This window comes from Lolium perenne, chromosome 4 (assembly GCF_019359855.2).
Source record: "Lolium perenne isolate Kyuss_39 chromosome 4, Kyuss_2.0, whole genome shotgun sequence".
In the NCBI taxonomy this organism is placed as follows: domain Eukaryota; kingdom Viridiplantae; phylum Streptophyta; class Magnoliopsida; order Poales; family Poaceae; genus Lolium; species Lolium perenne.
The window spans coordinates 250,877,689-250,949,777 of record NC_067247.2 but is presented as its reverse complement, the minus strand read 5'-3'; the positions used below and the strand labels follow the sequence as shown (position 1 = coordinate 250,949,777).

Here is a 72,089-nt window from a genome sequence, read left to right as displayed (position 1 = left end):
AATTCCAACTATATTACCATTTATTACTTTAAGAATTGTATCACAACTTGGAAACCTAGTTCTAATATGAGTAAAGACCTTAACCTATTATATTATGTGAAAACCCTAAATTGTTTTCAACTCTAAAACCCTAGGGGTTTATAACATGTGATCTTATGATCTACATCTTACTCATAGGTTCAACCTAAGAGGAGTAATTCATGCTTAGGATCTACTAAAATAAACCCTGACCAATTCACATGAAGCCATTATTTCATGTCTTCATTTTTTTTGAAAGAACCTTATATGCCCAACTAGTGCCACCCAGGTGTAAACCCTAACCTATTACTCACATGTTAGCACCATTGATCACTATTCCTATATACTACACCATTAGGATCAACCTCAACCATCAAACCCTAGTAGAACCATAGTGATGAAACCTAATACCAATCTTATGTAATGATGCATATTATATGCTCCAATTCAACTAAACCCTACCTAGGGGTAATAAGCCACTTAGCTTAAGAACCATTAGAGGTTACTTAGTGAAGCAAATGTGAAACCATAGTAAACCCTAATAGCTAGTTTATGGAACCATCTGGATAACCATCCTTTGATATGATGTCTAGGAGAAACCATAGTAATAAACCTACCAAGACTTGCTGCATATCTACCCATTCCAACTAAGAACCAACTAATCTCTAATAGTAAACCTAGAAGCCATAGCTCCTATTTAAAGTAGTTCTTGTTCTCATTAACCCGTTTTTCAGAAGTTATTCTTTTGAAGTACAAATGTCAATCCAACCATAGAAGCCATAGTTCTTATTTGAAATACTCACTATTTATTAATCAACATGTTCTTCAAAAGTTATTCTTTTGAAGCATAATATAAATAATCATCAACCATGTCCTGTAGAACTTAAAACCGACAACTACTCTTGACTTGTTATGCAACCACTATTCCATTGTGTGAATGATTGTTATGATGTCTTATATCCCTTGGTTATCATGCTAATATAACCAATCCCTAATAAGAACCTTGTTTGAGAACTATTCTAAAAGTGCAACACACCCTAAAGAAATCTTTACAACTCATCTATCCTAAATCATCGAGATTAGGTTACGCTTGGGACGATTGCATCTCATATTATGCATTATAGCATCTTTGCCAGTTCTTTCAACATTGTCCTTACCGGACGATGATGGTATTTCAGAATTTGGAGTTCTCACGTATCGAAGCTTTTGCCTGCATAATCTTGCAGTCAAGAAAGTCAAGTTCATCACTTGCTCATACCATTTGAGTATTTTTATCAAATTACTTGCAAAGTACTATGTTTATCACTATTGCATAAAAACCAAAACCACTATTTTCATAACTATGAATATGACTATGTGGTGGGCAATGGAACCATGGATCGTGTTGATATGGTGGAGGTTCCATTGCAAGGGTTTATATCCATCTAGGATTAAACAACAAATCTCTCCAGTGATTCTTGTGCCGTAATACCCGTGTTAACCATAAGATCTGGAGTGGGACGGAATAGTCAATTGTATTTCCACCTCTTGTACATCAACGGATGCGCTTTACCGTAGACCCTTGATCCAAGAGAGGACAAGTGGTACCCTTGATCCAAGAGAGGACAAGTGGTAGGGTGGGGGTCCCGATGAAGTCCCCACGGTTATTGCGGTCTATGATGGGTTGCAGCTGCCGGCGAAGGAGTTCATGGTAGAGACCTGAACTGTTGTCGTGGTCGGGGGCCGTCCTTAATTGGTATAAGAGCACCGGCGAGGACCCAGGGTCGGAGTTTGCAGCAAAGGGTGGGTGTATGAGACAGCGGAGGAATATGATTGGCTATGACCTTATACCGGGCCTCACACCAAAGGAAGTGTGGACGAGCCTGCAACTCGGTTGGCACCAAGGTTAAGATCTCTTATGGGTAAAGCAACACACCTCTACAGAGTGTAATGAATCGTGACCTGTCACTCCCTGTTCCGGGTTTTGGAACTGCGAACGCTGCCGGAAAGGAAGTCCATGAAGTTCTAGTAAACCGGTGAAGGCTGACGGACATAGTTCTTCTGAATAAAAGCAACCTTTTGAAGAAATGGTTATGAAAACCTGCATTGGTATTAGACTTTCTGGTCTAATGATGTAGCTAGTGCATCAAACACCTCTTTCCTATAACGAACTTGTTGAGTATGCTCGTACCCATCCCACTCTTAAATCCCCTGCTTAGATATGGAGGCATCGAAGGAGGATCTACAGTGCAACTCGAAGACCGAGGAGTCAACAACTACTTCAAGGGACAGGAACCTGTCAGAAGAGTCAAACACCACATCCAGCAAGGATAAAACTTAGCTTAGCAATAGAAAGGAACTAGTTTCCTAAACCTAGCTCCTATTTAGCTAGAATCTATTCATAGCCTCTATAGTTAGTTAAATACTCTACAAATAGAGTTCGTGATAAGACTAGACTACGAGTCGTTCTTCTGGAGTTTATTTGCAGTTTTACCTCATTGTACAGTAGGAGGCTGTGATGATCTTATGTAACAGAGTCGATGTTGTAATTCTATAGACATGCCTTGGACCCGCATATGTTTCTGTTGTACCACTCTGAGCGATATAATACTAGTGGAACAGTGTTTCATTGGTGTTATATCAGACTTGCATACTACACCATGCAGTGGTATGCCGGGTCACCACAGTTGGTATCAGAGCAAATGCTTTGACCCTAGGATTTAAACCCTTTAAATGAGACCTATAGGTTTGGTAGTGTTTATAGGAAGTTGTGTTAGTTGAACCAAATACTCTTATGACTTGAGATGGATATTCACTTGAGAATAATCCTGACACACTTGAGTCAACATTTATTCCCTATCTTTCCTAAGTTAGTTAGCTAAACATATAGCACACCATTGAAGTATTAAAACAATAGATGAGTAGATCACAGTTGGTATACAATACATGGTAGTCCAAAGAGAGGATACAACCATAAGGAAGATATCCTATTGGAAGATGTGTACCAACACATATTATGGATTAAGTAAGAATTATCCAGGCCTCTAATAGGAGTAATATTAAGTGACAACGATAAGCATGATATCCTATTAGTAGGTGTAAACCAATACAAGTAATGGGTAAGTAAATTATCCCAACTTGTGAAACAACTGATAGTAAGTGAAAAATATAAGTTGTTTAAGGTAGTATAGACCATGAGGAGTCAATCATGGGAAGTAAGGAAGAGAGATAGAAATAGAACATGTCTACTTACAGATTAGAGGTAGTAATCATATATGATTCATCTGAGGATCATTATGTGATGAACATCTAAAGTATTTAGGAGGAGTACAATAAGAAGTGAAGTGCTAAACAAGTAGTGCAAGAATTGTGTTCCAAAACAATAAGAAGCGTGCCAAGCACATCATGACCATAGTCTTATGATAGTATAAACACTTGGAAGTATAGGAGCTATATCCTAATAAATAGGTGTTTAGAGTAGACATGATAGAACTTAGAGATACCATGTGAGGTAGTCCTCAACAAAATGGAAGTTAAGTAGTACTTCCAGAGAAAATTAGGTTAACCTTAACTATCCTAGACCACTTTGTTTCAAGTTTATCTCATTGCAATTGTGCAATTCAGGTAAATGTAAAGACAAATAGTAGAATGCCAAATATATGTGCTAAGTATCACGATATAAACCTATCTTATGTGGTGTTATATACTACACATCAGAGCCTGATGTCTAGAGATGTCTTACTCAACTATCATATTCAGGCTTATGATGGTGTGTATTATAAACACAAAGCTGAATCTTCTTGGATTTTATTGGATTCTCATTGTTTGACTAGATCCATATATGAAGTTTGACTTTGATATGCAAATGCATGTTGCAATATCAAGTTTCTACTTCATGTTAAAGATCTAGAGGGTAATGGTATTCGTGTGAGGAAGTGACGAATTCTGAATATTTTGAAGACAAGATGAAGGTTCTACAGAAAAAAGAAGTAAAGTTGTGGGAAGCAACCACAATCTTTGAAAGGAAGTACCAATCAAAATTCATGATTTACCTCAATAGAGGAGTACTTTAGTACATAAGAAGCATGAAGGTGAGAAATTTGGTGAAGCTAAAGCAGAACCATAGTCATTATGGAAGAGGTAATGCATGAAAATCACTCAAGATACTATATTCATAGTGGTTTTCTTGCAAAAATGAACCCTGAAGGAAGGAAGATGACATATGAAACCATAGCAGATATAAGAATACCACGGTTGGTATCAGAAGACCACAGTTGGTATAGGATCAATACTGCGAGATAAAGTAGAAGATGTCTCGTCCAGTTGATCAGAACCTATAATAGAATCCATTTTTTTGATAACAAATAGCCACAATTGGTATCAAGTAGTCCGTAATTGGATTATCTGTACCAAGAAGTTGTGAACAAATAAAATTTTGTCAGCCAAATAATTATGACCTATAAAACATTCAGTCGAAGGATTCATGTTGGACGTCCACGAATTGAGTGGATACACCACAAACATTCTTCACGAGACCTTAGAAGAAGTACAAACCATAAACTAGACCTAGACCAATATTCTAACCATAAGTCCAATGGTTGGAAGAAAAGGAGTTGAAGACCATAAGAAAACTCTAAGGGGTAGAGTAAAGACTGAGTTGGATGTAAAATAACTCAATATTTTGAGTAAGATAGATGAAGAAGGTCTGAACTGAGAGGAAATTCAATCTTATTTTTATAAGATTATTGGACACTACTTTCAGAAGGATGTCAGACTAGTAGCCGAGGTTTATACCTAGAGGAAGTAAGAAGATGACTATAACTTGAGAAAGTGAGTAGTACTTACTCAGAAGTACGAAAGCTCAAGTAAGTCAAGCATAAAGAAGTTGGACGAAGAAAATACCGTAGACCAAATACAGCTCAAGAAGGCCAAAGACCGAAGGATATTGACTATACCAAAACTAAAGTCCATTTGAAAGATTCCTTTCATGGAACCTAAAGAACCCAAAATAGTTTTAGGTACCAATCATAAACCATGATTGGATGGACTAAATGAGTCTAATCCCTTCTTAGGGAAATAAAACCATCACGACCAATTCCATAGTAAGTACCTTACCAAGTACCATTATTGTAGTTTTGGTAGTAAGGGAAAACAAAGACCTATTTACCAATTAGGAGTATGTTATCAAATTAGTCTTTAGTTAAGATTAGTAGCATCAGAATAAGTCCCAATCATTGAATCTTCAATGGGAAAGGAAACAAGATTATGATATTGAAAGAAATCATGGAATTGAAGTAAGGAGCCATGGTTCATAGACAAACCCTAATGGATTCCAGGAAGAATCTGGACAAGGGATATATTCAAATATATCTAGAAAGATCATCACGGAGTTCGAGAAAAGATGTAGTCTGCACAACTCAGATCCACACTCCGAAACGTAAGAGAGTTCAAACTTTGAGGACGAAGTTTAGTTTAAGGGGTAGAGGCTGTAATATCCCAGGATTTGGGGTTACAAAAAGAGAGGAAACAGATGTGTGCACTGCATTCATGCATAGAAAATCCGGGGAATTTTTGCGCATTCATCTAAAACACAAAGTGATCGAGGTTTCTCTTGTGTCGATGGAATTGATGTGTGTCATCGACACAAGTGCGATAAATTTCGATATGACCTTTATTGATTTATTATGTTTTTGAGGGAAATAGTTTGAATTCAAATTCAATTATGAAAGACATAATTCAAATCATAAATTAAATTGGAATTTGAAATTTAAACAAGTATATAAATATAATATGTAAAAGTAAATACACTTGATAAGTCCAAATAAATAAATGAGTTAACTTTATTACAAATAACATTATTCAATAACTTACAAGCTAGAAAAGAAATGTAAAATTACAAAATAATAAAAGAAAACCCTAAAACTAAATCTTCATCTTCTCAATCCTTGTTCTTCTTTCCTTGCAAAAGACACAACAAAGGCAAGAAAATAGTTTGTTAATGTTAAAATGTTGCCATCATCAATGATGAGGCATTTTAATGTGTTGGAGCTTAACTATTGGACATTAGAAACTTGTTCTAATACCCAATTGGTGGCTAGAGGGATCAATCTGAATCTAAAGGCAACATTGGATCAAGAGAATCATCTTTGGATCATAAAAGGGACAACTGGATCATCTCGGATCATAATCAGCAAGTAGGCAATATGGGTAAATGGCAGCATTGGATCAATAACAGAGAAAGGACAAGACAAATCATATTTGATCCATTTATCTATGTTAACAAGTCAATAGATCAGTCCCTCTAAACCTAGACAAGCTCCTAATCGGAAAAGTCACTATGGAATTTAAACTAGTTTACTATTGGTATTGATTACCAACAGAAACTTAAATCACTAATCCATCTCATTATTCTAGTAATCATGCATCATCTTAATTACTTATCAAAACAACCAGTAATCATGTCAATTGGCAAACAACTAAAGTCCACTGGTATTACACACTTGACATGGTATTATACACTTGACAGTATCAAAAATAAAGGCCCAACTAGGATAAGAGAAAACTGACGTTGCTTGCACTAGGAAGAGGAGAAAACCAAATTGTCAATCTGCACAAGAGATGGGGCCACACCCCAGCAGCTCACACATATGCATTGATGTGTGCTGTCGATGCCACAATCAGTAGTTCAGAAGTACAAAAGCAAAACAACAGCAGCTAGCCAAACCATAGTATGCACACACGAGCAAACCATTCCTGCAGCTTCTCTGTACGCCAACACATATCATTTAGCCATCTCTAGTTCACCAAGAATAATCACTGAGCTCAGCAGCTGGAAATGGGAGGAGCTCGGAGAGGAAAGCATGTCACCAGGTTGGATATATCAAAAATCAGAAGGACAAGCTACCAAGGGCATCAACACTTAGATCCAACCACCCTGCAACTGGATCCAGTCCAGGAGGATTAGAAGGAATTATTTCTCTCAGACGTGCATAGAAGTGCTATGCATGATCATCATCGAGAAATTAGGGAGGCACATGTAAGTATCTGTTCTTATTACCATTTTGTGCCTCAGCCTTTGCATCATTGGCAAGGCTAGAAGATCAAGCCATATCTGTTCTTATCAGCTTAAGATTATCCAACAAGGGACAACAAGATCCACCAATAAAATTCAACCCTGAAAAAAATCATTTCTAGTTGCTACTTTGCAACTAGATCATAGACAAGAAACTCAAAGCTCATTTTGTGTTTTCCCACAACATACTGTACAAGCTCATGCATATTCATAATAGATCATCACTTAATCATTTACTCCAATAGCAAGATCATTTTCAACATGCTTATAAGCTCACAGCAACCATCAAGTAAATCATCAATCAACAATACCTTTATCTTGTTGCATAAACTTAACCATGAGTTAAATGGAGCATCAAATTATCACAGTAAGACAATATGCCTGGATGAATGAATCATCCAAACAGGGGCATAAAATCTGCAAAGCCACAATAGAGCAACTAGAGCCATACATGTAAGCTTCAGAGAATTACTTAGGGACAAGAAATTAATCCCAGGCCAACCAAGTAGTACCCTAGTAGCAGCCATGCCATCATGAATCAGAATACAAGCTCACCAGTTAACCTTCCACATAATTCAGTAACACCATCATGGCTCGATTAGAGTATCCAGTTCATCAAATGGATGAACCATGACAACTACAAACAAATATCATGCCAGCAGCACAAGTCTCTAATCATGGACAGTAATATAAATATAAAGCACAAATCAACAGAGACATAGGTACACATGTTGGGATGATCCACTCATCCAAGTTAAGGCCTTGGTTCAAGCACAAGGCACTGGATTATCTAACAGTAGTATCATAAAATGCTCACCATTGACATACAACAACCAGTTCAAATAACCGCAAGTTATTGGCCGACAAATTCATAGCCATAGAGGATACCGAGAGATAGGGAGAGAGGGGAATAGCTTACAGTGGTGTAGACGAATAGAGGAAGAGGCCGACGCCGGGGTTGCGTCCACGGCACCGTCCGGCCGGCGTCGAGGAGGAAGTAATCGCAACATCACCACACGACAGCATCAACAGTACACCACCAAGGAACCAGCAGCACCATGAGTAGCACCACCCCATGTCATCACAACCACACCGCCACCAATTCACCACCAAGGAAACCAACCAGTAGATGGAGGACGCTGAGGTTGCAGGGAATGCCGTCCAGCCAGCGTCGAGTAATAGTAGTCGAGGCGGCGGGTGAGGGCGAAGCCTCACCAGAAAGCAGCGGCGACCAACATCGGCCGAGGTTGAAGAGGAGGTGGCACCACAGTAGGGTTGGGGGCGAACCAAGGGGAGCACGAAAATCAAATCGAAGAAAGGGAATTGAAGAGCGGGTCAAGGCAAACCAAAGCCCTCTCGTGCTGGCACCGGAGCAGGCAGGAGGCGGCCAGGAAAGGGCGGCGCGGCGGAGCCAGGGGCGTCACGGGAGCGTGCGCGCATGCGCGAGCAAAGAGAGGGGCGCCAGTAGGCGTTCGATAGAGGAGAGGATGGCGGAGTCTCGGCGGCGTGCGGCGGCGCCGGAAGCGGCTGGTGATGGCCGGGGCGGCAACCGGCGGCGCGGCGGCAGCACATCGCCAGGAGGGCTGCGTGCGCGTCGATGTGAGCAAGGACGCGACGAGAGAGAGAGGAGTGGATCGGTTCGGGGTTAACCGACCCAAGAGCATCGACTTGGTCGGTTGGGTCTGATCCATTTGGATCAGTTGGGCTCAGCCCAACTAGCCTTTTTGGTTTATTTTTTTTAGGAAATATATATTTTAAAAAAGAAAGATATAAAAAAATCCAAATAGAAATATTTTTGACAAAAGAAAATTCCTAAACAGAATAAATAACAATAAACTATTTAAAGTCTAAAATAAAATGATACATATTTTTCTTCTAAATTTTAGAAGACCAATTTTAAATCTTAAACTATTAAGACCTAAGTACTAAAAATATATAATTTCCTTGTTTCTATTATTTTCACATCAAGAAATTAGTAAATATTATTTTTATTAAAATTACATATAATACAACAGTTGTTTCTTTATGGTTATTTTAATCACAGGAAAACCCTAATTGATCATTACTTCAACTATTATTTAAAAACCCGAAACCCTAATAGTATTTATCATATTTCATTAAGTCTTTTGAAGTAATATAATGTTAAATCCATTATTATTTCCATTTCAGAGTTAATAATAATTCCAACTATATTACCATTTATTACTTTAAGAATTGTATCACAACTTGGAAACCTAGTTCTAATATGAGTAAAGACCTTAACCTATTATATTATGTGAAAACCCTAAATTGTTTTCAACTCTAAAACCCTAGGGGTTTATAACATGTGGTCTTATGATCTACATCTTACTCATAGGTTCAACCTAAGAGGAGTAATTCATGCTTAGGATCTACTAAAATAAACCCTGACCAATTCACATGAAGCCATTATTTCATGTCTTCATTTTTTTGAAAGAACCTTATATGCCCAACTAGTGCCACCCAGGTGTAAACCCTAACCTATTACTCACATGTTAGCACCATTGATCACTATTCCTATATACTACACCATTAGGATCAACCTCAACCATCAAACCCTAGTAGAACCATAGTGATGAAACCTAATACCAATCTTATGTAATGATGCATATTATATGCTCCAATTCAACTAAACCCTACCTAGGGGGTAATAAGCCACTTAGCTTAAGAACCATTAGAGGTTACTTAGTGAAGCATGCAAATGTGAAACCATAGTAAACCCTAATAGCTAGTTTATGGAACCATCTGGATAACCATCCTTTGATATGATGTCTAGGAGAAACCATAGTAATAAACCTACCAAGACTTGCTGCATATCTACCCATTCCAACTAAGAACCAACTAATCTCTAATAGTAAACCTAGAAGCCATAGCTCCTATTTAAAGTAGTTCTTGTTCTCATTAACCTGTTCTTCAGAAGTTATTCTTTTGAAGTACAAATGTCAATCCAACCATAGAAGCCATAGTTCTTATTTGAAATACTCACTATTTATTAATCAACATGTTCTTCAAAAGTTATTCTTTTGAAGCATAATATAAATAATCATCAACCATGTCCTGTAGAACTTAAAACCGACAACTACTCTTGACTTGTTATGCAACCACTATTCCATTGTGTGAATGATTGTTATGATGTCTTATATCCCTTGGTTATCATGCTAATATAACCAAGCCCTAATAAGAACCTTGTTTGAGAACTATTCTAAAAGTGCAACACACCCTAAAGAAATATTTACAACTCATCTATCCTAAATCATCGAGATTAGGTTACGCTCGGGACGATTGCATCTCATATTATGCATTATAGCATCTTTGCCAGTTCTTTCAACATTGTCCTTACCGGACGATGATGGTATTTCAGAATTTGGAGTTCTCACGTATCGAAGCTTTTGCCTGCATAATCTTGCAGTCAAGAAAGGCAAGTTCATCACTTGCTCATACCATTTGAGTATTTTTATCAAATTACTTGCAAAGTACTATGTTTATCACTATTGCATAAAAACCAAAACCACTATTTTCATAACTATGAATATGACTATGTGGTGGGCAATGGAACCATGGATCGTGTTGATATGGTGGAGGTTCCATTGCAAGGGTTTATATCCATCTAGGATTAAACAACAAATCTCTCCAGTGATTCTTGTGCCGTAATACCCGTGTTAACCATAAGATCTGGAGTGGGACGGAATAGTCAATTGTATTTCCACCTCTTGTACATCAACGGATGCGCTTTACCGTAGACCCTTGATCCAAGAGAGGACAAGTGGTACCCTTGATCCAAGAGAGGACAAGTGGTAGGGTGGGGGTCCCGATGAAGTCCCCACGGTTATTGCGGTCTATGATGGGTTGCAGCTGCCGGCGAAGGAGTTCATGGTAGAGACCTGAACTGTTGTCGTGGTCGGGGGCCGTCCTTAATTGGTATAAGAGCACCGGCGAGGACCCAGGGTCGGAGTTTGCAGCAAAGGGTGGGTGTATGAGGCAGCGGAGGAATATGATTGGCTATGAACTTATACCGGGCCTCACACCAAAGGAAGAGTGGACGAGCCTGCAACTCGGTTGGCACCAAGGTTAAGATCTCTTATGGGTAAAGCAACACACCTCTACAGAGTGTAATGAATCGTGACCTGTCACTCCCTATTCCGGGTTTTGGAACTGCGAACGCTGCCGGAAAGGAAGTCCATGAAGTTCTAGTAAACCGGTGAAGGCTGACGGACATAGTTCTTCTGAATAAAAGCAACCTTTTGAAGAAATGGTTATGAAAACCTGCATTGGTATTAGACTTTATGGTCTAATGCTGTAGCTAGTGCATCAAACACCTCTTTCCTATAATGAACTTGTTGAGTACGCTCGTACTCATCCCACTCTTAAATCCCCTGCTTAGATATGGAGGCATCGAAGGAGGATCTACAGTGCAACTCGAAGACCGAGGAGTCAACAACTACTTCAAGGGACAGGAACCTGTCAGAAGAGTCAAACACCACATCCAGCAAGGATTAAACTTAGCTTAGCAATAGAAAGGAACTAGTTTCCTAAACCTAGCTCCTATTTAGCTAGAATCTATTCATAGCCTCTATAGTTAGTTAAATACTCTACAAATAGAGTTCGTGATAAGACTAGACTACGAGTCGTTCTTCTGGAGTTTATTTGCAGTTTTACCTCATTGTACAGTAGGAGGCTGTGATGATCTTATGTAACAGAGTCGATGTTGTAATTCTATAGACATGCCTTGGACCCGCATATGTTTCTGTTGTACCACTCTGAGCGATATAATACTAGTGGAACGGTGTTTCATTGGTGTTATATCAGACATGCATACTACACCATGCAGTGGTATGCCGGGTCACCACAAAAAGCCTACTGGAGTTTCCTCTGAATATTCAACTATGCAAAGCAACAATATGCAATGCAAGAAAGACACATGCTTAAGCACAAAACAAAAACATAACCAAATTCCCTTAAACCCTCCAAACTTCTCCCCCATTGGCACCAATTGCCGAAATGGGTGAAAATTCTAGAAGGCCTATAGTGAGAGCTCCTCCACACCGTGTGCATTTCTCATAATTTGAGTGGAATCAAATGCACGTATCCAATGATGAATATCCGTAAGGAATCACACTATAGAGAGGATCAAAGATTGCAAAACGTTAACAAGTCAAGAAGCTTCAACAAATGAAGCAAGCAATCAAATGAACCACAAACAAGATACCAAAAGAAAGATAGATATTATGATAAGATCAAGATGACTGCTCTAAATAATACGAGGAAGCTCCCCAAGGTTTGTGCACAAAACAAGACAATTTGCATTGGAGTATAAAGTGCACAAACATGGAATCATCACTCCCATAATATCATTCAAAACAAAAGATAACAAGTGAATTAAACTCTAATGATCACCATAAAACAATGCTTTAAATAAAATGAGGAAGCTCCCCAAGGTACATGCATAAATTAAAATTTTGCATTTGGATACAATATGCATAACATGGAATCCTCACTCCCTCGTTACCATTTAAAACACAAACATTTGCAATACATCATAGATAGAAAATTAAGCTTAACACTTGCAACAAACAAATGGTTGAGCAACAAGTAGGAGGTATCATAATAAAAGGCTCAACCAAGAGGATATGTGAAAGGCATGCCAAAGCATATTATAAGACTATTACAGGGATGAACAAATAGCATCATCATAGTCTTCAATGAATTATATTGCTTAGCATGACCAATCAACACACAACAAATAAACAAGATATCAAATGGAGATGTATCATCTCTTATGCGTATAAGTTTCTCTGTGTGGACAAAATCACGAAGATGTTTATCCGCAAAGAACACACAAAATAGATACACAAGTCCCACAGCGATGGATTCGTCATAGCTTCCCATGGTGGAACCCTCCCGGTTCCGGCCTCCCGACGCCGCTGGCCCCACGGTGGGCGCCAACTTTCGTTGCCTACTCGACGGTACCTCGGAGGAGGGATCCTCACGAGGGGGAAAAGAAGTAGGGGCCATAGGGCGGAGAGCACTCGGTACAGTGGTACGTGATTTACCCAGCTTCTTTACACCTGCTCGAAGATAGGGCCTACTGTTACTTGTCTGGAATTATCTGGGCGCTTTCGCGTTGTTACAATGAGTTGTGGTTGTGCCTCTAGGGCTCCCGGGATCCGGCTTATAAAGACGCACAGATCTAGGGTTTACATGCAGAGTCCTAGCCGGATTACAAGTTGCCTAGCTACGGTACAATGTCTTGTCGTGTACGCGTGATGACCCACAAGTATAGGGGATCGCAACAGTCTTTGCGGGAAGTAAAACCCAATTTATTGATTCGACACAAGGGGGGACAAAGAATACTTGAAAGCCTTAACAGCGGAGTTGTCAATTCAGCTGCACCTGGAAATAGGCTTGCTCGCAAGAGTTTATCAGTAATGTGAGTTTAATAGCGATGCGATAGTGAAATAACAGCAGTAGAGTAACAAAGACAGCAGTAGTGATTATAGTAAACAGCAGGATTAAAATATTGTAGGCACAGGGATGGATAACGGGCGTTGCATGGATGAGAGAAACTCATGTAACAATCAAAGCAGGGCATTTGCAGATAATAATAAAACGGTGTCCAAGTACTAATCAATCAATAGGCATGTGTTCCGTATATAGTCGTACGTGCTCGCAATGAGAAACTTGCACAACATCTTTTGTCCTACCAGCCGGTGGCAGCCGGACCTCTAGGGAATCTACTGGATATTAAGGTACTCCTTTTAATAGAGTACCGGAGCAAAGCATTAACACTCCGTGAACACATGTGATCCTCACATCACCGCCTTCCCCTCCGGTTGTCCCAATTTCTGTCACTTCGGGGCCTCGGGTTCCGGACAGCGACATGTGTATACAACTTGCAGGTAAGATCATAAAACAATGCATATCATGATGAAACAATAACATGTTCAGATCTGAGATCATGGCACTCGGGCCCTAGTGACAAGCATTAAGCATAACAAGTTGCAACAATATCATCAAAGTACCAATTACGGACACTAGGCACTATGCCCTAACAATCTTATGCTATTACATGACCAATCTCATCCAATCCCTACCATCCCCTTCAGCCTACAGCGGGGGAATTACTCACACATGGATGGGGGAAACATTGCTGGTCGATGGAGAGATGTCGGTGGTGATGATGGCGATGATCTCCTCCAATTCCCCGTCCCGGCGGAGTGCCAGAACGGAGTTTCTGGTCCCCGAGACGGAGTTTCACGATGTGGCGGCGTTCTGGAGGGTTTTTGGCGACTTCGACTTCGTGGCTCGCGTTTTTAGATCGAACCCTTTAAGTAGTCCAGAGGAGGGCGTCGGAGGCCAGCCGAGGGGGCCACAAACTAGGGCGGCGCACCCCCCTCCTGGGCCGCGCCGGCCTAGTGTGTGGGGCCCTCGGGCCTCCACCTGGCTTGCCCTTCTGGCTCCGTGAGTCTTCTGGTAAAATAGGCCCTTTGGTATAAATTCCGAGGATTTTCCCGAAAGTTGAATTTCTGCACAAAAACAAGACACCAAAGCAATTCTGCTGAAAATAGCGTTAGTCCGTGTTAGTTGTATCCAAAATACACAAATTAGAGGCAAACCAATAGCAAAAGTGTTCGGGAAAGTAGATACGTTTTGGATGTATCAACTCCCCCAAGCTTAGCTTATTGCTTGTCCTCAAGCAATTCAGTTAACAACTGAGTGCGATAAAAGAACTTTCACGAACACATTTGCTCATATGATGTAAATATTCTCATGATATGGCTAACACTTAGGCAGTTCATAATAAGATACATGCAAATAAGATCATCTAATAGCTATGTCAATCATGGAAAAGGTACCAACAATTAATAGTAAGCATCATGAATCATGTATATAAGCAGGATTGAAATGTTCATAAAAGGGTATGATAAAGTGGTATCTCGCTTGCCCGAATTTGAACAGCAAAACATAAATGCCCAGGCACCTATGAGGTTCATAGAAAGACTAGAAATAGAGATTGTCAAAGATAAAAGCATCAAAGTTATACCACAGTCGATCATATTTTGGGACAAGCATATTATACTAAGAATGACAGTGGTGCTCTCAAGAAAGTGCTCAAAGAAAGAATGGTGACACAACATGAAAGTAAAAGATTGACCCTTCACAGAGGGAAGCAGGGATTAACATGCGCTAGAGCTTTTCATTTTTAAAATAGGAGTAAAATTATTTTGAGAGGTGTTTGTTGTTGTCAACGAATGGTAATGGGTACACCAACTACCTCGCCAACCAGACTTTCAAGAGCGGCTCCCATGAAGGACGTTATTTCTACTAGCAAGGTAGATCATCCCTCTTCTCTTTTGTTTACACATGTACTTTAGTTTTTATTATGAGTGACACTCCCCCCAACCTTTGATTACACAAGCCATGGCTAACCGAATCCTCGGGTGCCTACCATCAATCTCATACCATGGAGGAGTGTCTATTTGCAAAATTAAATTGCTTACTGATGAATCAGAGCAAAACATGTGAAGAGAATTATTAATGAAGTTATTAGTTGGGGCTGGGCACCCCGTTGCCAGCTCTTATTATGAAAGTCCGTCGAAAGTAAATGACAAGGTTGAAAGATAAACACCACATACTTCCTCATGAGCTATAAAACATTAACACAAATTGAGAAGCATTTTGAAGGTTTAAAGGTAGCGCATGAGAATTTACTTGGAATGGTTTGAAATGCCATGCATAGGTATTTATGGTGGACACTTTGGAGCAACTTGGTTTTCAGGGGTTTGGAAGCACGAGCAGCGTTCCCGCTCAGTACAAGTGAAGGCTAGCAATAGACTGGGGAGCGACAATCAAGAGAGCAGTCACTGTCATAATCATGCTTGCGGCAAAATAAATTAACGAAGGCATAAAAGTGATACAAGAACTCTGAGGCAAAGTAAATCATCAAGGCTTAATTGAATTTTGTTCAGTCATATGCATGCGTGAGCATGTGCCAAGTCGATTCAAATGAATTATTCAGAGGAGGATACCACAATGTCATACCTATTTATGAATAAAACAATGCAAGCAAACATCCATGACATGCTACTCATATTAATAAATTGGAGATAAACATGAGAGATCGTGAACTACTAGAGTTTCTTAAATGACATATACCTCACATGAACCAACTAAGCATGCTCACATGGATGAGTATATGTACAAAAATGAAAACAAATAGAGTTCATACCAGCCTCTCACCACAGTCGAATTGTCGTAGATCGTCATTATTGCCTTTCACTTGTGTAGCTTGGATAATATGAAATGAAAACCACGCTCCAGCCACTGAAGACCATTGAACTCATAATGAACTTTACAAACCAAAGAAGAACAACAAATATTTTTGGTGTTTTCAAATTGGAAACAAGAACAAAAGGAAACAAGCAAACAAAGCAAAATCTTTTTGGATTTTCTTATAGCAAACCAACGATAGCAAATAAAGCAAAATAAATGCAAGAAACTAAAATAAATAAATAAATGGTGAAGAGAAACAACAGAAATATTTTTGATCTTTTTGTGTTTAGGAAAGAAACAAAGCAAAAACAAGAAAATGAAAACTAGAAGAGTCACATAAACACAAAGCAGCAGGAATTCGTCAAACTTGACAGCAGTACACTAATCGATTTTTAAGAAATTCTTCTGCTGCTCAAATCGAAAAGTGTTCAACTAATGAAAGTTAGATAACAACCTGGGGAACATGCACAAAAATTGGCTTCGCAAAATAACGTTCTGGCTATTTTTGAGAATGTTTTTAGTAACAGTCCAGAATCTGTTTTCAGGCAGCACCTCCCCAAATATCATCTCCCTCTCATTAGAAAACCACTTAAAGAAACTAAACAAGTATATACAAGTATCCAGCAACCATAATATGCAAAGAATGAGTGATGCCGGTATACCTCCCCCCAAGCTTAGGCTTTTGACCTAAGTGGAGATCAACCCCAACGAGGGTCGCTGTTCCACTCCGGTGGATCATACATGATGTAGTCATAATAAGGTCCCTGTGCAGAAGAAAAGCGTGGAGGCTCCACATGCCCAAAATGTTGATGCGAAGAACTTGCTGCATCGGATGACGAGTCGAGGTGTTCCTCGACCTCCTCCGTGTTATCTCTTGCATGATGGCCTCCTCCTTCTATGTATGCATTCAGTGCACCTTCTGTGACTAACCAATTCTCCCTGGAATCAAGGTTAAATAGAACAGGCGCAGGCAACCTTACTAGTTTTTCAGTTTTCTTAGTTATTCTCCAAGCTTTCTTGTAAAATGTCATCTTGTAAAACAGGTTACCCAAATTAGAGGAGTCAGAAACAAATTCATGTTTAATCATGGAGACTATGTCAAGTTTCTCTATGGAAAGTTGAATATCAAGATGGTGAGGTTCTACACCATGCAAAGCTAGTAGACGAGAGGCGATGAGACCTCCACAAATTCCCCCCTTCTCACGGTTAGTAGCAAGTCTATAAGCTATCAATGCACCCAAATTATAAGCCTTATAACTTTGCAATGCAGCAGCTAGAAAAGCTAAATCCTGGATAGATAATTTACTTGCATTCTTTCTAGCGAGAACGCACTTAGTAATGAAATAAGCAAAGTAGCGAATAGCTGGGAGTTGAATGCTACTAATTTTACCACCATCCTCTGAGAAGCTCCTTCCATTGCAAATCATCCCGAAGAGGTTCAAGAGCTCTTGCGGCGATCCCCTTATCTTCTCGCATGATCCCCATTGCGGCACTCTAATTGTTGTACAAAAATCATCGAATGGCAAGTTGACAGTTTTATTATAAATTTTGTACTGAACCATGGGGTTAGATTGTGACCAATTGAACTTAAAATCCTGCACAACAGACATAGTCAATTTTGCATATTGGTATGGTTCTCCGTCAACAAAATCATTCAACCCTGCACGAGAAATTAGATTCTGAACATCTCTCAGGATTCCTGCACTTCTCATGAAGTCTGTGCACGGGTAGTAAGAGGGGTATACTCCCTCTTCGCGGTTCACTCTCATGACTTGTTGCACCTCCAATTCTTGTTGGTTTAGTTGATGTCTATTCCACTCCATTTTCTGAAATTTTCAACAAACATTATAAAATTTGATTTGGTGACATATAATTGAGGGAAACTACTATAGGAACTTGCTAGAGTGCTAATCATGCATCAAAACTAGTTTCTACAACTTAGAACAAGCATGCAAGCTCACTAAACATGTTATCTACAGCAGCAAAATATTCAAGATATACTCAACCAAACAAAATTCTACTTGGATAATCGGAGGAGTCACATACCGGAGAGCAAATGTACCAAATTTCAGACAGAAATCTGGGCTGAGCAAAGAGATCGAGAAATCTTGAGCTCTTGAGCAGAAACGCGACTGAGAGAAAGTTGGTGCTGATTTTTTCGGGAGAGAGAAGAGAGTGGGAGGAAGAGATGAAAAAGTGGGGCAAAGGGGGACCCACACGCCAGGGTGGCGTGCCCCCTTTGCTGGCCGCGCCGGCCTGTGGGTGCCACCCTGGGGTGCCCCACTGGTCATCCCCAGGTGCTCCCAGGTGCGTCTTCGAAAAATAGGACCAACAATATAATTTTTGTGAATTTTTGAAAACTTTGAAAAATGCACATTTCTGGGTATTAAATTTATTATTACTGGGCAGAAAAAGATTTTGAAAACTCTAATTGACTAAAGAATCTTTGCAAAACAAAAGTGCTACAACAAGTAGAACAAGTGGAGGAAGAAAGAAATGTTGTTTACCTCCTCTATGCATATAAAAAGTATTTGTTAACAAGGTTGATCAAGTCTTGCCACCAAATAAATTTTACATAGCATAAGAAGAAATAAACCTCAGATCAATCATATTACCTTAAATTGTATTGATATGGATCCAATCATAAGATTTTGATATCCTTCTTTAGGCTCATATATAGGATAATCAATAGCTCCAACTTTGATAGTTCTCACATTAGAAATGGTGTTAACTCCACATACTTTATCAATCCTCTTGGGAAAATAAACGGTATGCTCCTTATCATCGACATTGAAAGTAACTTTCCCTTTATTGCAATCAATAACAGCCCCTGCGGTGTTAAGAAAAGGTCTCCCAAGAATAATAGACATATTATCATCTTCAGGCATTTCCAACACAACAAAATCAGTTAATATCAAGCAGTTATTAGTAACTTGAACAGGAACATCCTCACATATACCAACAGGAATAGCAGTAGATTTATCAGCCATTTGCAAAGTAATATCAGTAGGTATCAACTTATCTAAATAAAGTCTCTTATAAAGAGAAAAAGGCATAACACTCACACCCGCTCCCAAATCACATAGAGCAGTTCTAACATAGTTATTCTTAATAGAACAAGGAATAGTAGGTATACCTGGGTCGCCCAACTTCTTTGGAACTTTGCCATTGAAAGAGTAATTAGCAAGCATAGTGAAAATCTCCTCATTAGGGATTTTCCCTTTGTTAGTGACAATATCTTTCATATACTTTGAATAAGGTGGCAATTTTATAGCATCAGTCAAAGGGATTTGCAAGAATAAAGGTTTCATCCAATCACAAAATTTATTATAGTGTTTTTCTTCCTTTGATTTTAGTTTCTTAGCAGGAAAAGGCATTTGCTTTTGAACCCAAGGTTCTCTTTCATTACCATGTTTCTTAGCAATAAAATCTTCTTTAGTATACTTTTTTTTTAGCATGCTTTTCAGGTTCATCTTCAACTTCTTCTTTATCAGAAGCATCATTCTTATCATTATCATTATCATGTTCATTACCACTTTCAGTTTCAGCATCAGAAATAGAAATACTATTAGGATCATTAACAGGTTCAGAGGATTCTACAACATTTTTATGTTTCTTCTTCTTTTTCTTAGAATGAGCACTAGGTTCAATTCGTTGAGAATCTTGTTCAACTCTTTTGGGATGCCCTTCAGGATATAGAGCATCCTGGGTAGAGACACCGCCTCTAGTTGTTACTTCATAAGCATGTTTCTCTTTAGAATTAATTTTTAACAAGTCATTTTGCACTTTAGTGAGTTGATCAATTTGAGTTTGAACCATTTGAAATTTTTTAACAAGCATCTTAACATCATTGGAGGTTCTCTCCACAATATCATGCAAATTGCTAATAGCTTGAGAATTTTCCATTAGATGATTCTCTACTCTCATATTAAAATTTTCTTGCTTAACAATATAATTATCAAACTCATCTAAGCATTGAGCAGGAGGTTTTGAATACGGAATATCTTCCCTAGTAAAACGTTGAAGAGAGTTTACCTCGATCATGGATGAAGGGGGAATTATCTCACATATATCTTCTATGGAGGTAAATTCTTCACATCTTCGGATTTAATACCTTTCTCATTGAGAGACTTCTTGGCTTCCCTCATATCTTCATCATTTAATTTAATTAAACCCCTCTTCTTCAATATCGGCGTCGGAGTTGGTTCAGGTGTAGCCCAATCATCGTGATTCCGGCCTATTTTAGCCAATAATTCTTCGACTTAAATGCAGAGTTCTTTTCCTGAAAACACAACCAGCACAACTATCCAAATATGCTCTAGACTCAACGGTTAGTCCACTATAAAATATATCTAGTAAATCATGCTTTTCCAAATCATGTCCAGGTCGAGCTCTGATAAGAGAGCAAAATCTTTCCCATGCTTCTGGCAATTTCTCTCCGTTTTCCTGGTCAAAGCTATAAATTTTCTGTAAAGCAGCATGTTGAGCACTAGCAGGAAAGTATTTCCGAAAGAAAACATCAAGCAAATCACCTGGACTTTTAATAAAGCCAGGAGGCAAATTATTATACCAAGTTTTAGCATCATCCTTTAATGAGAAAGGAAAAATTTTAGCAACAAAATAAGTGTGCAACTTGACATCATCAGAAAACAAGCTACTCATAGAAGAAAGTTCATTCATGTGTTCTACAGCACTTTCTTTTTCAGTACCACAAAAGGGTGTTTTCTCAACAATAGCTATATGAGATAGATCAAGAGAAAAATCACAATCTTTATCCTTAATGTTTATAGGAGATGTGGCAAATTTAGGATCAGGAGACAGCTTATATCTAACAGTATATTGTGCGAGAAACTTTTAATTTTTCTTGCATCAGCAGTAGCATTGCATCTATTAATAAAATTATCATTAAGCTCCACATAATCCTCATCAGTATCATCACTAGAATAATCAACAGACTCAGGTGAATTAACAGGTGTAGCAGCATTTTCATTAGGAGTTTCAACATTTTCAATTTGTCTAGACCTAGCAATTGTAGCATCTAGAAAAGATCCCAATGAACCACTATCATCAAGCACAGCAGAAACATCATCAATATTATGAGAGTTTTCAGATTCAGCAGAAGTACCAGTAAGTGAAGCTTGTGGTGGTGAAACAAGTTGACTTATCATAGATGGTGAATCAAGAGCAGCAGAGGTACTCAGAGTTGTACCTTTTCTTGTAGTGGATGGTAATATGGCGACTTTAGAATCGCGAGATTTACCCATGATGGAGAATTTGCAGCGAACAATATCAATCCAAGTGAACTTCCAAATAAAGCTATGCTCCCCGGCAACGGCGCCAGAAAATAGTCTTGATGACCCACAAGTATAGGGGATCGCAACAGTCTTCGCGGGAAGTAAAACCCAATTTATTGATTCGACACAAGGGGAGACAAAGAATACTTGAAAGCCTTAACAGCGGAGTTGTCAATTCAGCTGCACCTGGAAACAGACTTGCTCGCAAGAGTTTATTAGTAGTAACAGTTTTATAGCAGTAGCTCTAGTGAAATAACAGCAGCAGAGTAACAAAGACAGCAGTAGTGATTATAGTAAACAACAAGATTAAAATAATGTAGGCACAGGGATGGATAACGGGCGTTGCATGGATGAGAGAAACTCATGTAACAATCAAAGCAGGGCATTTGCAGATAATAATAAAACGGTGTCCAAGTACTAATCAATCAATAGGCATGTGTTCCGTATATAGTCGTACGTGCTCGCAATGAGAAACTTGCACAACATCTTTTGTCCTACCAGCCGGTGGCAGCCGGGCCTCTAGGGAATCTACTGGATATTAAGGTACTCCTTTTAATAGAGTACCGGAGCAAAGCATTAACACTCCGTGAACACATGTGATCCTCACATCACCGCCTTCCCCTCCGGTTGTCCCGATTTCTGTCACTTCGGGGCCTCGGGTTCCGGACAGCGACATGTGTATACAACTTGCAGGTAAGATCATAAAACAATGCATATCATGATGAAACAATAACATGTTCAGATCTGAGATCATGGCACTCGGGCCCTAGTGACAAGCATTAAGCATAACAAGTTGCAACAATATCATCAAAGTACCAATTACGGACACTAGGCACTATGCCCTAACAATCTTATGCTATTACATGACCAATCTCATCCAATCCCTACCATCCCCTTCAGCCTACAGCGGGGGAATTACTCACACATGGATGGGGGAAACATTGCTGGTCGATGGAGAGACGTCGGTGGTGATGATGGCGATGATCTCCTCCAATTCCCCGTCCCGGCGGAGTGCCAGAACGGAGTTTCTGGTCCCCGAGACGGAGTTTCGCGATGTGGCGGCGTTCTAGAGGGGTTTTGGCGACTTCGACTTCGTGGCTCGCGTTTTTAGATCGAACCCTTTAAGTAGTCCAGAGGAGGGCGTCGGAGGCCAGCCGAGGGGGCCACACGCTAGGGCGGCGCGCCCCCCTCCTGGGCCGCGCCGGCCTAGTGTGTGGGGCCCTCGGGCCTCCACCTGGCTTGCCCTTCTGGCTCCGTGAGTCTTCTGGTAAAATAGGCCCTTTGGTATAAATTGCGAGGATTTTCCCGAAAGTTGAATTTCTGCACAAAAACAAGACACCAAAGCAATTCTGCTGAAAACAGCATTAGTCTGTGTTAGTTGTATCCAAAATACACAAATTAGAGGCAAAACAATAGCAAAAGTATTCGGGAAAGTAGATACGTTTTGGACGTATCAACGCCAAGGATCCGCCTTCCATCTATGTCGTGCAGGATCCGGATACCTTATGGGCCTCAAAGGATCCGACCTCCTTCATAGGTCGATTGAGATCCGGCTCCTCGCTCCTGGGCTGGACTTCATCCTTCAGGATCTACAACAACTGGGCCGCCCGATGGGCCACATGCCACATCACCATCTGTGGGCCACCCGGACTTGCCGGATCGAGGCCCCGCGTTGATATACCCATAAAGTATACCCACAACAATGGAGTAGCCCTGATGAACCTCATTATACTAAATGTCGTCAGATTGAGCGTAGTCGCGCCTTCCTCACAGGTGCCATCGTTAATCATGTCGTTATCATGTCCTCCATAAATTTCTACACTCATAGTGGCCATGACAAGCCGTGGGCAGGACCAAGTAGTAATGCGAAAGAATTACGATAAATGGACAATAAATTACCGTCTTCACCGACGGTAGCTCGCAAGTCATTCCGTCAAACAGGTTGACTGGCGGCGGTAGAGATTCCTTGTTGTTTCTTCTCCCCTACCGGTGATGATTGCACAGCCTCGGGCGTGCGGTTGAGGTTGATATCTTTCCTAGACGTATCTGACGACATTGTGCACGGAGGGAAAGCGCGCATCCGACCCTACCGTGGTCGCCGCCCTAGGATGGCATATACGGGCCTAGCGGCCTGGATTGAAGAGGAGGTCGATGTTGACGCGTAAAGCACATGCCCGTTGGGAACCCCAAGATGAAGGTGTGATGCGTACAGCAGCAAGTTTCCCTCAGTAAGAAACCAAGGTTTATCGAACCAGTAGGAGTCAAGGAGCACGTGAAGGTTGTTGGTGGCGGAGTGTAGTGCGGCGCAACACCAGAGATTCCGGCGCCAACATGGAACCTACACAACACAATCCAAATACTTTGCCCCAACTTAACAGTGAGGTTGTCAATATCACCGGCTTGCTGTAACAAAGGATTAAATGTATGGTGTGAAAAATGATGTTTGTATGCGAAGAACAGTAAAGAACAATGTTTGCAGTAGATTGTATTCGATGTAAAAGAATGGACCGGGGTCCACAGTTCACTAGTGGTGTCTCTCCAATAAGATAAAGCATGTTGGGTGAACAAATTACAGTTGGGCAATTGACAAATAAAGAGGGCATAACAATGCACATACATATCATGATGAGTAGTGTGAAATTTCATTGGGCATTACGACAAAGTACATAGACCGCTATCCAGCATGCATCTATGCCTAAAAAGTCCACCTTCAGGTTAGCATCCGCACCCCTTCCAGTATTAAGTTGCAAAGAACAGACAATTGCATTAAGTATGGTGCGTAATGTAATAAACACAAATATGCTTAGACAAAGCATTGATGTTTTATCCCTAGTGGCAACAGCATATCCACAACCTTAGAACTTTCTGTCACTGTCCCAGATTAAATGGAGGCATGAACCCACTATCGAGCATAAATACTCCCTCTTGGAGTTACAAGTATCAACTTGGCCAGAGCCTCTACTAGCAACGGAGAGCATGCAAGATCATAAACAACACATATATGATAGATTGATAATCAACATAACATAGTATTCCATATTCATCGGATCCCAACAAACACAACATGTAGCATTGCAAATAGATGATCTTGATCATGTTAGGCAGCTCACAAGATCGAACAATGATAGCACATGAGGAGAAGACAACCATCTAGCTACTGCTATAGACCCATAGTCCAGGGGTGAACTACTCACACATCAATCCGGAGGCGATCATGGTGATGAAGAGTCCTCCGGGAGATGATTCCCCTCTCCGGCAGGGTGCTGGAGGCGATCTCCTAAATCCCCCGAGATGGGATTGGCGGCGTCTCTGGAAGGTTTTCCGTATCCTGGCTCTCGGTACTGGGGTTTTCGCGACGAAGGCTTTAAGTAGGCGGAAGGGTAGGGTTGGAGGCGTCACGAGGGGCCCACACACTAGGGTGGCGCGGGCCCCCCTCTGGCCGCGCGGCCCTAGCGTGGCGGCGCCTTGTCGCCCCACTCCGTAATCCTTTTGGTCTTCTGGAAGCTTCGTGGAAAAATAAGACCCTGGGCGTTGATTTCGTCCAATTCCGAGAATATTTCCTTTGTAGGATTTCTGAAACCAAAAAGCAATGAAAAGCAAGCGGCTCTTCGGTATCTTGTCAATAGGTTAGTGCCAGAAAATGCATAAATATGACATAAAGTGTGTATAAAACATGTGAGTATCATCATAAAAGTAGCATGGAACATAAGAAATTATAGATACGTTTGAGACGTATCAAGCATCCCCAAGCTTAGTTCCTACTCGCCCTCGAGTAGGTAAACGATAACAAGGATAATTTCTGAAGTGACATGCTATCATAATCTTGATCAATACTATTGTAAAGCATATGTAATGAATGAAGTGATTTGAAGCAATGGTAAACACAATGAATAAACAACTGAATCATATAGCAAAGACTTTTCATGAATAGTACTTTCAAAACAAGCATCAATAAGACTTGCATAGGAGTTAACTCATAAAGGAATAGATTCTTAGTAGAAAGTTTTGAAGCAACACAAAGGAAGATATAAGTTTCAGCAGTCGCTTTCAACTTCAACATGTTTATCTCATGGATAATTGTCAACACAAAGTAATATGATGAATGCAAATAAGCAAGTATGTAGGAATCAATGCACACAGTTGACACAAGTGTTTGCTTCTAAGATAGAAAGAAGTAGGTAAACTGACTCAACATAAAAGTAGAAGAAAGGCCCTTCGCAGAGGGAAGCATGGATTGCTATATTTGTGCTAGAGCTTTTATTTTGAAAACATAGAAACAATTTTGTCAACGGTAGTAATAATTCATATGTGTTATGCATAAGATATCTTATAAGTTGCAAGCCTCATGCATAGTATACCAATAGTGCCCGCACCTTGTCCTAATTAGCTTGGATTTACATGGATTATCATTGCATAGCATATGTTTCAACCAAGTGTCACAAAGGGGTACCTCTATGCCGCCTGTACAAAGGTCTAAGGAGAAAGCTCGCATTGGATTTCTCGCTTTTGATTATTCTCAACCTAGACATCCATACCGGGATAACATAGACAACAGATAATGGACTCCTCTTTAATGCATAAGCATTCAACAACAGATAATATTATCATATGAGATTGAGGATTGTTGTCCAAACTGAAACTTCCACCATGGATCATGGCTTTAGTTAGCGGCCCAATGTTCTTCTCTAACAATATGCATACTCAAACCATTTGATCATGATAAATCACCCTTACTTCAGACAAGACGAACATGCATATCAACTCACATGATATTCAACAAAGGTGAAATAGTTGATGGCGTCCCCAGGAACATGGTTACCGCTCAACAAGCAACTTATAAGAAATAAGATACATAAGTACATATTCAATACCACAATAGTTTTTAAGCTATTTTCCCATGAGCTATATATTGCAAAGACAAAGAATGGAATTTTAAAGGTAGCACTCAAGCAATTTACTTTGAATTGGCAGAAAAATACCATGTAGTAGGTAGGTATGGTGGACACAAATGGCATAGTTTTTGGCTCAAGGATTTTGGATGCACGAGAAGTAATCCCTCTCAATACAAGGCTTAGGCTAGCAAGGTTGTTTGAAGCAAACACAAGTATGAACTGGTACATCAAAACTTACATAAGAACATATTGCAAGCATTATAAGACTCTACACTGTCTTCCTTGTTGTTCAAACCCTCACCAGAAAATATCTAGACTTTAGAGAGACCAATCATGCAAACCAAATGTCAACAAGCTCTACGGTATTTCTTCATTAATAGGTGCAAAGTACATGACGCAAGAGCTTAAACATGATCTATTTGAGCACAACAATTGCCAAGTATCAAATTATTTAAGACATTATACCAATTACCACATGCAACATTTTCTTTTTCCAACCATATAACAATGAACGAAGCAGTTTCAACCTTCGCCATGAACATTTAAGAATAAAGCTAAGAACATATGTGTTCATATGCAACAGTGGAGCGTGTCTCTCTCCCACACAAAGAATGCTAGGATCCAATTTTATTCAAACAAACAAAAACAAGAATATAAAGACGCTCCAAGTAAAGCACATAAGATGTGACGGAATAAAAATATAGTTTCACTAGAGGTGACCTGATAAGTTGTCGATGAAGAAGGGGATGCCTTGGGCATCCCCAAGCTTAGATGCTTGAGTCTTCTTGAAATATGCAGGGATGAACCACGGGGGCATCCCTAAGCTTAGAGTTTTCACTCTTCTTGATCCTATTGTATCATCCTCCTCTCTTGATCCTTGAAAACTTCCTCCATACCAAACTCAAAACAAACGCATTAGAGGGTTATTGCATAATCAAAAATTCATATATTCAGAGGTGAAATAATCATTCTTAACACTTCTGGACATTGCACAAAGCTGCTGAAAGTTAATGGAACAAAGAAATCCATCAAACATAGCAAAACAGGCAATGCGAAATAAAAGGCAGAATCTGTCAAAACAGAACTGTCTGTGAAGACAAATTTTTCTGGGGCACTTAACTTGCTCAGATGAAAATGCTCAAATTGAATGAAAGTTGCGTACATATCTAAGGATCACGCACGTAAATTGGCAGATTTTTCTGAATTACCTACAGACGGGGCTGCTCAATTTCGTGACAGTAAGAAATCTGTTTCTGCGCAGTAATCCAAATCTAGTATCAACCCTACTATCAAAGACTTTACTTGGCACAACAATGCGATAAAATAAAGATAAGGAGAGGTTGCTACAGTAGTAACAACTTTCAAGACTCAAATATAAAACAAAAGTGTTGTAGTAAAATAATGGGTTGTCTCCCATAAGCGCTTTTCTTTAACGCCTTTCAGCTAGGCGCAGAAAGTGTGAATCAAGTATTATCAAGAGACGAAGCATTAACAGAGGGGTTTGGAGTTTTCTCAACTATGCATTGTATCTTATCTATGTAAGTTTCAGAGGCTCCTTTTTCATTACTCTTAGGCTTGCTATTCTCATCAAATAAATTTTCAGGAACAATCCAATCAAAATTCTTTTCTAGTGCCTCGCACATTCCTAAGAGCTTGCAAGGTATTGATGTTTTAATTTCCCCCTCACAATTAACTTTATTAGTATACTTTAATCTATCTTTTTCCATCTTTTCAAGGGTATTAGCAAAATTGGTATAAAAACCAAGCATCTTATGTTTAATAAATACTTTTCTAGCTTCTCTAGCTACATCACCAAATTCTTTAAGAAGGGTTTCTAAAACAAAATCTTTCTTTTCTCCTTCTTCCATATCACAGAGTGTAAGAAACATATGTTGCATTACGGGGTTGAGATTAACAAATCTAGCTTCTAACATGTGTACTAAAGAAGCAGCAGCAATTTCATAAGTAGGAGCAAGTTCTACCAAGTGTCTATCTTCAAAATCTTCAACGGTACTAACATGAGTAAATAATTCTTCTAAATTATCTCTTCCAATGATAGACCCTCGTCCTACCGGTATGTCTTTCAGAGTAAACTTAGGAGGAAACATGATGAAATAAACAAAAGGTGAATAAAGTAAATGCAAGTAGCTAATTTTTTTGTGTTTTTGATATAGAGAACACAAACAAGATAGTAAATAGAGTCTAGCAATTAACTAATTTTTTTTTGTATTTTGACATAAAGAAAACAAACAAAGCAGTAAATAAAGTAAAGTAAAGCAAGACAAAAACAAAGTAAAGAGATTGGAAGTGAGAGACTCCCCTTGCAGCGTGTCTTGATCTCCCCGGCAACGGCGCCAGAAAAATGTCTTGTTGACGCGTAAAGCACACGCCCGTTGGGAACCCCAAGAGGAAGGTGTGATGCGTACAACAACAAGTTTTTCCTCAGTAAGAAACCAAGGTTTATCGAACCAGTAGGAGTCAAGGAGCACGTGAAGGTTGTTGGTGGCGGAGTGTAGTGCGGGGCAACACCAGAGATTCCGGCGCCAACGTGGAACCTGCACAACACAATACAAATACTTTGCCCCAACTTAACAATGAGGTTATCAATCTCACCGGCTTGCTGTAACAAAGGATTAAATGTATGGTGTGGAAAATGATGTTTGTATGCAAAGAACAGTCAATGTTTGCAGTAGATTGTATTCGATGTAAAAGAATGGACCGGGGTCCACAGTTCACTAGTGGTGTCTCTCCAATAAGATAAAGCATGTTAGGTGAACAAATTACAGTTGGGCAATTGACAAATAAAGAGGGCATAACAATGCACATACATATCATGATGAGTAGTGTGAAATTTAATTGGGAATTACGATAAAGTACATAGACCGCTATCCAGCATGCATCTATGCCTAAAAATTCCACCTTCAGGTTAGCATCCGCACCCCTTCCAGTATTAAGTTGCAAACAACAGACAATTGCATTAAGTATGGTGCGTAATGTAATCAACACAAATATCCTTAGACAAAGCATTGATGTTTTATCCCTAGTGGCAACAACATATCCACAACCTTAGAACTTTCCAGATTAAATGGAGACATGAACCCACTATCGAGCATAAATACTCCCTCTTGGAGTTACAAGTATCAACTTGGCCAGAGCCTCTACTAGCAACGGAGAGCATGCAAGATCATAAACAACACATATATGATAGATTGATAATCAACATAACATAGTATTCCATATTCATCGGATCCCAACAAACACAACATGTAGCATTGCAAATAGATGATCTTGATCATGTTAGGCAGCTCACAAGATCGAACAATGATAGCACATGAGGAGAAGACAACCATCTAGCTACTGCTATGGACCCATAGTCCAGGGGTGAACTACTCACACATCAATCCGGAGGCGATCATGGTGATGAAGAGTCCTCCGGGAGATGATTCCCCTCTCCGGCAGGGTGCCGGAGGCGATCTCCTGAATCCCCCGAGATGGGATTGGCGGCGTCTCTGGAAGGTTTTCCGTATCGTGGCTCTCGGTACTGGGGTTTTCGTGACGAAGGCTTTAACTAGGCGGAAGTGTAGGGTTGGAGGTGTCACGAGAGACCCACACACTAGGGCGGCGCGGGCCTCCCTCTGGCCGCGCGGCCCTAGCGTGGCGGCGCCTCGTCGCCCCACTTCGTAATCCTTTCGGTCTTCTGGAAGCTTCGTGGAAAAATAAGACCCTGGGCGTTGATTTCGTCCAATTCCGAGAATATTTCCTTTGTACGATTTCTGAAACAAAAAACAGCAGAAAACAACAACTAGCTCTTCGGCATCTTGTCAATAGGTTAGTGCCGGAAAATGCATAAATATGACATAAAGTGTGTATAAAACATGTGACTATCATCATAAAAGTAGCATGGAACATAAGAAATTATAGATACGTTTGAGACGTATCAGTCGACCGCTCGGAGTAGAAAGGATGGAGCTCGTCGACGTCGCGCCGCTATTAATAATCATCAGCAATAGCACAAATAACCCCAGAAATAATTAAAATTATAAATAGGTACTCATACCACCTAGCGATGACTACAAATACTAGCATAGTCCCCGCTCTTCCATCACCAGAGCCGAGCAAAAGTTATCGTAGTAGAGGTTGTTGTAGTATACATACAAGAAGTTATCGTACTAACACTCTAAAGAGCCAACGCGCCGGAGTAATTACCATCACCAATAATGAGAACCGTATATCGAAAGAGATTGGCATGAAACCACACCAACGAAAACGAAGACCTATTGGATCCCGAGAGATCCACCAGGCACATGACTCCACACGCCCTCCACCAGCGCTAGACAGACCAACAAAGAGAGGATAGGGCAGAGAAGATTTTATTCCGACTTCTATAGTTGTCGCCTCACCATCCCAAAAAACAATGAAAAACAACGTAAATAAATAAAAAAAAGCAGAACTCCCCACTAGCAAAAGGCCACGGTCCACACCTCCAAGGCTCTAGGAGGCGGAGTGAAACATGCAAGGAGAACAAAACCCTAGATGGGTCTTGGCTGCCCCTCCTCGCATTTTTTACACTTGGCCTTCTTTTATATTAGTGGAGATGCACACATCTTTCTATAGCATAGCTAATTTCTCCGCAAGCACACCTATAGACATCACAACTTATGAATCTTGAACGTAAAAATCTATCCAACAACATAAACATTATTTGTAAACCGAGGTTTAGTAGAATTGTAAACGACATTTTTTTCTTATTTTCCGTGGTATATGCTCTGAGTACTACGGTCTACGGAGTATTTTCTAATTTTTCATCTTGTAAATACGTAAAAACTCAAGTCTAGCATATACGACGGCGTGGTACAGGTAGACCTTTTCCCTGAAGCACACGCGGTCCTCTTCTGCCCCGCTGCGAACGAAAAGCACAAGTCAGTCCCTACACGCAGACGGCGAACCCTAGCTTCGCCTCCTTCGCCCAGCGAGATGTCGTCATCCGGCGGCGGCGGGCAGCAGTTCCGGTACACGCAGACGCCGTCCAAGGTGCTGCACCTGCGGAACCTGCCGTGGGAGTGCACGGAGGAGGAGCTCGTCGAGCTCTGCAAGCCCTTCGGCCGCATCGTCAACACCAAGTCCGGCGTCGGCGCCAACCGCAACCAGGCTTTCGTCGAGTTCGTAAGGACCTCCTACCACTCCCCCTCACTCCAGCCCCACTTGCCTGCCCCCCGGTCGATCGATGCGATCCGGTGGGGAATTCCGGATTAACTCAGCTGCTGGTACCTGGATACTCCTTTTAGTTTATTATTCGGCACGATCGTCAAGTAGTTGCAGGTGAATCATCGGATCTAGCTAGCTTTAGCTGCGCAATAAGTGGGGATTTCTTAGCCTCGCGGATACGGATTTGATATCGCAGGGGGCCGCAAAACCTCCTGCATATCCTCGCATGGTAGATCTCACCTGGTTGGTTTGTCTGGCCTGCACTTCAAACGGCACCTTGTCTACCCTGGTGTTGGGCTGATCGATTCTTAACATATGAGATTGTATGGTAATGATCTGTTGAGTTTTACAGATCAGGCTCTTTGTAGTCACACGCGAATCCCACTTCTGCTTTGTTTCGGTCGGTTTACTGTGGGGCTGGTGAAGAGGAATTTTCTCTGGGATTCATATGGATTGATAGGCTGGGGACTGTGGAAAGGATTTTGATTTTGTGCTGACATTGCTGGATCGGTTTGGAGGTGGATGGTTGTATTTTATGATTCAAGTTAATATAGTGAATATGGATTTTCTTATTCAAGTTAATATAGTTAGAGAATGTTTTATTATATCAATAGTGTGAAGTGATCTTTAGTATACACCATCATATCACCAATCATGTGCAGCTGAGATCTCTCGTGGTCGCAAGATATCCTGGATGGCATACGTTTAATTCTGTTGTGTGAATTTTGGCTCTGTTAGTAAGTTGGGACTGCTGAGTGGATTGCACTTCTTTATGGCCTTAATGGTTTTTCAAGTAAGGCAGACATAATCTGGAAACATTCTACTGCTCGAATTAATGTGTATTTTTTTGCTTAATTCTTTACCACTGTTTTACTTGTTGAAATTGATAATACCAGGGTCACTTACGCAGAGCATTTGTTCTTTGCAGACCGATGTTAATCAAGCCATTTCAATGGTTTCTTATTTTGCATCATCTTCGGAACCAGCGCAAATTCGAGGAAAAACTGTGTACATTCAGTATTCAAATAGGCAAGAAATAGTTAACAACAAGAGCCCTGGAGAGACTGCTGGAAATGTGTTGCTTGTTACCATAGAGGGTGTTCAAGCTAATGATGTCACCATTGACGTGATCCACTTGGTGAGTTACAAATTTATTTATTTGCTCTGTCTTGATAAAAATACTTTGATGCTTGGGTTAATAACACAACAACAACTCGTTCTGTATTGATTGTCATTGGCTGAAGATATCCAAGGGAGTCTACCTGAACTGATCCTTGTAAATCAAAGATTTTACATAGATGTTCTCGTAGTAACGTATTCTGCATGAATCAGCAGGCCCATGTTAACACGGAGAAAATGTCGTTATCAACACCTGCAATTGGAGATATACCATGTTTGTTTTGCTGCCTCTGTCTTCTAACTGTTGCATTTGAATTATGACATCTTGAGGATGCCACTCTCTAATTATCCTTCATCATCACGCTTATCTCCGGTGTAGGTCACCTCCCTGTTTATCCAAGTTATTGATGAAAGGTTAAATTCCCAACCTTTTTTAGAGATTAGTATATCTTTGGAGCTTCTTTCAGATCATTTTGTTAGGGGTTATTTCCAGCCAGCTGTAAATAGTACAGTTTAATCTCATTCATTGGCTGCTGCGTGCATTTTTCTAAGACCTTCCCCCTTGTATGGTAGAAAACGGATGAGCTTCAAGAGTTAATTACCTTTATTTCGAGTTCTGGCTCATGCATCCTTCATCATTCATCATGGGAAATTGAACATTTAATAATTGAGTGTATCCTGTAATTGTTAGTACGGCCTTTTGTTTACGGTAGATTGGCAACCTACTACTATTTTTCTTCTTTTACTAATATATATGACCCTTTTCTCGTATTGTATTTCAGGTTTTCTCTGCTTTTGGTTTTGTTCACAAAATAGCCACTTTTGAGAAGGCTGCAGGTTTTCAGGTAAGTTCATGTTTCATTTTTCTCAAGTACTTGATCATTACAAAATACAAGGCCCTGATCTTAAATTTTCCAACAGGCACTAATCCAGTATACTGATTCGCCCACTGCTTCAGCCGCAAGAGAAGCCTTGGATGGAAGAAGTATCCCAAGGTGATATCTATTAATCTTAGTTTGTATAATGCTTTGCTAAATTCTGTTTATATACTGGCTTGTACCTCTTATAAACTGAATTTATATGAAACTTCCATGCAACGTAGGTACTTGCTTCCGGATCATGTAGTATCTTGCCACTTGCGGATATCTTTTTCTGCACATAAAGATTTGAATATTAAGTTCCAATCACACCGCAGCAGGTATAGTTTTTAGTTCAATTTCCATCTGTTGATTGATTATTTCTATTTCCGATAAAGGATTTATATCTTTATTCCCTCTCAAGTGATCATTCACTGGTTGTTGGTGTTGCTAAATGAGTAGATTTCTAATGTCAATGAGACAATGACTTGTCATCACTTTTTGGAGCAGACTAATTGGGAAAATCAGAAGGGATAAAAAAAAATGCATCGGTGGATAGGATCTCTTTTATTTTTAAGAGAACAATAATACTACCTGCAAGTATGTTAGGACAATCAAGATCATATGTCAGGGGCCCTTAAGAAATCGCAAGACCTTAGGTTTATTTTCTTATGGAAAAATAGTCATACAACATTTGGTGAGATTCTCATTCCATGGATATTTGGATTGGGTGGGTTACAACATAATAACACTTCCCTTCCAAGTTTATGACCTTTGAGGTTAGTTGTTTGGAACATAAGTTGGTTGGTTCCGTGGTTTAACCTATTGTACGGCGATGTAGCAATAAGTCTGAACTTGTTACTGGATTCATCCTTTTTCATTTCTTCCTCCTTATCTTGTTAGGAGTTCCTTTTCCTGTTAATCTAATTGCTTTATATGACATCTTGTTCAAAACATTGCAGAGATTATACCAACCCCTACCTCCCAGTTAACTCCTCTGCCATCGATAGTACATTGCAGGTAATCCTTCTACACATTATCACAAACATTCTAATGAGTTAATATTGTATGTTTTGCATTTTATGTGACCCTTCTATTTTTCACGGATTTCCCTTTGATATGCTTTGGCAGCCTGCTGTTGGTCCCGATGGGAGGAGGGTGGAGGCTGAAGGCAATGTTCTTCTTGCGTCAATTGAGAATATGCAATATGCGGTTTCAGTGGATGTTCTCCATACTGTAAGTAAAATTGGGGAAACACTTACTGAAATATGCCTTAAGATCTTGGTTGAGCGTGCTTATATTGTGCTGATTATGATTAATTTAATTTCAGGTGTTCTCTGCATTTGGCGTAGTCCAGAAAATTGCTATTTTCGAGAAGAATGGTGGAACACAAGCTTTGATTCAGTACCCTGGTATGCACCAAGTAGACCATCTTGGGTGCCATAGTACTGTGTCATTTTTTGTGCTTAGCTACTGTTTTCATTTTGTTGTCATGTGAACTGGCAGAGGGTAGCACTATCTTCCTTTCTCCAATATTCTAGTTTCCTCTAAAAGTCTAAATATCATACAACCCTGTGTCCTTTGCTGAAGTAGTCATGTTTATGCATTCAGTGAAGGCCAAGTCCCCAATTTTGAACGATTTAAGTCAAAGCGCAAGAAAGCTTCACTGTACTGCAGAGTTTATCTTCTCTTTCATAAGGCTGTTTGTTTTGTTGCTTAGTCTTTCTTTAGCCTTTTGGTGCGTTGATTGTTATTCAGTAATTTGATTTCTGTTTGAAAAAAGCAAAAGCTTTGCATTTCTTTGTATTGATAGATAGAAGTTGTTTACAAGCCCAAGACTAGGCTGACACCTGCCACTCAAGACCAGTAATATGATTTCTGATTAGCACAAGTTGATGTATATTGGTGGTGGCCCCACACCTAATATTTTTTGTCATTCTCCATCGTTGTGGCAGAACATAGCTCATTTTCCCCTTGCAGTAACAAATATGCCAATTCTTCTGACTGAATTGTGAAGGGGCAACCATTAGACCAAGTTATGTGAATTAAACAAAGCAGACACACTTTTCCTGTACTGTAGCCTCAAATCAGAGGCTTTTGCATTTGTAGTCCTTTTACCTGAAACATCTTATCTTATCATGCTAGCATTCATTTTCTTTGTTGGCCGCATGCCCACACATGTGAGTTGATTTTGGTTATTCATTACCTTATTCTTTCATCACATTTCCACTCAGATGTAAGTACGGCCACAGTTGCGAAGGAAGCATTAGAGGGGCATTGCATCTACGACGGTGGCTACTGTAAGATTCACCTGTCATACTCTCGTCATACTGATCTCAATGTAAAGGTATAATGGGTTCATTTTGTTTAGTGTGTTTTGGGCATGAAAACCATTTCGAGGATGTGATTTACTGCCTCTGTAGAACCCATCATTTCAAACTCCCTTGATTTGCCTTGCCATGAAAACTGTATCTCTCTTTGTTAATTCAGGCTCACAGTGACAAGAGCAGGGATTACACAATCCCAGAAGGAGCACAGCAAGCAGCACCACAGTCAGCCGGTCTACCACCTACATCAGCTGGGTGGCAAGGTAATCCTCAAGCAGGTGGACCATACGGACCACCTGGTGTCCCTGCTCAAAACCACAACACCAACGGACAAATGCCAAATTGGAATCCAGGCAACTCAGGGTACCCACCAGCTCCTGGGAATTCAGGGTACCCACCAGCTCCTGGGAACTCAGGGTACCCACCAGCTCCAGGCCAGTATCCTGGCCAGATGTACTCCGCCCCGCCACAGTATGCGCCATCAGGGGGCTTCTCAGCCCCTCCTCCGCCACCACCTCATGAGATGCACTCTTCACAGCAGCGTGAGATGCATCCTTCACAGCAGATGCCACCTGCGCATCATGGAAATCAGCAAGGACCGGCAGGTGCCCCTGGAACTGGCCAACCTCCGTATTACCACAATTAAGTTAAATGTGTTTTCATGACTGTACCTTGGCCATTTCTGATTCAGTTATGGCGCTATGTAATTCTGCAGTACCGCCATCTGGGTAATGCTTTTAACCCCTTCTGTCCTTCCATGAAATATTTTTGTCAATGTATTCTCACTCTTTGCATTTCGTTGGTACCACAAATTGGAGAGCTGCTCTGTTAAAATGCAAAAAAAGGTCTTTATTTGTTACCGTTGTCAACTTACTCTTGAATTACTATTTTATTATATGCTATGCAAACTATTTGCACAAATCAAGTTAGGATAGAAAGTAGGTATCTGGACCAACCACAGCTTTTGTTCAACATTTTATCTGGCAAACGATTTACTTCAGGATAATTGATCATAACACTGTACAAAAGCAAGCAGAATAATAAAAAGATCCCAGTTTTTGCCTTGGCTGCAAAAAAAGAGAGAAGATCATAGCCAAGTAAATGTATACTGAACCAATGAAAAAACTGATCAACTAACGTTACTTATGGTGACATATCTTGAATGGGCTGTATTTGTCAGGGCCAGCGTGAGCAGGGTTATGTATTTCCGAAGTACGTGTACGGGGTTGAAATCGAGGCACAAGTGACTGCTCTTGGGGCACTGTTTTCATCTTTGTGGTGTCATCGCCTCTATTCCTTGTGTTCTAGTTGTCTGGTTGAAACCCCCTTGGTTCTAGCTGCATTTATCTTGGAGGTTTGACCCTTTGATGCGCGAGTCGGTGGCAGACGCCTTGGCTGTACGCAGGTGTTCTTATGTGTTTGGGCATCATGCAAGCAGGACAACCTTGTGTGGAATGGGCAGTGGGGGGAAGGCACCCGACGTGAATTGGCTGCTGGAGAGGTGAAGCGTTCGTTTACGCCGGGTTGTTGGAGATGGCCTTATTTGTGGATCCAGACTCTTTCTTCATGTGGTGAGACACCTTGTGCGCTCGCGGGGACGATATTTGTCATGGAAGTGCACAAGAAGCTACGGTCACAGATGTGTGCTTAGCAGAACCGTGAGACAAAATCTATGTCTAACTGCAGGAGCAAAATTGTAAGAGCATCTCAACTCGTCCTCGCTAAAGGGCTAAAAAATAAAATGGAGGCGTTGGTGACAAAAAAAAAAAAAAACGCGCGTAGCCCAAATGAAAAATTCATTCGGTGCCCACGATGAAAACCTAACCTATACGGTGTTGCCGGAGACACTAGCATAGATGCAAATGATAGTTTATTACCTCTCCTCACGTGATAGACCTACCTTGAGCCTCACATGCAGGAATCTTTCCGAAGCGGTGGCATCAAGTTTTAGTCGGCAACTCTCCAAATAGCCCCTAAAGGCCATTACACAAATATGAAGACAATTATACATAGATGTAGTACCCATGGCATATCAAAAGAGTGGCGTACCACAGCTACTTGGCGGTGACATATGGACGTACGGTGCGCCACACCTATCTGCTCTAGTCGTGGCTTTCTAGAAAAGTGCTCCGCCACGTCTATTCTCTCACCTGGCTAATGTAGTAGTACACCATGGGTATTGTAGGTACCCGTGGCACACAAATACAAGTGCACCAAAATTTAGAATTTAAAATTTAGGGTCATGGTGCATGGGGCTACTACACCATTAAACTTTGCTGCTCGCACGTGCTCATCTGGAATGGATCCGTAGTACTACCTCTGTTCGCCTTTAATTGACGCAGCCATCAGCTAATTACATACCTGTTTGCATGCCACTCCGCGTCAATTAAAGACGAACGGAGGGAGTAGTACACTCTTGTTCTTCTCATGGTCGTTGGCACCCACACAAAATGTGGAGTGCAGCCCTTGAAATTGAGGGAAATGGAATTATGGAAGCCTGGAAGGGGTCAATGACCGGGAGAGAGGGGAGAAGGAAGCCATCACAGTCGATTCCCGATCGCACATACGCACTCAACCCATCCGCCGACCGCCGCCCCGCCGGAGAAGGATTGGAATCGATGACTTGGAGAGAACTAATCACGATTACGATTAGACTGCCACGGCCCACCAAACTTCTCACCCCACACGTCATCGTCCGCGTGGACAGCTTGAACCCTCCAACCGGTGCCACGTCATCGGAACCGGGGATATAGGTCGTGGGGAGAAATAGGAATCCTCCCGTCGCCTGCGACTAGCTGCTCGCCGCCACATCTCCACCGCCGGCGCCGCCTCGATCGCCGTCCCGCCCGGGCGCTCCCGATCTCCCGCCTCCAGAGTCCGGCTCCCCAGTCCCCGTCCCTCTCCCTGCCCCTGCCCCCTAACCGGCTAACCCTAGCCGAGAGCAGGCGAGGCGCCGCGCCGCGGGCGTCCCGGCTCCAGCAGACAGCAACAGGCCAGCCGCCAGCAGCAGGGCTAGCGGCATCACATCATCCAGCAGCCGCTCCGATCCTCCAACCGCAGCAGTCAACTGTCAGCTCAGACAGCCCGGTAGTAGTCCAATCCCCATTTCTCCAAACTTTGCAACCTGTTCACAACTGATTTGTTAGTTAGGGTTGATGTCCAATGGTTTGTGTTCAAATACTCAAATGTACTACTGTATGATTGATCGTCACTGGATTGAACATTTTGGGTGGTAGATTAAACATTTTCTGCAATGAGTTTATTGAGAAGTAAGATGGGTGACAGTCTAATACAGTAGTAGATGATTGCCTAATTACATGCGTTGAGCGAGGCACTTTCTCCAAAGTGGATGGGGATAGTATAATTGAGGCTTTCATTCCCATGACAAGGCGTAAGCCTGTCATATAATCTTCTTTGATCTTTTGAAGGCATAGAGGCCTCTTTTTGTACTTAATTGTAAATGCTAATACAGTATGTTCATGAGACCATGGTGCTATTTGTGAATCCTACACCAGTAAGTTGGCATGTCTTAATTGTGTTACAATTATTTTTATGAAGACGGACCATCCTGCTTCAAAATCCTAGATCCGCCACTGGCTGTGCACTGCGGTACGCCACACTTGGTTCCTACACGCGTCCCCTCTTGATCCCCTTCCCAGTAGCTGTGCCACGCGATGGCGGCGGCGCCTTCCACCTCCTCACCCTCCGGGGAGATCCCCATCGAGAGATCGCCTACTGTCTTCAGCAGCGGCGACGGCCATGCATCGCCCTCAAGGTATGTGCCATCCCATTTGGCTTTCTGTTCTCCCCTCTTCGATGCAGTGGAATCTTTAACCTGTCTCTTGATTGTTCCCACACTGAGCTAAGCTTACAATCAACTGTGCCGCACGAGTAACTCGGTTTTAGCCTGGGTTGTATGGCCAAGATCGTCATGCAAAATTTCTGTCCTCGGTTTATGGCTTTAGAAGGCACAGTTTGACCATAGAAGCAGAATTCTGATTGGCACAACTGCCCAGAAAGAGGCAAAAGTTGACTAGTTAAGGGTTAAGATTTCGAATTTGACCTCAGCATAGCTATGTTCATTGTTGCATGTACTTCAGTCGCCTTGTCCAATATGGTTGCGTTGCACACTGGCTGCTATGCAATGCAAATACATACCCAGTTTTCCCTGGCATCATTTTGGTTATTTATATGTCTATAACGGGGATCACACTTGTGAGTTTTGCTGAATGTTTGTATATGGTTTGGACACTATCCAATCTGCTATCTTGTACATGTTTCTGCTTTCAGGGCTGAATTGCTCAGCATGGTGAAGAAACATTCACATTTGATTGGTTGGACTGTCGTTGAGGCTGAAGATGATCCATCAGATGTCGAGATGGATGATGAATTCTGGCATGAAATGCTTGATCTTTTCTTTGTGCGTGGTAGGGTGTCAAAGAGCAGGGAAGAGGATGACCTCGTCTTCTTTGTCAATAGCATGGTACCTTTTAGTCCTGCTGATGTATTCCTTATGTAGCCTGCTACTCTGTGCAATATACATCTCACCATTTGATGGTACTGTGTGTTATTGCAGAAAATGCATGGCTATGGGTTCAATGATAAAATGGAAGATCCACCTCCTTTTTTCGTCCGGAGATGGGCCCCTGCGGTAAATAAAGCTAGACTAAAATCAGTTCACTTCAAATTGGCTATTGCATGAGGCTTTCGTGGAATTAGATTAAAGGAAAATAGAAATTACGTATTCTATCTTCACTTTTTTGTATTTATATGTCATGTGTTGTTGAGTGAATTCAGTTGCAATTGTAACAAAGTGTGCTCTGTATCCAGTTGTGAATTTTTTGCACTGAATATTGTCACAACTTCTTTTATCTGCAATATTTTTTCTTCTTTATTTTACTTAGCTAATGCAGTGTTTTTAGTTGTTTTCTTGCACTGAACAATCAATTCTTTTGCTAAATTTATGAACATGTACTATTATCCACTTAAGGTAATTGTTTTTGCTCCTATAGTTCAAAGATATGTTTTCAATGCAAGCAAACCTACTGTTTGATTAACCCTCTGTATCTAGGAAGCTTATTCTAACTTTTGCTCTTAACTTCTGAAGGAGCTCTTTTTGGGTACATCCTCCTCAATTTTTATATGTATAACTTTAATGAGCATGCAATACTGCAAATTTATATTTTTGAGTTGCATGATGACAATGTCAGAACCCTTAACATTATAATTTTGTATGCACAAACATGGTGCAAATTTCTTGTTTGTGAGGTGTAGTTTGCAAGACACGTGACAATGTGCAAATCCTTATCACTTGTTTAATGCCTTACTTGGTTCACATAGTGTTAGTTGGAGAATATGTGTGAAGAAGAATAATTTTCTGTTGAGTCACTGAGCTAATTCTGCTCCTTTTGTTTGCAATTACCAGCTTGAAAAGCTCATCAATGTTAATTCATCTGAGCTTGATTGGGAACGTTCGTTCTATCTGAATTTAGTCGCTCACACGTCATATACTGTCACAGTTGCAATATGCAGGTACGTTTCTGGCAGTTATGCTAAGATTTTGCAATCTTTTGTATACTCTGAACAATTGACTGTAATTATGCATAACAAAAACCAAAAACCTTTTCTCGTGATCTGATGAAGTAAACCCTCCACGATACTAAAATGACACTTTTGATCTGTTGGCCATAGCCAGCTAAAAACTTTCATCATTTCTCATCCTTTGTCAAAATGTGATGCGTAATGATTTTCATGTCATCTAAGTTCCATGTGAAACGCTATTCCCCTTTTCAGCTATAATGTTTAGAAATATTTCTAGGTTAGTGGTACATTCACAATTTGTTCATTACCTGACTAAACAATTTACGGCCACATATTTATCTTTCAGTATGAGTTTGGGCTGGAATATAAAGGGGCTCACAAATCTTAAGAGTGCTAGTAGTATCCATTGTCATGCAAAACAAAACAATTTTTACATGCCTCAGTAATATTGGCATATATGTGCTTCTTATAATGATATAATCTACTTCCACAGAATTGGGGATCTTCGCAATCGTGCAGAGAAAAGCAAGCGGGTGCCTCCAGTTTACAAGGTTTCGAAAACTGTATATGCATCTCCTAGCCGCGTAAATTTCCGTCTTGATCGAAGGAAGGTAAATTCTTTTGGCATCATCTTTTTAGATAGAAGCCTTTAATATAAATAATCTGACATATCTCTTCAACAGGCTGTAGAAACAGTACCTGCATATCCTAACATTTGTTTCTCAGTTGATGACTTTGATGATCCTTTTGATGCGGTGGTGAGTTCTAGCTTAGCTTACAGAATACTTTTGCAAATGTTGTAGCTGTTGGAAATATGCAACTTGTATTTCTAGGCCAAGGGCCAGTATATATTCACTTACAAGTGTGGTAAACATGCATAAAGCCCTTTATACAACGGTGGAAATTCACAGCAAAATACGATAAGTATAAAATACTAACTATAGATGCCTACGGTTGTTAATATATATCAAAGATTGTTGTATAAATGCTATCATTGTATTTTTCTGTGAAATACTTATATTTCACATGTACTTATACTAATTTTACAAACATAGTATTAATGAAATTCATAGCCAAAGCTGTGTGTTGTTGACCAGAAAAAGTCAACTGTGTCTTATATTTTGGGATGACGGGAGTACTTTCTATGTTGACCCTAAAGAGTAAAGTGATCTTCTAAATTTGTGCAGGTTTTGTCAGACCCTGAGCACTGCTATTGTGTGATTCTCAATGCGCATGATGGGGCAGCGTTTCCTGAAGAAACTGAATCAAACAATGCCAGTTCAAATATGCAATCCGGGGCCAACTCTGGGAGCAGTGCCGAGAACCCACCAAAGGTTCGTCGTCTTTCTATATCAAGGTTGCTTTGTAACAGTTTTAGGTTCACTGCATAAGATATTATTTCTGTATGAACTATACCCCCCCCCCCCCCCCCCCCATAGTTTATCCATCCATTGAACTATTCAAGCTTTGTCTCTGCTTTGTTGCACGAACCAGCTCCTCAGCCTGCCAAATCCCAATCCCCGCCCCCTTCTCTCTTTTCTCCTCTGCTTTCCATCTGTTCTGTTGTAACCTGCAGCTTCTGTCGCAACCCTGCTCACAGTAAGGCCAAGGGCCGCTTATAAGCACTACAAACATCTATCACTCCGTCCGCAGCCCGCACCATCTTCTCTTTGTTGTTCTGTTAATTTATATTTGAACTACTCTCTGTCTCTGCATGCCCGTATTACTTGTGATTGTCACCTAGTTATACTTCAGAAGCTATATGCTTCTGGCAAACACATGCAGTATTTGCCTCACACCTTAAACTTTGGTTCACCCCTTGTAAATATTTTATAAATATGAAAATGATGCAGTAGGGAGTTTTCCCTACTGCTTTTCCGTCAATTTTTTTTTACCTCACACCTGCCTCTTTAGGAAGAAATCCATATTACTCCGTGGTGTGCTTCTCTAAAATCCAGTTTAGACTTTAAATTCAAACCGAAGTATTTCATACCTCATCCTTCTAAAAGGCAATCCTGGATTTTGTGCTGATTTGGCTACATGGATTTACTATGATTTCGACTGCAGAGAACTCTCTTCTCGGGCTTTGTCAGCTACCAAAACGTTCGTGAAGCTTATGATGGTTAGTCTTTCACCCTATTACTCTATTTACTGTGAACTATTGCACTGATAGAAGTAGTATCAATCAAATAGTTTCTTGCTCTGCAACTAAGCATGAGTTTGGTGTTAAGTAATACCATTTCTAACGTGGTCAACACTTTACTCAACCTAGATAGGTGATGTCCTGTTTAAATTTGCAGTAGATATAATTTTCTAACATATGCTTCTCCTGTTGGTTTAGCTGGCAGATCCAAGTTCGGGAGCTTCCTCTCACTTGGTCAAGACAGTACTAAACTTGATAAACTTTTCATGAGGGGCCCTGAAGGACGCGGGGAAGTTGAAGTTGCTGTTTCTGGGATTGCAGGTCTTCTATGCTCTGTTTATTCCCTGCAAACTATACAACTCTATCGTCCAATGTTTCATTTTGAACAACAACAAACTTTATAGGATTCAAAAAGTGGTAACAAAGATACTTGATGACCTACTGACTATTTAGTTTCCACTCCTCCACAACCCTCAAATACGCCTGTGCACTTTTGTTTCACTCTTGCTCTACTGCACGTTGTCGACTTGTCAAACTGAAACTGTTATTCTTTTTCTAAACTAGATCAGAGCCTTGAGGGATCAAAGAAAGATCCTGGAGATAACTTCCGGGTTCTTGTTCATAGGGCGGCTTCTGCTGCGTCGAAATTAGCAAAGCATGCCTTTGAGGCTGTATCTGCAAACAAACGATTGGATGATGAGCTTCTTCCTCTGAAGTGTTGTTTGATGTCAGTATCTCTTCCTTGGGACTACATTGCCCACGACCTGCTGCACAAGGTGAGATCTTCATAATTAATGTCCAAATTGTATTGATATTCAAACTTGTTGCAAATTAGTCCCCCTTTTGTAGCTTATTTTCCTCATACTAGTCATGTATTTTATATTACTGAGTCGATTATTGGTTATCTGACAAAAAGGGTTCAGTCACTATTTTTCATGTGATTAACATTATATAAAAAAATGCCCGCGTATACTGTAAAAATTATCAGTTTATATTAGAGCTTAATGGATGTTTCGGTGGACAGGCTTCACACTATTACATCTGAATATGATTGCTTACAAGTTACGACTTTCAGACATAAATTGTATCATCGTGTGATTGAAATATAAGTGTATTAGGTTCTGCTCATATTGGGTGTAATTTACCAGCATAATTGTTCAGGCCTAGTTAATTCAGCTGACGATGAAGTCTTGACATATTCTGCCATGCACCAGGAAACGCCACCATTGGATTTCTGAAGCTGTAACTCCACCGCAAGGTAAAGGGGTGGTTCGTAAAGATTGTGCAGAATATGTGTGCCTGAACATGTTGTAGACTCTGATTGCACATGTGAAAGGATGGAGCTACACAAGAAACTGGGATATTATGTACATGTACTTCATTAGACCAAACTTATATAGTTCGATCTTGTCTCTGTGCAGACTTGATAACTAGAGCATGTAAATAGTGAATGGTTTTCTCCTCCTGAGAAAAAAAAGATACCAGTGTAATCTTTCATAGTTCTTCTATGTCGCGTTTGACACAAATTTACCGTTTTCATCAAGGAACAGTCGTTGCCTTGTCAATCAACAGCATTGGCTTTGATTTTACATTTCAGTCTGCTAAGCCTAATTACGGAGAAGTGGCAATGTTCTTGCGTCAGTTGAGAATATGCAATATGTGGTTTCAGTGAATGTTCTCTATGCTGCAAGTAAAACTGGGAAAATACTTGCTCAAATAGGGGTGAGTCGACATTCACATGCCTCGTGAAGTTGACAAGAAGAGCCTAAAGAGTAAGATCGCACTTGGATTTGGTGGATAGAATCCTGTGACACCATCAACCATACGGATCAACCATTTGGATGGCGATATCCTATCTACCACCAAACATAGCTCAAGTCAAACACATGTGGTATTTTAATTTCCTGAATGTAATACACTTGGTCTTCTCCTCTGATAAAATTACCTGGGGTGCAATCACTGGAGGTAGAAGAAAGTCTGCAGGCAAATAAATCGTACTTTGCAGCTTTTGGAAATGTATGAGCGAGGCAAGAGTTAGTTTCCTAGGACCGTTACACTGCTAGGCGCCTGTCTTGTTCTGATTATTGATCTTATAATGTACTGAAAGTCAGCTACAACAGTTTTTCGGTACACGGTGTACCAATTATTCAGTTACCAGAGGATAACAACAGCAAATCCCAGTGCACACTTGTAAGATCTGGTGCGCTGGGAGCCTGTGATTGTGATCGTACGTGTGTGCCCTCTATTTGATGCCAACAAGACAGGATCTGAATACAGTGACACGCCCATCACTCAGTCGATCCATGGTCTACGTTTCCCTGTTCCTGAAAACAATGCCTGCAGATCTTGGTTCCATCCAACAATTTGTTAGTTAAGAGCTGGTACAATTTACAACATTTATCTGGAGCCGGAGCATACTAGTAGTACCTGAGGACGCACAAGAAGTAGCTGGCTCAAGTGGTTGTGAACTGTGGTGGATCACGGCTTTGTTTTGCCTTGCATGCACATTTAGTGAACCCGCGTGCAGCTTCTGCGATCTTGTTGGAGTGTGGAGAGACTTGGCATCATGGGATGTGTCACGGTGCTGGCCCTATGTACCTGCACGCAGCATTCAACGTCTGCAACCGACGGACGAGATATTAACTGCAGGCCTCCATTGATAGACATATTTGGATACCATCTAATATATTTTGGCAAATGGTTAGAAACAGTTAGGAGTACTACAATATGACAGATAGAAACAAAATGTACCAAGGAGGCAAGGATAGAGAGACATGGATTTTACACAGGAAGGTGTTGGCACGTGTGCCAAAAATCTTGCATTGTCATTGTCGAAATCGCCTTAAGTGAGGAGCTATGCACTTAAGTTTAGCGGTATTAGAATTTAGAAGTGGGGATCCAGTATGTATTGTAACCAAACAGTTATAAAATTATAATGTGATTAGTATACCATTGCAGAAAACAGATGCAGAGACGATATTCGTTAACGAGGTTCAACGATCAACGCATATATTTCTAGGGAATTCTGTACGGGAGCTGCACCACGTGTAGTAAATCGACGACAGAGTCTAAGAGGGTTTCTCTAGATTTCTCAAACCGTAAACAAGCATTGTGCATGTATCTGAAAATACATTGAACCGCTTTGCCATGCTCGTATCATAATTCATAAACCCGAGCCCCCACTATAATTCAGATCATGTGTAGATCAGCATAAACAAGTCACGTGAGCTCCATATGTCCAGTGACAAATGCAGCCCACAAACCAGTTGGTAAGGCTAGTTTTGTTAGGGGAAAACTAGATGCCCCAATCGTCGACTTACCTTCTCTAGCTTTGTAACTTCAGATCCTGTCCTGGGAGAAAAGACCTAGAGTTACCAAGATAGTGTATCACCAGTTCACCATGAAATGAACGGAAAATGGGACCATGCACGTGCAGTTGGACGGTAGCTTTGGTCCCTCGCAAATGCATAACGCTGTTGTCAGGTCTACTACCTGACCTGTGCATGTATATGAAAGAATCATGAGTATCAGCAGTAAAAAAAATCCCTAAAAAGGCGCAACAGAATGGAGTACAATAGAGTGTCGACTGAACTGAACAGCAATTGAAATTCACACGGTCCCGGCCATCTATTTATACCACCCCCACACTGCCATGAACACTTGGATCAGTTGATTTGCACGTTGTCCGCACGGACAGAATGGCTTTCCTAGCGCTCCTGTTGCTGCTCTCGCTGTCCTCTTCGGCCGCCCACGGCTATGGCCCCGGCCGCTGGATCAACGCCCACGCCACCTTCTACGGCGGCGGCGACGCCTCCGGCACCATGGGTAACTAATTAGTAGCTTCGACAAGCACTCATCCATTTGTGCGCCTTTCTTTGTTGATCGGCTGAGTGCTGCCTGCAATGTACGTGTACGTGTACGTGCGTGTTGATGGTGAAATATATGCAGGCGGTGCGTGCGGGTACGGTAACCTGTACAGCCAGGGGTACGGCACCGACACGACGGCGCTGAGCACGGCGTTGTTCGGCAGCGGGCTGAGCTGCGGCGCGTGTTTCCAGCTGCGGTGCGCGGGGACGTCGTCGTGCCTGCCGGGATCCATCCTGGTGACGGCCACCAACCTCTGCCCGCCCAACTACGCGCTCCCCAACGACAACGGCGGCTGGTGCAACCCGCCGCTCCAACACTTCGACCTCTCGCAGCCGGCGTTCCTCCGCATCGCCAGGTACCAAGCCGGCATCGTCCCCGTCGCCTACCGCCGGTGAGCTAACTACTTCTGCAACAATTAACTCTCTCGATCGCTCAAACTTTGCATGCTCTTCTTAATTTTGTTACTTCACACACACATTAGCTAAGACTTTGTACAACATATATATATGCAGGGTGTCGTGCAGGCGGAGAGGCGGCATCCGGTTCACCATCAACGGCCACTCCTACTTCAACCTCGTGCTGGTGAGCAACGTGGGCGGCGCCGGCGACGTGCACGCGGTGGCCGTGAAAGGCGCCCGGACGCGGTGGCAGCCCATGTCCCGGAACTGGGGCCAGAACTGGCAGAGCGCCGCGCTCCTCGACGGCCAGGCGCTGTCCTTTACGGTCACGGCCAGCGACCGCCGCTCTGTCGTGTCGCGCAACGTCGCGCCGGCCGGCTGGGGCTTCGGACAGACCTTCACCGGCGGCCAGTTCCGTTGAGATCGTTCGAGTAAGAATCAAGACCAGATCGCACCAGATACTGGTGTATCGAGTGTAATAATGCCGAGTTTGCTAGTATATAGTATCCGTGTGTTGATGATGAACGGCGCATATTCTACATGTATAATCGCGTCAGTACAACGTGTTTGGAATGCTGTATCATAGGAAGCACTACAAATTGCACAATAACACTGCAAATTTCTCTTATTTTTCCCGTTCTGTTTTGCGTCCATGTCCAAAAGCCCAAAGGCAAAAGGGTCAGGTGCTCGTGCACTTAGGAAAAAGTCCAAAACAAACCTTGAACTCATAGACAAAAGCTAAATGAAACCTTCAACTCCCAATCCTTGAAATTGGTACTCTAAATTTACGTGGCAAGTCGAACCAAAATATAAAAAAACAAATTATTCTAGATAATTAGCTACTCCCACTTACATGCATAGCCCACCTATCATATTCATCTTCATCCCCTTTAACCTCAACCCCCTCCCACCATCCACTGCACACACCGTCGATCATGAGGGCCATGCATCTAACTGGGAGTGTGTGTAAGTGCTCGAACCTCTCTCCCTCGCGTATAGGTGGCAACACCTTCCAGCGAGGCCTTTCCCCTGCCATGTCTAACGCGTGCGGCCGATGCAACGGCTCCACGGAGGTGAAGCTTCCCAGGTCGAGGTCTCCATTCTCCGGTCCAGTTCATTGCCCCTAGTCGGCTCCCCCTCCTCGCGCCCTCCTCCAACCCCTCCGTCCATGGCGGCGGCAGCCCCGGCCGGCGAGCCTTCCTCCGTCGCGTCGACAACCCCGATCGACAAGACCCTTCAACTTGTGCTCGGATGGCGAGATCCCCTCAGCTCGCCTCTCCGATGCAAAATCGGAGCCACCCCACCATATGGAGCACCTCTGCCGTCCTCTCACTCCCTAGCTATCTTGACCCGTCGTTGTTTTCGTCTCATGGGTACGCACCACCGCGGAGCAAGCATGCTACATGCTTGCTTGTTCTTCCCGGATCGGCGCGCCCTAGCCTCCCGCTACACCGGTTGCGCTCCTCCACCTCCATGCCTTGCCCCTGTAGCAGCCCGAGGTACCCCCGCCCCGGTGAGCTATACAAGCGGCAATCGTCGTCCTGCCATGACGGATCCAACCATTGGGGGAAAACAACTACATGATGGGAAATGATTGGGAAAAATGAACCTGACATGTGGGGCCCAATGTCAGTTTCTGTAATCCTGGTCTGGGTCATCGATTTCCCGGTGTGCCAAACAGATCCAAGGTTTAAAACAGACCGGGATCGATAAGTTCAGAGTGCCAATTTCAGAGATTGAGAGTTGAGGGTTCCATTTAGCTTTTGCCTATGGGTTCAAGGTTTGTTTTGGACTTTTTCCGTGCACTTATGTACCGTGTGATCGAGTGGAGATTACGGATAATATTATTTACATCGACTTTGCACAAATTACCCGTGACCGGCGCAAGAATACAAGATGTAACCATGCATTAGCAGTGTTGCATTATATCGGTTGTAGCCCAAGTTGACATGCCATGTATCTTACAAATTATGAAATCTCAAAGCCTATTTTGGTGGTATTTTAGGAGTTGTAAGAGATAAAGTTTAGTCCCACATTGCTAGTTGGGAAAAAGCTGGAGCAGCTTATAAAGAACGTTGGTCTAGTCCTTATAAGTGAGTGACAAGAGAAGAGTTCATGTCCACTCCTCCGCCGCCGCTCGCCTCACACGCATCGTGTGAATCGAGTTCGAGTTAGAAACCTCCTTTTATGGAAGATTAATTTTGTTTGCTTGGTGCACCAATTCAGTTGGGTGCGTGTCGACATGCGTGTGCATGTTCGATGCGTGTCCTCATCTTACTACACATGGCGGTTTGGTCGGCGCTCCCTTCCTGGGCTATATGAGGAGACAAGACACATAATATATATTGAGTTCTCCACTCGCTTCTGTCTCTCTCAAGTCCAATTCCTTTTGTTGCACCATCCTCTAGTCTTTCCCATCACGATGACTGCATGCACGGCCGTCCAGGAGAGCAAGCCTTTGAAGCCCCATTCACTAAGATCATGCACCGGGAGGCGGGCGATAAGGTTTTGGGGGAGCATCTCAGCGTTCTGTCCGTCTGCTTCCTCGTCGGCTTGCTTCATCGACAGATCCAACGACTCTGACAATACCATGGGCGACATTAACAACGGCCATGGTGATGTTGCTGCTGGAGCAACCGTCCCGGTCATGATATACATACTTCTCATCCCCTACCTTGCACTACTACTTGTTCCATATTCAGATCTGATGCATGAGCTTAGTAGTATGCTAGTGCATTTGTGATGTTGTTTTCGGTAATTAAACTCACTTGAAACTTTCATAATAATCTAACAATCCAAAAACCTTATATGCTTAGGCATTTTTCATTGTATGGTTTTGTTGATGCGCTCAAACCGGTCCCGTTTATAGGTTCTCATTTGAAGAGATGGCAGATTAAACCATCTTGTGGCTCAATGCTATGGGTGTGCACTGGGTTTCCACTGGTACTCCTAGATGTCTGCTATCCACTAACGAGAATAAAGCGTTCAGGGAGGCCACCGTACTCTTTGTGGGTGGTGTCCTAAATGTGCTTGAAAACAAGTTGGTTGATGCTTATCTGCATATCCCAGATGGGAAGGAACTGTGGGATGCACTGGATGCTAAGTTCAATGTTGCCGATGCCGGAGGTGAACCGTATGCTATGGAGCAGTTCAATGAAGACAAGATGGTTGCGAATCGATCATGGCAAATGAACTCGAGCTCCTCAAGTTTGTGCTACCAGACAAGTTCATCGCGAGATGCACTATCGCTAAGCTTCCCCAGTCGTGGAGGAATTTTGCCACTTCTCTGAAACATCAGAGGCATGAGTTCTCTGTTGAGTCTATCATTGGCTCTCTAGTGTTGAGGAGATGCCGAGGGCAAAGGACAAACACATTAGTGGAACCGAGGACGTTGTGCTGCCAACATGGTGTAGAAAAATGCCCACAAGTCCAAGGGGGAAGAACAAAGTTTCCCAGACTACCAACTTAAAGAACAAGGGGAAATGGAGAAGAACCTTGCTGAGTGTGTGGCGAGATGGGTCATTGGGTTCATCCTTGTCCACAACACAAGAGGAAGAAACGTTAGACTCGACATAATTCAAATTTTGTCAACATGGTCATTGGAAACACCAAGGGAGGAACTTCATGGTACGGTAATTTATTATTTATTGTTCTTTCGGTGTTTCAACCCACAACATGGTTGGTTGATATGGGTGTTAATGTTCATGTGTGTGTTTATATCTCCATGTTTACCTCTTATCAGGCCCGAGGTTCCTCCATAATGACGGGGAGTGGGTTACATGCTACTGTTCTAGGTGTTGGCATGGTAGATTCGAAGTTTACTTCGTGCAAGATTGTGCAATTGAAGAACGCGTTGCATGTCCCTTCTATCAAGAAGAATCTCGTTAGTGGCTACCTTCTTATGAAAGATGGGTTTAAGTTGGTGTTTCAGTCCAATAAAACTGTAATGCCGGATTATGGATTTTTTGTTGGAAAGGGCTATGAATGTGAAGGCATGTTTCGATCTCTTTGGGAGACTTCTATGATAATGTTGCGAACCATGTATGCACTAATTATGATATTAATGTTTTCCTTTGACGAATTTTTCGTATTAATTTCAGTTGTATGTCACGGCTTGCTCGTATGAGGTTAATTCCGAAATTCACCTTAGTCAAAGGCTCTAAGTGTCATGTTTGTGTGCAAGCAAAGCATCCTCGCAAGCCTCACAATCTTGCGAAGGAAATAAACTTGGCACCACTTGATCTCATACATTCAAATCTACGTGAGATAAATGGTGTGTTGACAAAAGGTGGAAAGAAATATTTCGTGACTTTGATTGATGATTCCACCAAGTAGTGTTATGTGTATCTCCTGAAAACTAAATTAAGATGAGGATTTTGATTTCTTTAAGTATGAAGTTCAAAATCAACTTGAAAGAAAGATAAAAAGGGCTCGGTCTAATCATGGTGGAGAGTACTTTTTCTAATGAGTTCAATCTATTCTATGTGGAACATGGTATAATCCATGAGAGGAAACCTCCCAATTCCCCTCAATCCAATGGGATCGTGAAAAGGAAAAAAACCTTACTCTAATATGTTTAGTTAAATCCATGTTAGATACTTCGATTTTATTCGAGGAATGGTGGGGGGAGGCTATATTGACTTTGTGTCATGTCTTAAACCGTGTTCCAACTATATAAGAATAAAGAGATCACCCCATATGGGAAAAGAAAAGGCTAACACTCTCCGACCTACGAACTTGGAGTTGTTTGGCGAAAGTGAATTTACCAATCAATAAGTATCAAAAGCTTGGACCAAAAATCAAGGATTGTGCATTTCTTGGCTATGCTGCTCATAGCATTTCTTATAGATTTCTTGTGGTGAAATCTAGAGTGACATGAATGTAGGCACCTTGTTTGAGTGATGAGATGCTATATTCTTTGACGATATATTTCCCATGAGAGATATGCATATCATGTCTAGTTGGGAATCTGATCCAATTCTTGAAACTCCTATGGAGTTTGGTGAAGAATCTGATGATCAGAGTTCAAATTTGAGTGAGAAGGATGACAATGAAACTCCCACAAGGAGCAAGAGAAAAAGATTGCAAAATATTTTTTTAATGATTTCATTGTGTACTGTGGATGATACTCCCACCACCATTTCAGAAGCTCTTGCATCTTTTGATGCAGACTAATGGAAGGAAGGGGTTCAAAGTGAGATGGATTCCATCGTCGGTAATGGAATGTGGGAGTTAATTGGACGTCCATATTGGTGCAACCTGTAGGATGTAAATGGGTATTTAAGAAAAAGGTACGAGCTGATGGTACTATTGAGAAGTACAAAGCTCGGTTTCTAGACAAGGGCTATTCCCAAAATGGATTATTTCTTTGATATCTAATCACATGTTGCGAGATTGAGCACAATCAGTTGAGCCAAATGAAATAAAACAAGAAAAACCCTAAATTACAAACTACTAGAAACCTAAACTAAAAACCTAGACTAAACCTAGTCGGCTACCAATTGTTAACCACCACTATCTTGTTCTTCTACCCATCACCTTCTGGCTATCTTCTCAACCAACACCATCATCTTCTAAACCTGTCAAACATAAGCACAAAGACAAAACCATACTTAAGATTAAAATGTTGGATTCACTCTGAGGTGAATCCATATTAATGGATCCAATTTTGGTCCTAGGAAATAAATTATGGAACACTAGTGAGGGTTTAAAAAATCATAAAATAAAATTATGAAGTAAAACCCAAGAAAAGTAGACAATAGGACTAAACCAACAAGTTTGGAGAATAACATCTGCCACTAGTAGTAATAACAACTGAAATATAGCTAGTGAGAAACAACTAGAAATGAACCCATAAGTTCAGTAACAGAAATCAACTATAGGCTAAGACTATATCTACTAAATAAACTCTAGGAACCAGTGATCATGAATATTTAGCACATTCCTTTAAGCATAAGTACAAACAATATAATCACAAGGGAGTACCTCACTTTACTTTGGATCCATGGAAAAAAATCAAATAAGGAGGTAGAATTCAACTTAAGAATCTCTAGAAAGCAAACCTATATCAAACTTCAACAAATCTTAGCTACTGCAACTACAAAATGTAACAATTTAAGTTGAGAAGCACGAGGAATAATTCTAGGAACTAACAATAATAATAAAATTTAGGAAGGATTATTGGCACTATCCAAAATGGCTAAGTACAAAAAACCAATCAACCTAGTCTCCATGCCTATTTAGGCAAGTCACTAGAATCTAAAATCCGAGTCAACTAACCACTGAATCAATCACCCCTAGAATATAAGTTAAATCAGAGATGCGGTAGAATGTGATGAGTCAATTAAATGCATGTAATAGGTGTCAATACAATAGTCACTCTAGAACACTATAAACAGATGACCTCGGCTAGCCAGAGCTCACAACACACTCCACTAGCTTAGACAAGAAACACACACATGGACACATAGAGAAAGATTTGTGAGAGGGCAAGATCAAGCAAGGAGTTGGAGGGGAAGGGAAAGTAGGAGGCATCATCTGCTCAACAAGAACAAGAATAACTAGGAGTAATACTTCAACACTACTAGTAGAGTCTAGGTATAATAGATAGAGGAATTGAGCCATTGGATCAGTGCATAGTTAGGCATCAGTGTTGCATGAGAAATCATGTCTAGGCAGGTTGCAATACTAGCACCTCTAAGCACTAGTTGTAATTGATGACACTCGTGTATATCGTCAATTCGTTGGGACTCTAAGCACATAGTGTCGTAGCAAGCGTTTTTTTCCCTGGTTTGTATCGAACTTTCGGGGAATTATCTTCTAGTTACCTCCTCTTTCTCTTCTTCCAGCAATCCTGTGAAGCAAAGTTTTGCCTTGTGTCCCCAACTCCATGATGAGCGCAGATTGCACATCGTTGGGGAACCCCAAGAGGAAGGTATGATGAGCACATTAGCAAGTTTTCCCTCAGTAAGAAACCAAGGTTTAATCGACCATTAGGAGAAAGGCGTGACTTCTGAAGGTGTTGCTAGCTGACTTGTGGCAGGGCGCACTACCGGCGTCAGCAACAACGTGGAACCTGCACACAACAAAACCAAATACTTTGGCCCAACTTACAGTGAGGTTGTCAATCTCACCAGTTTTGCTGAACACAAAGGATTAAATGTATAGTGTGGAAAGAGATGTTTGTAGTGGAATTAAAGAGAACAGTGCTTGCAGTAAGTAAACATAATATGATGATTGTATTAGTGTAAAAGAAAGGACCGGGGTCCACAGTTCACTAGAGGTGTCTCTCCATAAAGATAAATAACATGCTGGATGAACAAATTACAACGGGACAATTGATAGAATAGAGACCATACATGACAAGATGATTACTATGAGATTAGTTTAGGCATTACAACATAATACATAGACCATAATCCAACTGCGTCTATGACTAATAATCCACCTTCCGGTTATCGTCTGAATACCTTACAGTATTAAGTTGCAAGCAACAGATTATCGCATTAAGTAGTGTGTGTAAAGTAAATAATAGAGTTACCCTTAGATAAAACATTGTTGTTTTCTCCCTAGTAGCAACAACACATCTACAATCTTAGTAGTTATTGTCACTTTTCCAGAAAACTAGAGGGATGAACCTACTATCGAGCATAAATACTCCCTCTTGGAGTCACACACATTTAATTGGACAGAGCAACTACTAGCAACGGAGAGCATGGAAGATCACAAATAACATATGACAAGTATATAATCGATCTCAACATAGTATTCAATATTCATCGGATCCCAGCAAACACAACATGTAGCATTACATAAAGATGATCTTGATCATGATAGACAGCTCGCAAGATCTAAACATGAGGCAAAATTGGAGAACACAACCATCTAGCTACTGCTATGAACCCATAGTCCAGGGATGAAGTAATCACGCATCACTTCGAAGGCGGGCATGGCGATGTAGAGGCCTACGCTGATGATCTCCCTCTCCAGCAGGGTGCCGGGAAGAGCTTCAGAACCCTCCCAAGCTAGTGTCTGCGATGGCGACTGATACGTCTCCGACGTATCGATAATTTCTTGTGTTCCATGCCACATTATTGATGATATCTACATGTTTTATGCACACGTTATGTCATATTCGTGCATTTTCTGGAACTAACCTATTAACAAGATGCCGAAGTGCCAGTTGTTGTTTTCTGCTGTTTTTGGTTTCAGAAATCCTAGTAACGAAATATTCTCGGAATTGGACGAAATCAACGCCCAGGGTCCTATTTTGCCACGAAGCTTCCAGAAGACCGAAGAGGAGACGAAGTGGGGCCACGAGGTGGCCACACCATAGGGCGGTGCGGCCCAGCCCTTGGCCGCGCCGACCTGTAGTGTGGGGCCCTCGTGTGGCCCCCTGACCTGCCCTTCCGCCTACTTAAAGCCTCCGTCGCGAAACCCCCAGTACCGAGAGCCACGATACGGAAAACCTTCCAGAGACGCCGCCGCCGCCAATCCCATCTCGGGGGATTCAGGAGATCGCCTCCGGCACCCTGCCGGAGAGGGGAATCATCTCCCAGAGGACTCTACGCCGCCATGGTCGCCTCCGGAGTGATGAGTGAGTAGTCTACCCATGGACTATGGGTCCATAGCAGTAGCTAGATGGTTGTCTTCTCCCCATTGTGCTTAATTGTCGGGTCTTGTGAGCTGCCGAACATGATCAAGATCATCTATCTGTAATTCTATATGTTGTGTTTGTTGGGATCCGATGAATAGAGAATACTTGTTATGTTGATTATCAATTTATATCTATGTGTTGTTTATGATCTTGCATGCTCTCCGTTACTAGTAGATGCTCTGGCCAAGTAGATGCTTTTAACTCCAAGAGGGGGTATTTATGCTCGATAGTGGGTTCATGTCTCCGTGAATCTGGGGAAGTGACAGAAATCTCTAAGATTATGGATGTGCTGTTGCCACTAGGGATGAAACATTGGTGCTATGTTCGAGGATGTAGTTACTGATTACATTACGCGCAATACTTAATGCAATTGTCTGTTGTTAGCAACTTAATACTGGAGGGGGTTCGGATGATAACCTGAAAGTGGACTTTTTAGGCATAGATGCATGCTGGATAGCGGTCTATGTACTTTGTCGTAATGCCCAATTAAATCTCACTATACTCATCATAATATGTATGTGCATGGTCATGCCCTCTCTATTTGTCAATTGCCCAACTGTAATTTGTTCACCCAACATGCTGTTTATCTTATGGGAGAGACACCTCTAGTGAACTGTGGACCCCGGTCCAATTCTCTATACTGAAATACAATCTCTTGCACATCTTGTTCTCTTGTTTTCTGCAAACAATCATCATCCACACTATACATCTAATCCTTTGTTACAGCAAGCCGGTGAGATTGACAACCTCGCTGTTTCGTTGGGGCAAAGTACTTGGTTTGTGTTGTGCAGGTTCCACGTTGGCGCCGGAATCCCTGGTGTTGCGCCGCACTACATCCTGCCGCCATCAACCTTCAACGTGCTTCTTGACTCCTACTGGTTCGATTAAACCTTGGTTTCTTACTGAGGGAAACTTGCCGCTGTGCGCATCACACCTTCCTCTTGGGGTTCCCAACGGACGTGTCAACTACACGCATCAAGCAAATTTCTGGCGCCGTTGCCGGGGAGATCAAGACACGCTGCAAGGGGAGTCTCCACTTCCCAATCTCTTTACTTTTTTTTGTCTTGCTAGGTTTTATTTACTACTTTGTTTGCTGCACTAAATCAAAATACAAAAAAATAGTTGCTAGTTTTACTTTATTTGCTATCTCGTTTGCTATATCAAAAACACAAAAAAATTAGTTACTTGCATTTACTTTATCTAGTTTGCTTTATTTACTACTGCTAAAATGGGTACTCATGAAAATACTAAGTTGTGTGACTTCACAACCACAAATAATAATGATTTCTTATGCACACCTATTGCTCCACCTGCTACTACAACAGAATTCTTTGAAATTAAACCTGCTTTACTGAATCTTGTTATGCGAGAGCAATTTTCTGGTGTTAGTTCTGATGATGCTGCTGCCCATCTTAATAATTTTGTTGAACTATGTGAAATGCAAAAATATAAAGATGTAGATGGTGACATTATAAAATTAAAATTTTTCCCTTTCTCATTAAGAGGAAGAGCTAAAGATTGGTTGCTATCTCTGCCAAAGAATAGTATTGATTCCTGGACTAAATGCAAGGATGATTTTATTGGTAGATATTATCCCCCTGCTAAAATTATATCTTTGAGGAGTAGCATAATGAATTTTAAACAATTAGATACTGAACATGTTGCACAAGCATGGGAAAGAATGAAATCTTTGGTTAAAAATTGCCCAACCCATGGACTGACTACTTGGATGATCATCCAAACCTTCTATGCAGGACTAAATTTTTCTTCGCGGAATTTATTGGATTCAGCTGCTGGAGGTACCTTTATGTCCATCACTTTGGGGGCGGCTACAAAGCTTCTTGATGATATGATGATTAATTACTCTGAATGGCACACGGAAAGAGCTCCACAAGGTAAGAAGGTAAATTCTGTCGAAGAAACCTCTTCCTTGAGTGATAAGATTGATGCTATTATGTCTATGCTTGTGAATGATAGGACTAATATTGATCCTAATAATGTTCCATTAGCTTCATTGGTTGCACAAGAAGAACATGTTGATGTAAACTTCATTAAAAATAATAATTTCAACAACAATGCTTATCGGAACAATTCTAGTAATAACTATAGGCCATATCCATATAATAATGGTAACGGTTATGCTAATTCTTATGGGAATTCTTACAATAATAATAGGAACACACCCCCTGGACTTGAAGCTATGCTTAAAGAATTTATTAGTACACAAACTGCCTTTAACAAATCTGTTGAGGAAAAACTCAATAAAATTGATATTCTCGCTTCTAAGGTTGATAGTCTTGCTTCGGATGTTGATCTTTTGAAATCGAAAGTTATGCCTAATAGGGATATTGAAAATAAAATTGTTACTACAGCAAATGCCATTCAAGTTAGAATTAATGTGAATATAAGATTAATGGCTGAATTGCGTGCTAGGTGGGATAGAGAAGAAAATGAAAAACTAGCTAAAGAGAAGAATGTAGCTAAAGTTTGGACTATTACCACCACAAGTAATGTTGACTCTTCACATGTTGCTGCACCTCCTACTATTAATGGTAAAATAATTGGTGTTGGCAATGTTTCTACTCCTAGTGCAAAGCGTACAAAACTGCCTGAAATTGCTAAAATTGCTGAAACTGCCTATGATAAAGCTGCTGAAATTTTTTCCAACATTGGGGATGATGATCCCATTGCTTTAGATTATAATGGTTTGAATTTTGATGATTGCCACATCTCTGAAGTTATAAAGTTCTTGCAAAAACTTGCTAAAAGTCCTAATGCTAGTGCTATAAATTTGGCTTTCACGCAACATATTACAAATGCTCTCATAAAAGCTAGAGAAGAGAAACTAGAGCGCGAAGCCTCAATTCCTAGAAAGCTAGAGGATGGTTGGGAGCCCATCATTAAGATGAAGGTTAAAGATTTTGATTGTAATGCTTTATGTGATCTTGGTGCAAGTATTTCTGTTATGCCTAAGAAAGTCTATGATATGCTTGACTTGCCACCATTGAAAAATTGTTATTTGGATGTTAATCTTGCTGATCATTCTACAAAGAAACCTTTGGGGAAAGTTGATAATGTTCGCATTACCGTTAACAATAACCTTGTCCCCGTTGATTTTGTTGTCTTGGATATTGAATGCAATGCATCTTGTCCCATCATATTGGGAAGACCTTTTCTTCGAACCGTTGGTGCTATCATTGATATGAAGGAAGGTAATATTAAATATCAATTTCCTCTCAAGAAAGGTATGAAACACTGCCCTAGAAAGAGAATGAAGTTACCTTTTGATTCTATTATTAGAACAAATTATGATGTTGACACTTCGTCTCTTGATAATACTTGATACACACTTTCTGCGCCTAGCTGAAAGGCGTTAAAGAAAAGCGCTTATGGGAGACAACCCATGTTTTTACCTACAGTACTTTGTTTTTATTTTGTGTCTTGGAAGTTGTTTACTACTGTAGCAACCTCTCCTTATCTTAGTTTAGTGTTTTGTTGTGCCAAGTAAAGTCGTTGATAGTAAAGTTCATACTAGATTTGGATTACTGCGCAGAAACAGATTTCTTTGCTGTCACGAATCTGGGCTGTTTTCTCTGTAGGTAACTCAGAAAATTATGCCAATTTACGTGAGTAATCCTCAGATATGTACGCAACTTTCATTCAATTTGAGCATTTTCATTTGAGCAAGTCTGGTGCCTCGATAAAATTCGTCAATACGAACTGTTCTGTTTTGACAGATTCTGCCTTTTATTTCGCATTGCCTCTTTTGCTATGTTGGATGAATTTCTTTGATCCATTAATGTCCAGTAGCTTTATGCAATGTCCAGAAGTGTTAAGAATGATTGTGTCATCTCTGAACATGTTAATTTTTATTGTCCACTAACCCTCTAATGAGTTGTTCTAAGTTTGGTGTGGAGGAAGTTTTCAAGGATCAAGAGAGGAGTATGATGCACTATGATCAAGAAGAGTGAAAGCTCTAAGCTTGGGGATGCCCCGGTGGTTCACCCCTGCATAAATCAAGAAGACTCAAGCGTCTAAGCTTGGGGATGCCCAAGGCATCCCCTTCTTCATCGACAACATTATCAGGTTCCTCCCCTGAAACTATATTTTTATTCCATTACATCTTATGTGCTTTTCTTGGAGCGTCGGTTTGTTTTTGTTTTTGTTTTGTTTGAATAAAATGGATCCTAGCATTCACTTTGTGGGAGAGAGACACGCTCCGCTGTAGCATATGGACAAGTATGTCCTTAGGCTCTACTCATAATATTCATGGCGAAGTTTCTTCTTCGTTAAATTGTTATATGGTTGGAATTGGAAAATGATACATGTAGTAAATTGCTAAAATGTCTTGGATAATGTGATAATTGGCAATTTTTGTGCTCATGTTTAAGCTCTTGCATCATATACTTTGCACCCATTAATGAAGAAATACATAGAGCATGCTAAAATTTGGTTTGCATATTTGGTCTCTCTAAGGTCTAGATAATTTCTAGTATTGAGTTTGAACAACAAGGAAGACGGTGTAAAGTATTATAATGTTTTCAATATGTCTTTTATGTGAGTTTTGCTGCACCGCTTCATCCTTGTGTTTGTTTCAAATAACCTTGCTAGCCTAAACCTTGTATCGAGAGGGAATACTTCTCATGCATCCAAAATCCTTGAGCCAACCACTATGCCATTTGTGTCCACCATACCTACCTACTACATGGTATTTCTCCGCCATTCCAAAGTAAATTGCTCGAGTGCTACCTTTAAATTTCCATTCTTCACCTTTACAATATATAGCTCATGGGACAAATAGCTTAAAAACTATTGTGGTATTGAATATGTACTTATGCACTTTATCTCTTATTAAGTTGCTCGTTGTGCGATAACCATGTTCCTGGGGACGCCATCAACTACTCTTTGTTGAATATCATGTGAGTTGCTATGCATGTTCGTCTTGTCTGAAGTAAGGGCGATCTACCACCTTATGGTTAGAGCGTGCATATTGTTAGAGAAGAACATTGGGCCGCTAACTAAAGCCATGATCCATGGTGGAAGTTTCAGTTTTGGACATATATCCTCAATCTCATATGAGAAAATTAATTGTTGCTACATGCTTATGCATAAAAGAGGAGTCCATTATCTGTTGTCTATGTTGTCCCGGTATGGATGTCTAAGTTGAGAATAATCAATAGCGAGAAATCCAATGCGAGCTTTCTCCTTAGACCTTTGTACAGGCGGCATAGAGGTACCCCTTTGTGACACTTGGTTAAAACATGTGCATTGCGATGATCCCGGTAGTCCAAGCTAATTAGGACAAGGTGCGGGCACTATTAGTATACTATGCATGAGGCTTGCAACTTGTAAGATATAATTTACATGATACATATGCCTTATTACTACCGTTGACAAAATTGTTTCATGTTTTCAAAATCAAAGCTCTAGCACAAATATAGCAATCGATGCTTTTCCTCTATGGAGGACCATTCTTTTTACTTTTTTGTTGAGTCAGTTCACCTATTTCTCTCCACCTCAAGAAGCAAACACTTGTGTGAACTGTGCATTGATTCCTACATACTTGCATATTGCACTTATTATATTACTCTATGTTGACAATTATCCATGAGATATGCATGTTATAAGTTGAAAGCAACCGCTGAAACTTAATCTTCCTTTTTGTTGCTTCAATGCTTTTACTTTGAATTATTGCTTTATGAGTTAACTCTTATGCAAGACTTATTGATGCTTGTCTTGAAGTACTATTCATGAAAAGTCTTTGCTATATGATTCACTTGTTTACTCATGTCATATACATTGTTTTGATCGTTGCATTCACTACATATGCTTTACAAATAGTATGATCAAGGTTATGATGGCATGTCACTCCAGAAATTATCTTTGTTATCGTTTTACACTTCTGGGACGAGCAGAACTAAGCTTGGGGATGCTGATACGTCTCCGACGTATCGATAATTTCTTGTGTTCCATGCCACATTATTGAGGATATCTACATGTTTTATGCACACTTTATGTCATATTCGTGCATTTTCTGGAACTAACCTATTAACAAGATGCCGAAGTGCCGATTCTTTGTTTCTGCTGTTTTTGGTTTCAGAAATCCTAGTAACGAAATATTCTCGGAATTGGACGAAATCAACGCCCAGGGTCCTATTTTGCCACGAAGCTTCCAGAAGACCGAAGAGGAGACGAAGTGGGGCCACGAGGTGGCCACACCATAGGGCGGCGCGGCCCAGCCCTTGGCCGCGCCGACCTGTAGTGTGGGGCCCTCGTGTGGCCCCCTGACCTGCCCTTCCGCCTACTTAAAGCCTCCGTCGCGAAACCCCCAGTACCGAGAGCCACGATACGGAAAACCTTCCAGAGACGCCGCCGCCGCCAATCCCATCTCGGGGGATTCAGGAGATCGCCTCCGGCACCCTGCTGGAGAGGGGAATCATCTCCCGGAGGACTCTACGCCGCCATGGTCGCCTCCGGAGTGATGAGTGAGTAGTCTACCCCTGGACTATGGGTCCATAGCAGTAGCTAGATGGTTGTCTTCTCCCTATTGTGCTTAATTGTCGGGTCTTGTGAGCTGCCGAACATGATCAAGATCATCTATCTGTAATTCTATATGTTGTGTTTGTTGGGATCTGATGAATAGAGAATACTTGTTATGTTGATTATCAATTTATATCTATGTGTTGTTTATGATCTTGCATGCTCTCCGTTACTAGTAGATGCTCTGGCCAAGTAGATGCTTGTAACTCCAAGAGGGGGTATTTATGCTCGATAGTGGGTTCATGTCTCCGTGAATCTGGGGAAGTGACAGAAATCTCTAAGATTATGGATGTGCTGTTGCCACTAGGGATAAAACATTGGTGCTATGTTCGAGGATGTAGTTACTGATTACATTACGCGCAATACTTAATGCAATTGTCTGTTGTTAGCAACTTAATACTGGAGGGGGTTCGGATGATAACCTGAAAGTGGACTTTTTAGGCATAGATGCATGCTGGATAGCGGTCTATGTACTTTGTCGTAATGCCCAATTAAATCTCACTATACTCATCATAATATGTATGTGCATGGTCATGCCCTCTCTATTTGTCAATTGCCCAACTGTAATTTGTTCACCCAACATGCTGTTTATCTTATGGGAGAGACACCTCTAGTGAACTGTGGACCCCGGTCCAATTCTCTATACTGAAATACAATCTACTGCAATACTGTTCTACTGTTTTCTGCAAACAATCATCATCCACACTATACATCTAATCCTTTGTTACAGCAAGCCGGTGAGATTGACAACCTCGCTGTTTCGTTGGGGCAAAGTACTTGGTTTGTGTTGTGCAGGTTCCACGTTGGCGCCAGAATCCCTGGTGTTGCGCCGCACTACATCCTGCCGCCATCAACCTTCAACGTGCTTCTTGACTCCTACTGGTTCGATTAAACCTTGGTTTCTTACTGAGGGAAACTTGCCGCTGTGCGCATCACACCTTCCTCTTGGGGTTCCCAACGGACGTGTCAACTACACGCATCAGCGACCTCGACGGAACTTTTCGTGGATGGAGGCTCGGGTGCTTAGGTTTTTCCCGAGATCGTGAATAAATAGGTGGAAGGGCGAGGTCGGTGGCCGCCTGGGGGCCCGCACCACCCCTTGGAGCAGGCCCACCCTTAGCCGCTCCATGGGGTGGTCTGGCTGCCCTGTGGTGCCTCCCCGTCCCCCCTCTGGACTCTGTCTTCTTTACGATAAATATTGACTTTGTCTTTTGTTTCGTCCAATTCCGAGAATATTCCTTGTACAACTTTTCTGAAATACGAAACAGCAGAAAACAGGGAATTGTCACTGTGGCATCTTGTTAATAGGTTAGTGCCGGAAAACATATAAAAGTGAAACAAAGTGTGAGCAAAACATATATAAATTGGTGTAAAACAAGCATGGAGCATCAAAAATTACAGATACGTTTGCAACGTATCAGCATCCCCAAGCTTAACTCCTGCTCGTCCTCGAGTAGGTAAGTGATAACAAAAATAATTTTTGAGGTGACATGCAGACAACACAATCTTGATCAAGTTATTGTAAAGCATTGTGAGCTGGGATCAAATTACTCTAAACATAGGCATGATAGATATAATTCTAACAATAGAACTTAGCAACTATGTTATAACATGAGAAGTAACTCAAACAAAGGATCATGAATAATTGTGCATTGAAAGCAACTATTTGTTTATGAGCATAGAGAAAACATAGAAACGTGGTACTCAGCTGGTCCTTTATGAAATAGAAAAACATAAATGCTAGGACACCTTCAAAGTTAAAAGGGTGACTAGATACAAGTAATTTGAGAACAAGCAATAGCATAATCATGAATCAATCAATAATAAATTTTGGGACTATGCACATTATACTCAGAATAACAACTATGCTCTCTTAATTGGTGCATAAAGCAAGAAGATGAAGACTCAACATAAAAGTAAAAGAAAGGGTCCTTCGTAGAAGGAAGCAAGATTAACAAGTTTTATAAACCTTCCAAAAAGTATGGTACTCATTAGCTTTGAGCTCTCATTACCTATATCATAAGCATCTTGAATGTTAAAGTTAATGTGAGAGCAAATACGAGTTATATGCTTGACGAATCACAAGTCGAAAATCTTGTGCCCCTTGAATATATACGAGTACCTAAACCTCATGCTACTCAACTTAGGTCCTAAATAAGTTCTTTTAATTGTAAGTATACATGTATCATTGAGAACGCCAACGGGGTACCTCCTGCCCCATGATATGGAAGCACTCTTGCCCGTGATATAGGAGCATTCCCATGCCAAAATAACAAGATAAATAGACAATGAGCATCTCAGCAATCCTTTTATTTACTATGAGCATAGCTTTTTTTTATTGAAGATGCGTCATAGAATGCTCACTATGGCTCGCTGTAAATTTCCACCATGAATGATGTATGGCTTAATTTGGCCGCCGAGGCGTTTCTCTAACATATATACAAAATCCATGGACTTACAAGTTTCCATTTTATTTCACACTGCTAGGCATTCATAAACAAAAGAACATGATATCAACTAAATAGGAATAAGTGCAATGTTGAAAGCGTGCCTCATGAAAGCATGGTTGTGCTAACTCCCAACTCATAATTTGCAAGCATATAATCTTCATAAGATAGTCACAATGGTTCAAGTTTATTAAGTACAAGAAAGTAAATGTGCCATCAAGTTCGTGAGAGCTTTACTATTTTTCTCATGACAAAATATAATTTGGAAGATAAATAAAAACATGATGAATGTACTTGGAATAGCAATAATGCTAGTAGGTAGATATGGTGGACACAATTGACAAACTTTGGTTTTCGGTGGTTAGATGCACGAGTAGAGCTCATACTCAGTACAGGCGAAGACTAGCAAAAGGCTGGGAGCGACCAACTAAGAGAGAAATAATGGCCATAATCATGCATAGCGACAAAACATTATTAATCAAAGCATAAAGTGATATTACAAGTCAAAAACTAAATGGTCATAGAGGCTTTAGTTGACTGGTTCGTAGTCATAACATGGTATAAGCATGTGCCAAGTCAACCCAATAAAGCATCAAAGGAGAATACCATAATATTATGCTTTCTATGATGGAAACAACACATGATTCTTTCAATAGCACATGATGCACTCTCAGCTATTTGAGACAAGTCATGCTACAACAATAAATACTAAGCATATACTACCTCCGATTCAAGGAATAAGACGCCCTCATTTTACGTGCTTTTCGTTTGACTAAGAATTACTTAAAATATATAAAGATTGTTTGTATGAAATTAACATCATTAGAAAGTATTTTTCAATACAAATCCAATGATACTAATTACATATAATATAACCAAAATTTTGTTGCTCAATTTTCACGGTAAAAGTTTGCCTTGGAATACGCGTGCGCCTTATTCCTTGGGACAGAGGTAGTAAGAAGAATAACATCCAACATGACATGCCAAAGTCTATGCCACAGTCTATACAAGCATCCTTGCATCACTATAAGCATGAAACATTTTACTCGTCTCCAACACCAATAAACTTATTTGAAACAACTCTCATAGATAAAAATCAATATGGACCAGAGATCTATACATAAATAAAGAATACTAACAAGCTCTGGACAAGATAAGGGTGGAAGAACAAGAGCTAAACGCAGTACCAACATACTAGAACACTCGCAGAACAACAATAGCAAAAACTAGAGCGTTCTATGCAATTAAAACGGAGCGTGTCTTTCTCCAAAAAAAATATGCTTGGATCCAACCATATGCTACAGCAAACAAAAAAAAAACAAAACAAAATAAAATAAAAACAAAAATAAAGACGCTCCAAGAACAACACATAGTATATGAAGCGATAAAAATATAGCGTTTAGAAAGATGACATGATACTTTGTTGATGAAGAGGGGATGCCCAAGGCATCCCCAAGATTTGATGCTTGTACCTCTTGGATATTTCTTGGGGTGACATGGGCATCCCCAAGCTTGAGCTTTTGTCCATTCTTCATCTCATTACATCATTCTTCTCTACCTACACTTGAAAACTTCCTTCATACAAAACTTCACACAATTCTTATTAGCAGCATTAGTGCAATAAAAATAACAAATCCACTTGGGTTCAGTTTTAACATATATCAAACATCTACTAAAACATTAGATACCGTAGCAACTTCTTCAAAAATCTCTTTCCTCAAAAGAACTCAAAAATAAAGAGATTAAGAGGCAAATGCAAATAGTAGCAGTCTGTCAAACTAGAACAACAGGTAAAGATCATTTTTTTCAAAAATCTTCTGTTTCTTCAATAGAAAATCGTTCAACTAATGAAATTTAGATAATAATTGTAGGGATTCGTTGCATAGAAAACAAAAAATTTCCTACCGCGTGAACGCAATCCAAGCTAAGATGCAATCTAGAAGACAGGAGCAACGAGGGGATGAACGAGACTCACCCTTGAAGATTTCCAAAGCCTACAAGATGAGGCTCTTGTTGCTGTGGTAGACGATCACTTGCCGCTTTCAAAAGCGCGTAGAAGATCTTGACGGTGCCACAATCGGGCAGCACCTCCGTACTCGATCACACGTTCGGTGTTGATGAAGACGACGTCCTTCTCCCCGTTCCAGCGGGCAGCAGAAGTAGTAGCTCCTCCTTGAATCCGGCAGCACGATGGCGTGGTGGCGGTGGCGATGGAGATCTCCGGCGGAGCTTCGCTAAGCATTGCGGGAGAGGTGGAGGAGTGGGGCGGCTAGGGTTTGGGGAGAGGGGGTGGCCGGCCTCCAACGGGTGCGGCCAAGGTTGTGGCTTTGGTGTGGCCGGCCCCCTCCCCTTGCCCCTCATTATATAGGTGGAACCCCCAAGTGTTGGACTACAAGTCTTCGAATAAGACCCCAACCCAAAACCTTCCATGTGTAGGGAAACCTACCCAAGGTGGGATTCCCACCTCAAGTGAGTGGGAATCCCACCCTTCCATGAGGGGGGTGGCCGGCCACCCTTGGTGGAGTCCACCTGGGACTCCACCCCTCTAGGGTTGGCCGGCCATGAGAGGTGGAGTCCCTCCGGGACTCCGCCTTCCAAAGTGATTTCTTCCGAACTTTTCTAGAACCTTCCATAAATGCACCGGATCATTTTCAAACTTATAAAATGACTTCCTATATATGAATCTTATTCTCCGGACCATTCCGGAACTCCTCGTGATGTCCGGGATCCCATCCGAGACTTCGAACAAAACTTCGAACTCCATTCCATATTCAATTTCTACTAATACGACATCAAATCTTAAGTGTGTCACCCTATGGTTCGCGAACTATGTAGACATGGTTGAGAACTCTCTCCGACCAATAACCAATAGCGGGATCTGGAGATCCATAATGGCTCCCACATATTCAACGATGACTTAGCGATCAAATGAACCATTTACATACGATACCAATTCCCTTTGTCATGCGATATTTTACTTGTCCGAGGTTTGATCATCGGTATCTCTCTATACCTTGTTCAACCTCGTCTCCTGACAAGTACTCTTTACTCGTACCGTGGTATGTGGTCTCTTATGAACTATTCATATGCTTGCAATCTATTTATACGACATTCCACCGAGAGGGCCCAGAGTATATCTATCCGTCATCGGGATGGAAAAATCCCACTGTTGATCCATATGCCTCAACTCATACTTTCCGGATACTTAATCCCACCTTTATAACCACCCATTTACGCAGTGGCATTTGATGTAATCAAAGTACCTTTCCGGTATAAGTGATTTACATGATCTCATGGTCGAAAGGACTAGGTAACTATGTATCAAAAGCTTATAGCAAATAACTTAATGACGTGATCTTATGCTACGCTTAATTGGGTGGGTCCATTACATCATTCATATAATGATATAACCTTGTTATTAATAACATCCAATGTTCATGATTATGAAACTATAATCATCTATTAATCAACAAGCTAGTTAAGAGGCTTACTAGGGACTCATTGTTGTTTACATAACACACATGTATCAATGTTTCGGTTAATACAATTATAGCATGGTATATAAACATTTATGATAGACACAAAGATATATAATAACCACTTTTATTATTGCCTCTTGGGCATATCTCCAACAGTCTCCCACTTGCACTAGAGTCAATAATCTAGATTACATTGTAAGGTACCTAACACCCATGGCATTCTGGTGTTGGTCATGCTTTTCCCTAGGGAGAGCTTTAGTAAACGGATCTGCTACATTCAGATCAGTGTGTACTTTGCAAATCTTTACTTCTCCATCTTCGATGTACTCGCGAATCGAATGATAACGCAGCTTGATATGCTTCAGCCTCTTGTGTGACCTTGGTTCTTGTGCATTGGCGATGGTACCCATGTTGTCACAGTAGATGACTAGTGGGTCCAATGCACTAGGAACCACACCGAGCTCTACAATGAACCTCTTCATCCATACCGCTTCTGATGAAGCCTTTGAAGCCACTATGTACTCTGATTCTGTTGAAGACTTCGCCACCGTGCACTGCTTCGAGCTTGCCCAGCTTACTGCAGCACCATTCAATATAAACACGTACCCAGACTGAGACTTAGAGTCATCAGGATCAGTGTTCCAACTTGCATCGGTGTAACTGGTTACAACGAGCTCTTGGTCACCTCCATAACAAAGAAACATATCCTTAGTTCCTTTCAAGTACTTCATGATATTCTTGACCGCTGTCCAGTGTTCCATTCCTGGATCACTTTGATATCTGCTAGTCAAACTAACAGCGTGTGCTATATCCGGTCTAGTACATAGCATGGCATACATGATAGATCCTACTGCCGAGGCAGAGGGGATCTGACTCATCCTTTCTCTTTCCTCTGCCGTAGCCGGACCTTGAGTCTTACTCAAGACCTTGCCTGGTAACATAGGTAAGAACCCTTTCTTACTTTCGTCCATTCTAAACTTCTTTAGAATCTTGTCCAGGTATGTACTCTGTGATAGCCCTATTAGACGTCTTGATCTATCTCTATAAATCTTGATGCCTAATATATACGATGCTTCACCAAGGTATTTCATTAAAAAACTATTATTCAAATAACCTTTTACACTGCTTAATAATTCTATATCATTCCCAATCAATAATATGTCATCTACATATAATATCAGGAACGCTACAGAGCTCCCACTCACTTTCTTGTAAATACAAGCCTCTCCATGACACTGTATAAACCCGAAGTCTTTGATCACCTTATCAAAGCGTCGGTTCCAACTTCTTGATGCTTGCTTCAGTCCATAAATTGAACGCTGAAGTTTGCATACCTTGTCAGCATTTTTAGGATCGACAAAACCTTTGGGTTGTACCATATACAACTCTTCCTCAATGTCTCCATTAAGGAACGCTGTTTTGACATCCATATGCCAAATCTCATAATCGAAAATGCAGCTATTGCTAATAAAATCCTCACAGACTTTAGCTTCGCTACAGGTGAGAAAGTCTCATCGTAGTCAACACCTTGAATTTGTCGGAAACCCTTTGCGACAAGTCGAGCTTTATAGACAGTAATATTACCATCAGCATCTTTTTTTCTTTTGAAGATCCATTTATTCTCGACATCCTTGTGGCTATTAGGTAAGTCTACCAAAGTCCACACTTTGTTATCATACATGGATCCCATTTCGGATTTCATGGCTTCTTGCCATTTGTTGGAATCTGGGCTCATCATCGCTTCTTCATACGTCGCAGGGTCTTCATCATTGTTGTCCACAATCATGACATTTAGACAAGGATCATACCAATTAGGAGTGGCACGTTCCCTTGTCGATCTGCGAGGTTCAGTAGCTATCTCATTTGAAGTTTCATGATCATTATCATTAGCTTCCTCTGTTACCGGTGCAGGCGGCACAGGAACAACTTCCGGTACTGCGCTACTCTGATCAACGAGTGAAGATTTAGTAATCTCGTCGAGTTCTACTTTTCTTCCAGTCACTTCTTTAGTGAGAAATTCTTTCTCAAGAAAGGTTCCGTTCTTAGCAACAAAGATTTTGCCTTCGGATCTGTGATAGAAAGTGTACCCTATAGTTTCCTTAGGGTATCCTATGAAGACGCATTTCTCCGCTTTGGGTTCTAGCTTGTCCGGTTGTAACTTTTTTTACATAGGCTTCACAACCCCAAACTTTAAGGAACAACAGCTTAGGTTTCTTATTAAACCATAATTCATACGGTGTCGTTTCAATGGATTTAGATGGTGCCCTATTTAAAGTGAATGCAGCTGTCTCTAATGCATAACTCCAAAATGATAACGGCAAATCAGTAAGAGACATCATAGAATGAACCATATCTAAGAGCGTTCGATTACGACGTTCGGACACACCGTTTCGTTGTGGTGTTCCCGGCGGTGTCAATTGTGAAAGTATTCCGCATTTCTTTAAATGCATGCTAAACTCATAACTCAGATATTCACCTCCGCGATCAGATCGTAGAAATTTAATCTTCTTGTTACGTTGATTTTCTACTTCACTTTGGAATTCCTTAAATTTCTCGAAAGTTTCGGATTTATGTTTCATGAAATAGATATACCCATATCTACTGAGATCATCTGTGAAGGTTAAAAACATAACGATATCCACCGCGTGAGGCTACACTCATTGGTCCGCACACATCGGTATGTATGATTTCCAATAAGTCTGTAGCTCGCTCCATAATACCAGAGAATGGAGTCTTAGTCATTTTTCCCATTAGACATGCTTCGCATTTATCAAGTGACTCAAAGTCAAGTGATTCAAGTAATCCATCGGTATGGAGTTTCTTCATGCGTTTCACTCCAATATGACCAAGACGACAGTGCCACATATAAGTAGAATTATCATTCAATTTAATTCGTTTAGCATCAATGTTATGAATATGTGTATCACTACTATCGAGATCTAACAGAAATGAACCATTCTTTTCAGG

At 41.1% G+C, this 72,089-nt stretch overlaps 3 protein-coding genes across 4 annotated transcripts; all 3 read left to right on the top strand.

Annotated features, from left to right (window-relative positions):
- The first annotated feature begins 31,404 nt into the window (after positions 1-31,404).
- LOC127332290 (polypyrimidine tract-binding protein homolog 1) lies at positions 31,405-36,910 on the top strand. 2 transcript variants are annotated; one of them, XM_051358554.2, is made up of 10 exons: positions 31,405-31,706; positions 32,677-32,886; positions 33,650-33,712; positions 33,789-33,862; positions 33,970-34,065; positions 34,687-34,744; positions 34,856-34,960; positions 35,055-35,136; positions 35,959-36,024; positions 36,215-36,358. In XM_051358554.2, exons 1-10 carry the CDS (start codon positions 31,518-31,520, stop codon positions 36,223-36,225), a joined length of 954 nt encoding a protein of 317 aa, XP_051214514.1. In that variant the 5' UTR covers positions 31,405-31,517; the 3' UTR covers positions 36,226-36,358. The 2 variants fall into 2 exon arrangements, with proteins under 2 accessions (XP_051214514.1, XP_051214513.1); XM_051358553.2 differs by having other exon boundaries at positions 31,408-31,706; positions 35,959-36,071; positions 36,215-36,910.
- A 1,881-nt stretch (positions 36,911-38,791) lies between these two features.
- Positions 38,792-45,326, top strand: LOC127332291 (uncharacterized). The gene is made up of 12 exons (XM_051358555.2): positions 38,792-39,138; positions 39,610-39,826; positions 40,342-40,534; positions 40,628-40,702; positions 41,477-41,583; positions 42,086-42,203; positions 42,276-42,350; positions 42,780-42,926; positions 43,660-43,714; positions 43,934-44,056; positions 44,300-44,511; positions 44,950-45,326. The coding sequence occupies exons 2-12, from the start codon at positions 39,726-39,728 to the stop codon at positions 44,971-44,973; spliced, it is 1,230 nt and encodes a 409-aa protein (XP_051214515.1). The 5' UTR covers positions 38,792-39,138; positions 39,610-39,725; the 3' UTR covers positions 44,974-45,326.
- Positions 45,327-47,403: 2,077 nt separating this feature from the next.
- Positions 47,404-48,640, top strand: LOC127332292 (expansin-A10). Its single transcript, XM_051358556.2, has 3 exons — positions 47,404-47,560; positions 47,684-47,993; positions 48,115-48,640. Exons 1-3 carry the CDS (start codon positions 47,434-47,436, stop codon positions 48,419-48,421), a joined length of 744 nt encoding a protein of 247 aa, XP_051214516.1. The 5' UTR covers positions 47,404-47,433; the 3' UTR covers positions 48,422-48,640.
- The last annotated feature ends 23,449 nt before the right edge of the window (positions 48,641-72,089 follow it).

Bases quoted from the DNA above. Each gene is read 5' to 3' on its own strand.
- LOC127332290 (XM_051358553.2), top strand. From the start codon at position 31,518: ATGTCGTCATCCGGCGGCGGCGGGCAGCAGTTCCGGTACACGCAGACG. The intron at 32,887-33,649 runs GTGAGTTACAAA...ATTGTATTTCAG, and splicing joins CCATTGACGTGATCCACTTG to GTTTTCTCTGCTTTTGGTTT. The intron at 33,863-33,969 runs GTGATATCTATT...CATGCAACGTAG, and splicing joins GATGGAAGAAGTATCCCAAG to GTACTTGCTTCCGGATCATG.
- LOC127332291 (XM_051358555.2), top strand. From the start codon at position 39,726: ATGGCGGCGGCGCCTTCCACCTCCTCACCCTCCGGGGAGATCCCCATC. The intron at 42,204-42,275 runs GTAAATTCTTTT...TCTCTTCAACAG, and splicing joins TCCGTCTTGATCGAAGGAAG to GCTGTAGAAACAGTACCTGC. The intron at 44,512-44,949 runs GTGAGATCTTCA...GCCATGCACCAG, and splicing joins CCCACGACCTGCTGCACAAG to GAAACGCCACCATTGGATTT.
- LOC127332292 (XM_051358556.2), top strand. From the start codon at position 47,434: ATGGCTTTCCTAGCGCTCCTGTTGCTGCTCTCGCTGTCCTCTTCGGCC. The intron at 47,561-47,683 runs GTAACTAATTAG...AAATATATGCAG, and splicing joins CGACGCCTCCGGCACCATGG to GCGGTGCGTGCGGGTACGGT. The intron at 47,994-48,114 runs GTGAGCTAACTA...ATATATATGCAG, and splicing joins GTCCCCGTCGCCTACCGCCG to GGTGTCGTGCAGGCGGAGAG.